At 49.1% G+C, this 72089-nt stretch overlaps 1 long non-coding RNA gene across 1 annotated transcript; it reads right to left on the reverse strand.

Moving 5' to 3' along the window:
• Positions 1-31107: 31107 nt before the first annotated feature.
• LOC106004222 lies at positions 31108-53151 on the reverse strand. The gene is made up of 3 exons (XR_001177144.2): positions 53001-53151; positions 52844-52912; positions 31108-33877 (listed from the first exon to the last, which is right to left on the reverse strand). It is a non-coding gene; the product is annotated as an uncharacterized LOC106004222 (long non-coding RNA).
• Between the last annotated feature and the right edge of the window lie 18938 nt (positions 53152-72089).

A 72089-nucleotide genomic window follows, 5' to 3' on the forward strand; every position in this document is an offset into this window, starting at 1 on the left:
AAATCAATGAAGCCCAGCCCAGTGGCACACCCCCATGCACAGAGGGCACGGAACAGCATCAGTGGCTGTGAGGGGAGTAGCCCAGGCCCCAAGACACAGGACATGGGGGAGCCAACTTGAATAAACGGTAGCAGTTCATGTTCAAGTGTGGTTTGGCTGAGACAACAGCCCATTGCATTTCCATTACCAGCAGCATTTGCCTCTCCCCTATGTCCCAGTCCCCTGTCCCCAGCACAGACCACTCCAAAGCAAGGTGATTCACCCTCTGGACACAGCAAGCAGGAGTCCCTCATTCCCAGTCCTGCCGGCTGGCCTTCCCAGAGGCAAATGTGCTTTCTGCATGCTTGAGTCCAAAAGCATGAGAACAAGAGGAAATGTCCAGGCTGGCATACTTCAACAAAACAAAATAAATTCAGCTACAAGTAGTTACAAAACTGCTCTCGGGGGAGCGGTTCCCTGCCTCCAACATATTCCCATGAGACTCATGCTTTTAAAAGGAGATTTAAAATTCCCACCCTAGAGTAAATGTGCTTTCAATCACAGTGCAGCAAAACCCAGGGCCCCGCCATGAACGCCTAGCACAGTCCTTGCTCAGCACTGCCTTTAAACCCCGACAGATTTCCCCTGGGTTCAGTATTTGCATCGTGGACAACCTCGAGCCATTCGACACGAGTAATCCAATCAGAGTACGTGGCCACGAGCTCGCCCCACTCCCAGGAAGAGCTAAAAATGACCCTGCATAGGAACACAGGGCTTGGGACCTTCCATTCGCTTCCCATCACACGTGAAAGAGGGAGTGAGGAAGAAGACACGAGACCTCCCCGCAAACACCACCGCAGAGACTGCTGGTGGTCTGACTGAGCCATCTGCATAGCCTTTTCACCCAGAATAAAGATGATAATCCAGCCTTTTCTACAGCCAGGGATGGCCATGTAGGCTGTAGATAATGAAAGACCAGCAGAAGTGTCCTGTGTCCTGTGGCTGCATTTTTTTTTTTTTGGTCTCTTCTTTGTTCCCTCTTTTTTTTAGGGATGGGGTCTATGGCCCCATCCCTAAAGCCACTCCTCATAGCAAGGAGCTAAAATACAAGTCATCACCCAAGTCTCCTTAGATGGTTTCTAGAACAGCCCAGGTACCAATGAGCCCCTTCGTTGACCCTCTAGCTTCTGAGTGAACCCTCTGTGCGGGGCGCCGGGCTGGATCCTCTCAGGAAGGGGCTGTCCTCCCAGGAAGTGCTCCCGGTCTCACGGGGAAGAGGAGCCAGAGAACAGGCAGTGGGACTGAGGGGAAGAAAGCATGAAGAGGATGGAACGGGCTGCGCTGGGCTTGGTGGGGACTCAGCCCCGTGAGGGAGCGCGTCCATGGACAAGGACGCCCAACTATCCTACGGCTGTTAGACTCATTTTCATAGGAGGAGAGGGGAGCTGTGGGGAGGGAAGATGGCTCACAGGTCAAGGGAAAAATGTGCACACAATCAGAAAGGCAGAGGGGAAGTAGCCACCACTGTGCTTGGAGGAATGCTGAGGTCCCTGCCACCATCTGCTAGCTCACCTCCATTTTCATGGGCTCACGGCATCTCGGGCTCCCACGGCACCTCCATGTCCTAGGCCAGGTGTGGGTGCAGCTCTGTGGTGAAGGACCCTGGCTTCTCCTGTAGGTGAGGTGGGGACAGACCTAGGCCACTGTGTCGCCGTGGGGACCATTCTGTCCTCTCCCACTTTATACCACTTCTTTTCCTAAATGCCTGCCTTGCTCACTGCCAGAGAACCCAGGCCCAAAACTCCCTCAGAGAACAGCCCTCCCTAGACATCTTCCTAGCTCCCCTGTGTGGTCCCGACTGAGCACTTTCTTCTGATCCCCCCCAGTAACCCCCTCTGAGAAGCTCACTTCCCCGACTTCTCCCATCATGGGATAAGGGCTCTTCTTTCTAATCAATCCCCAATTCCATTGCTAACCATTCTGCTTCCCTTTCCAGGTCCTGACCCAAATATCGATGGCTGTGAAATTCAAAGAAAAACTATAGAAACAATCCTTGCAGATTCAAGGAGACATAAGAGACAGGACAAGAAAACGCAGTGACCGAGTCTGGACTGGATCGTGGTTGGAGGGTGGGGAATATTATAAAATCAGTATCGGGACGTTCATTGGTGAGACGTGAATATTGACTTCACATTAGATCATGGCGTTGGATGAGATCATTGTGTCCTGGTTATGTAAGAGAAAGTCCCTCCTAGGAGATATTTGCCGGAGCATTTCAGGGTGAAAAGCTGTGTTGTCTGCAATATAATCTCAAGCAGCTCCACAAAAGACATGAATAATACGTATTTGGAGAGAGAGAGAGAGAAAGCAAAACGTTCCCTTGTAAGCCTGTAGGAAATGTATACAGATGCTCCTTGTCCTGTCTCGCAACTCTTCCGAGGGACGAGGTTCTTTGAAAACACAAAGCAAAGGAAAGCATCGGAAAGATTGAAAAAGAAGAGAGTAAGAAGCCCAGAGACAGGCATGGAGATAGTATCGAAAGAAGAGTCTGAAATGCCAAAAAGGTCACACAGAAGGAAGACGCCCCCAAGGCCGGGGACAGAGCCGCAGGGTTTCCCAGCCACGGACCCCAGCCTCCCCGCACCCTTAGAGCCCCTCCCGGACTTCGCTCGCCCTGCTATTTATAGAGCGACTGCTTTCCTACAGAAAGCCCTGAAATAGAAATGTTAGAAGAGCAGCTGGTGCCTCCCGGGAACCTAATAAAACGTCTGTTTCCAAACAGTCCTGCTTCTGTCGTAAATATCCTGTAGCACGTGCCCCTCCGGTCTGTATTAGCAGGCACATTTGCATGAAAACGGGACTCCGTTTATGAAGAATTTATCTCTCCCTGCTGTTTACCAACCACCTGGGGCCGCCTGGGACAAGGCCCGCGCATGGGAGTCACGCCAGCCTTAAGGCCCAAGGCAAGGGATGCTCGGCCAGCCCGGGGACGAGTCTGAGAAGGCCCCGTGTTCTAGGGCCTCGGCCAGTGCACTCAGCAGCCGGCCCGCTCACGTTTGCACACGTGTGCATTCACTGGCCACAACGCTGGGTGGGATCTGGGGGCGATAGCCCCCACGGCCTGGCAGACAGATGCCTCAGATAACCTGGAGGATCCGCTTGCCCCCAAGACCTCTGGGTCCCTTTGGCTTTCCGGTTCATTGTTGGATGATGTCTTCAGTCGCTCGGGCTGCCATAGCTGAATCCACAGACTGTGTGGAACCAACAGTGGACACTTATCCCTCACAGCTCTGGAGGCTGGAAGCCCGAGGTCAAGCGGCTGGCCCTTAGGTTCCTGGTGAGATCCCGCCTCCTGGCTTGTAGACGGCCACCTTCTCCTTGTGACCTCACGCAGGGACCGTGGGCGGGGGCGTGACAGTGGGGCTCTCTGGTGTCTCTTCTTGCAGGGACACTAATCCTATAGGACCAGGTCCCCACCCTTAGGACCCCATTCACCTTAATTACCTCCATAAAGGCCTGATCTCCAAATACAGTCACAATGAGGGTTGGGATTTCGATGCACGAATTTGGGGTGGCGGGGGGACACAGTTCAGCCACCATAGATGATAGGACTGTCACTGAGGCCCCCAAGCCCTTCTCTGGGCAAGAACCAAGGCTGCCCCCTCCTTTCGGCTGCCTTTGGTCCCTGACTACAGTCTCCGGTCTCTGCCAGCTGCCAGCCTGTGCCAGTCATATGCCAATAGCCATTCTTGGCCCAGAGCCCGCCTCACGCTGCGGGGATGGAGGGCCAGACCAGGGGCAGGTAGTGGAAAGGCCCAAGGCGCCAGGAGCAGGAAGCAGGCTGGGACACGGATGGCCAGTCAGGCCAGGACCTGCTCTGGAAGCCCCAGCCTGGTTCCAACCAGCCTCAACCCAGGGCCAGCCTCTCCCTGGAGGTGACCATGAGAGAGGCACCGAGTGACCCCTGCGTTGGGCACTTAGGCGCGCGGAAGGGCTGGCCCAGAGCAGAACTCACGTGTGAATGCCATTCAGCTTTTTTGTTCATTGTTGCCTGCTGAACAATCGGGAATGTTTTACTTGGAACTGGCGTGCGATCCCATCATGCCGCACTTCCTTTGTACTGAACAAGTGTTATTTAATGGGGCAGTTTTGATTGTTTTGGAGATAGGCGCATATTTGGAAAGAGGAGGGGTTTGTGCGCGTTGATTACATTGGCCTGCTTCCTCTATTTTTTCTGGGAAATCCTTCTTCCCGTGTGTATAGATGGTAAGTCTCACAGAACCACACGACACAACACGTGAGACCCTGGCCCGGGGCAGCTTCCCGGCGTCCTGGCCCGGCCTGCCCCTCGGGGTCCCGGGGGGCTGCAAAGCAGGGGTGGGAGCCGAGTCGGTGGCGCCCCGTAAAGTCACACGCAGGTGAAGCCAACCGCGGGGGCTGGCCAGGGTGCACGTCCGTCTCCGGGTCCAGGAAGGCCGGGACCAAGCTGGCCTGGGTCAGCACAAGCATCTGGGGCCCCTTCCCTTCCCCGTCTCTCCTTAAGCTGCCCCCGCCCTCCACCAGGAGGCCTTTCCTCTCTCACGGAGTGTCCGCTTCAGTGGAAGAATGGCCATTGTTCCTTCTCAGGGAAGAGGCCTCCTTCCCCATCCTTTCTCACATCCTGTTCCTGGTTTCTAAGTCCCACGGCGGAGCCGCCTAGGCTCTCGGCCTACCTGAGAGCCTGCCTGCCCTCAGATTGGCCTCCCCTGCCCACCCCTGCGCCCTTCCTCTCCCCGAGCCAGCTGGCCCTGGCCTCGCTCCTCTCCCCCCTTCAGAGCCCCCAGACTCCCTCTGTGGGGAAGCTCTGCGCCTAGGCCCTCCCTCTGACTTACCTGGACGGCTCTGCCTCCCCGTCTCCCCCTTCCTGCTTTGTCCCCTGTGGGATGTACTGGCCCAGGGCTTGTATGAAAAGACACGGAACCAACTCCCTCACAAGTGTCCTTGGCTCTCCTTGGTGGCAGCACCTGGGACGCAGACCACAAAAGCTCATTGACTCACCAGGGGCCGAGGGGACTGTCTCCTGAAGGAGACCTGGGCAATGTCCTGTCTCCCAGACTCACGTGGTCGCCTGCTTGCTCCCCAGCCCCCCTTCCCGAGGAGCCATTTCTTCGGGCTGATTAACCCAAGGGACCCAAGGGACAGCAGGCCTCGTCCTGCCTGCCCCCGGGTCCTGTGGCCCTGGAAAGTGGTATCTGGCGTGGGAGCTGGGATCTAGAACATTGTTCAGACCTTCGCAGCTCCATGTTATGTTCATATTCTAGAAGCTCAGCTTCTAGAATCCTCAAAAAGTCCAACAGGATCATGTCCACACAGGAATGTGTGTAAACGCAGGAGTAGAACCCAAGAACCTAGAACTAAAAACAGCAACTCGGGAGATGCCCCGTGAGAACACAGCCCTGGTTCCGTGACCCCCTGTGCTTGTCCGGTGTCTCCTGCCTGGAGGCCACACCAGGAGTGAGGTCAGGAGGAAGGTCCTTGAACACGGCTTCTTGCACAGCACCCTCTCTGTCCTCTGCCCGTCTCATCCTCATCCTCCGCGTGGAAACAGCAGAGAACGATGTGTTGCCCAGCTTTTGGAATTTCATCTTCCTGGGGTTATGAAATGTCCCCGTAAACCCACACTCCATGCAACACAAAGGAAAATCCATGTGTTTCCATACCTGGGTACAAAGTGGACCAGCTGGAGGAAAGGGGCGCTCCCCTGCTCAGGGTCTCCAGGGACCCCCACTGCCACCTTGCTCTCTGGGCCTGGCCTGTTTGGACTCAGCCCTGAGTTGTACTGTCTTCTCATGGGCTCTGCTCTATCTGCTCTCCTGGGGAGGTGGGGGAGGTCCTGCTCCTAACAGCCAAGGCTCTTTCTCGCTCAGCCTTCATCCCTGTTGCCACCTCGGCTGCAGTGAGCACTTCCCCCGGCTCCTACCATCCATCCTGGGGCTCACCCGTGGCCAGTCTGAGCCAGCTTCTCAAAGGGCAGCCAGCACAGGCCAGACCTCCCACAGCCTCCTCCTGTCCTGGGCCTTGAAAAACAGTCCCCACCGGCTGCACAGTTAAGCAGCTCCTGGGGGATCCTGTCGTCATGGGAATCCCGCCACAGTCTGCGGCCTTGTTAGGGGAAACCACCTCCCCAGGACACAAGAGCGGGCAAGCCAGGGAAAAACACGGCCTTCTCTCCCACTCAAGTATCTCCGGTCACCTTGCTCCCCCTGCCTGTCCCTCCCAACAGATCCATGGCAGAGAGATCTGTCTCTCTCCCTCCCTCTCTCTCTCTCTCTCTCTCTCACCTCCATGCAATGGCACCTCTCTGGAGAAAACACTTCCCAGTACAACAGAGCATACCAGGAGTGCACACTGCTTCAGGGCAAGGGGCCAAATTTCATGGTTTTGTTTTCTCCTCATGTTCAATCTTGTTGGACATGTGGGTCGTTCCCAGGTTAGGGCTGGTATACTTAGGCTGCCATGAGCATTCGTGGGCTTGTACACTGGTGCAGGTATGACCTCCAAGCCTGGGGTTTTCCTTGTGGAAACGTTTCAGATTGCAGATTGGATTTGTCTCGTCGACTAGTTTAGACTTAACTTAGTTAACTTCACTTAGTCTTAGCCTTGTTAAGATTCATATTTTCTCTAGTGTCCATTTTGATAAATTGTGTTTTTTAGGAATTTACCCATTTGTCTAAATTTTCAAAAGTACTGGCATTTTAAGGAAGGCGGGCTCTATTGCGATGTCTCCTTATCACACCTGACAATGATTACCTTTTCCTTTTTTTCCCCTCTTGTCTGACCTTGCTAGGGTTTATTTTTTTAATCAGTGTTCTTATTCTTTCCAAATAATCTGGCCTTTGATTTTGTTGATATTTTCTATTTGTCTTCTGCTTCATTAAATTCTTCATTTACCTGGTTTTTTTTTTTTTTTCTTCTTCTTTTTCCTTCCCTGGGTTCAGCTACTGGACTATAAGCTCCTTGAAGACAAATGGTATGTGTTGCTTTTTATATTTAGCTGTTATCTACAGCCTAGCATAGTATCTGGCACATAGAAAATGCATAAGAAATGTTTAGGGATATGAGAAAAGGAAAGGAAAAAGAGAAGAGGGAAAAGAGGCAATTGAAAAGATAACAGGATGGGAATATAAGTTGCCCACATATCCATATATCTGGGGGATTCGTTCTAAGATCCCTTCACCTATCTGCAAGTCTGTGTCCGGAAGATCTTCATGGAGCACTACTGCACTCGTACCATGAATCAGGCCCCATGAGAGACACCAGAGAGGCGAACATAAATAAGAACTTGTTCCTGCCCTTTAAAAGTTCAAAAAAAAAAAAAAAATCTGGTCAGTAAGCAAGTGGGCCAAATCGGGCCAGCGCCTGTTTTGTAAATAAAGTTTTGTTGGAACACAGCCATGCCATTCACCTGTGGCTACCGAGTGGAGTAGCCGTGACGAAGCCATATGGCCTTCAAAACGGGGACCGTTTGGTCCTCTGCAAACATACCTGTGGGCCTGCCCAAGATAACAGTCCCAGGCCCCATGACCCATGTGTGCATGCCCAGCAAATGGGCTCTCGAGGCCCAGGAGCTCTCTAGAATCGGGCTCACTGGTGGGCACCAGTCATTCCTCATCACCTAGTAAGTGTGCACCTCTCCTTCCAAGCAAATGCAGCGCAATCCCCAGCAGGTATGAATGACCTCTGCATAAACTCGGCAGCTCCTCCCGCGTCAGCACCTAACCCATGGTGCCCTGATGGCCTGTGCCCTTAGCTGAGCAAATTCTGAGACCCAGAAGGAAAGACTGAGGTTCCTGCAGAAAAGAGAGGCTGGCCGAGTCGTGTCCCACCACACTGCCAACTTCAGGCTCCACAGCCTTATCTTAAATCAGAAATTCCAGCAGAAGAAAACATCACCCTTCAGCCGGGATTGTGTTAACAGTAGTCTCAGAACCAGCGCTCAAGACAATCTCAAAGACGTTCTGTTCTCCTGCTCTGGGCACTTAGTGACCATCCAGGAACAAAGGCCAGGGAGCCCCAAGGACTCGCCCAGCACTAGAGACACACTGGGGCCTTTCCAAAGCTGCACCGGGAAGCCAGCCTCCTTCCTACCGAGTGTCGGTTCCAACCGCCTGGGCTGGCTTGTCTTGCCAGCAACCCTCCAGCTTGCTTTTCTCTGAAAGGGAGATGGTGTCTCTTTATGGAAGAACTCCATGACGTACTCATCCTCTAAGGAAACAAAGTGTTAACAGACTATGTAGGGTTGTAAACGAGTAAAAATTCGATCTGTTTTAACCAGCTACACGAAGAACGTTTGTCCTGGCCCTTGCTCTAGGAAGGTAAGGTTTTGCTCTCCATTGGCTCTTACACAGAGCTAGCTGGTTTTCATGGGTTTTTTCCCCCTTTAAGTGTGTGGGCATGCATACGCTTAACTTTTTTAAAAAATGGTGGTTTAAAAAAAAAAAATAGGGCACCCGGGTGACTCAGTCGGTGAAGCGTCTGCCTTTGCCTGAGATCATTATCTCAGGGTCCTTGGATCGAGTCCCACATTGGCCTCCCTGGTCAGCCGGGAGTCTGCTTCTCCCTCTGCCCCCTGCCCCGGCTTGTGATCTCTCTCTCTCCATCTCTCAAGTAAATAAATAAATCTTTAAAACACAAAACAAGTTGATCAGTAAGTCAAAATGTCAGAACCGTCTGGTGAGCGTGGGTCCCAACAGGAAAGCCGGAATCAGCCTTTGAGTTTAGAGTCAGAGAAGGAAACAGAATCTCCATTCAACCCCAAGAGCGGTGGTAGCTCTCTGACATCCAAGCCCAGACAAAGCCAAACGTCATTTTCCTTATCTTAATTTATTGATTTCTGCTGGCTGTCGGAAGCGTGCAGGGGAGGAAGGGTGGTGGGTTCGCCACTAATGCCTCCCATTGTTCTCACAGTGAGCACCAGGGGGGTCAGCCGGCGGTGGGAACCGCAGGGGGACCACGGTGTGCCTAAAAGTGGTGGTGGGCATGCAGGCAAGCCGTGGTACTCAGAGCAAACACACGTGCTCGCATGTCTTCCCCTGCAGCATTTTTTAAAGTAGCCTGTTCATTTACTTAGAAGAGATCTCATGCCAAAAAAAAAAAAAAAAGACATCATCTCATTCCCAACCTGTCCAGTCATCTTGAATCACCAGCCCAGAAACAAAACTGTTGCCGGGGCTGCACCCCAAAAAATCACCATCCCCAGAGCGTTTGTTAAAAAGTCTGTGATCACAGAAATATATGTCACCGGAGCCCAACGGAACACCTCTCCCCAGATGTGGCTCCCTCCTAGATGTCAGGGAGGCCCCAGGCAGGCAGCAGCACAGGTAGAGGAGACACCCCAAGGTCAAGGTCAGTCTACAGCCCCGAGAGAGATAAAGGGCCTCTGGAGATGCAGTAAGCTGCGTCTTGAGAGTTCTATGTTCCATTCTGCTCCTTCAAGAGAGATTTTGGGTTTCACTGTGAATACTCATTACAAAACTGAAACTGAAGTCACAGAACAATGAGAAATCACCAGCCCAGGGCACAAAGTCGGAGTTGTGTGTGATGACTGCAAGTCTCAAGTCATTTTTCTGAGCCCGTGAAGTGACCTCCCACGGTGGCCTTCCCAAGCTGCTGCTCTTTTCCTCACCATGCCAGCCCCCCCACCTCCCACAGCCTAGAGCCTATAGGCTCCCCTCTAGGTTGTCTCTCTGCTGAGATCTCCCTGTTCAGCTCCCTGCCAGCCCCGGGCCAGGAGCAGTGCGGACTCGGGCCTCCTCCCCGGGGAGCCTCCTTCACCACTGGACCCCGTCTCCAGCCAGGCCTTGAGGACGCCCCAACCTGCCCAGACCGCCTTCTCTGTAGTTCTCCAGCACAGGGTTTGCCGCCATCAGAAGAGATATCGTGGTGTCCCCATTGCTCTGTGACCGCCCCTTCTCTCACACCTTCATGGTGTCATAACCCCTCCTGGACATTTCTTTCCTCCTAATCTCCCCACTGCGCCCTTCCTCAAAGCCCAGGTTTGCAGGTCTGCCTCCCTCCTGTCACCCTCCGGGACCAGAGAAGAGTGACCTCTCTTCTTCCTAAAAAATTCCTGCACACTTCCCATCTATACTGCCTCTCATCTGGCACCGCTCCTGTGGGACGCTATTATACCGTTAGGACATGGCTGTTCCCGTACTTCCCAGAACCCACAAGGCTCCCATCATCTCGCTTTCAAAATCAGTGAAAGTTTCCCTTTCCTCAAAATGCCACCTCTCAGATGACCATCACAGTGGACATAAGCCATTTCTGCAGACCGCCATGAGCCGTGGCCACTCTCCCAGACCCCCTGCTTTCCGGCAGCGGGGCCTTCCCCATCCCAAATCCAAATCCAAGTTCGCGCTCTTCCGGCTCTCAGGTGGGCTTTGTGCTGATTCTCCGGGCTGTTTTAAGAACTCGATCGCTCAGAATTCCGAAGGACAACAGCCTTCCCGCATGGAGAGCTGAGCTCTGCGGAGCACGGACTTATGCCAGAATGTGGGGGTGGGGGAGCGGACGGTTTGGGGAGGTGCTGAAGGAGAATTAGCCACGTACCCACCCGATTGGGAGTTACGGATTGACAGGAGGCAGGAAGGAAGGCATCCACAGGAACACAGCTTAGACACTTGTGGCGGCGGGCCCCGTGAAGCTTCTCCGGGTCCCCCCTCCACACTCATGCATGCCAGCAGCACGAGGCATGGAAAATGCCAGAAACCCCAGATGGGATTGGAAGGAACAAGAGAGTTAATATCTCCAGATACTTTGTACCATATTACATAGTAATATTACCATATTGCTATTTTTCTCACATGGGGCTGCATCTCGCTGACTAAGGAATAAGCTCCCTGGGGCAAGATGGGGGCACTTGTGGGCCTAGACCTCACAGCCCTGTCCCGTGTGTGCAAAGCCTACATACACACACAGACACACACACACACACAGAGACACACACACACACACGTTGGCTCCTAGAAGGGCCCCTGGAGTCCGCTGGCTCATTCCTTGGTGCGGAGGTGTCTAGGAGGGGCTGCCATGATTCAGAGGAGTTTGGGGAACGAGCAGCTACGTGGAGCCGGAGGGTCAGGGTGGCTTCGTAGAAGAGAGGGGGATGTGGTGTTGCTTGTTCTCCACCTTCCTGTGCCCAAGGGAGCAGGGGAGAGGAGTCCTGACAGGAGTAGCCAAGGCCTCGCATCGAGAGCCCCACCCCACCCCAGCGCAGGGCCCGGCTCAGCCTCACTCCTTGGTAAAAATGACGTGTGCTCTGGCCCTCTGAGTTCCCCACCTGCAGGGCCTGCCTGGCTTGGCTGTCCGGTCCACAAAAGGTTACCTCACCTCTGAGCCTGCTTCCTCAGCCACCACACAGGAGAGTACTGCGGCCTCCCTCCCACAGCAGTCGGGAGGGTCAGATGAAGGGTGGGCTCCCTTTCCGGCTCTCTTTGAGAGCGTCTGTGGAAGACGAAAGCCTAGGAGACCCATGGGAACTAGCCTCTAACAGCCCTGCTCCTGGGGAGCTGCCCGGGGCCCCCTACAGACCCTCAGGGCCTCAGGAAGTGGTTCCTCTCCAGGGCCTGCCGCCCACACCCACCCGGTCTGTGGCACATCCATCCACCCGGTTTGACCCAGCCGCTCTGCCCTGTGTTCTTAGGATGGCGCCGCCACCCCTGGGCCCACCCTGGCCCCTCCACAGCCTCCTGTGCAGACACATATAAGGGCCCAGATGCCAACCTAGAGCTGTCCCAGCTCACATCCATGGCGCGGAAGCCCACAGAGCGGGAGGAGGAACCCAGGCCCACATCAGCCTGCTCACCCCATATGTCTCTGTCTGACCGAGGTCTGCCGTCGGGGCTCCATCCCAGGCTGGAGCTGCCGGAGTCACCTGTCCTCCCGGTGAAGAGGCTTACAACGGCCGGCTCTGGGACTGCCGGCCACCCGGCTGCCCCGCTCCTACGTGGGGTGACCTTCATATCATTGGGACACGAGTCTCTGCGAGGATGACATACACTCTGTTTGGCTTCTCTGGATGCCCAACCATCGGGTATCAGGTTTGGTTAGATTTATTCTCTCAGGAAGGTCTACACAGCATACCCAAAGCCAGTCATCACTGGGATGGAGAGTCAGCTTGGGGAGGACTGGCCTGGCTCGTTGGCTTAGCTGGGGATTTTCCTTCCGTGTCTGGCCAACCAAGTGACTCCAGTGTTCCCTGCAGCTTCCTCGTGGAGTCAGGTCCCCAAGCCCTGGGGAATGTGGGCTCTGCTCTTTGACTGCCATAAAGCCAGTGTATTTATAGAAAGAGCCCCGCTTCAGTCTCACATGGGCTGGGCTCACATGGACCGTGGGCCATTCCTACCAACAGTAAACAAGGGCCAAATTCCCCCAAACAGACTCTGGGGCCTTCCTACGAGCACTTTAGCCCTTCCAAGATTACTAACAGCTGGCTACCATTCCAACAAATCAGAAAGGAATACGATGGGAAAGAAAAGAAGAGTGGTAGGATTGCAATTGATGGTTTAGGTGTCTAAATCTTTCCAGAAGTCAGTATGTAGTGGAGGGAAGGGATTCCATCTTCCTCATTGTCGTATCCTCAACACCTTAGCACAGCCTGGGGAAGAGCCAGCCCCACCCCCAACCAAGTCTTCAGGGGCCTACTAGCCTGTATGACAGCTCTGCAGAACCATACCCTTATGCAAAGAAAAAGGTGCCCCTTTTCAGGTGAAGGCAGCCCCATGGCACATCCAGCAGGAAATCACAATCAGGATTTCAGTACCCATTCACATTCCACCTTCCCACAGGTCACACCCTGGGCCAAGCCCAGAACCTTTGTGCAGTGCACTAACTGCACATCTGTACATGGCATCCCTGAACATAGAGAGTGCTCAGAATATGTAAGTAAGTTGAATCCATGCAGTAGGGAGACATACTATGGTTTTCCAAACCATTTGGTTTATAAATGCCAAGTAAGCACCTTGTTTCTATATCGGTTTTCATTGACTGGACTTTATACAGTAAATCAAGCCTTTTGGAAACCCCAACCCCAGACCAAATACCAGACCACTGTCATTTATCTTCACCTGCTCTGGAGACATACACAGAACCCTAAGGGAAGGAACCTACTCCGTATCCTAGAGACCCTGAGATTCCTAGACTCCTGCCTGGCTTTTGCCAGAAGCTCCTATAACAGTCCTACTCCCAGCACAGCTGTGGCAAGGGAGAGCGGACATGCTGCCTCAGGGGAGTTCTGAGGGGAGCTCTCCAGCTGCCCCTGCCCCCTCCCCAGCCTCACCCATGCCTCCCAGGGCTCCCACCTGGAAGAGCCACCAAGCCAGTCCATGGGCAGAGCTCCATTCACCTGCGTTCTCACTCACAGGGGGCTCCACAGAGCCTCGGTAATGTCACTATTCACTTTTCATTTTAGTTCATCATCACTCTCTACAAGGTGAGGAAGTACTTGAGTGTGTGCTGGCCAAGACGGCTGTCACCAGTGCATCTCAGGGCTGATCTGCCCACTGGTCACTCCTTCTGGCCGCCCCAGGTGGGTAGTCCCGCGGGGGATGACTGTCCCATGGCCACAGGTGATCCCTGACTATGTGGCCTCAGGGGGCAGGGGGTACTTCTCTCCTCTGGAGCCACCAGAACACAGGGACCACTGCAGACCCAACCGCATTCCTTCAGGGCTCACCGGGCTCCGTGCAGAAGAAAACATTTCCCACACATGTGTACCACATGCCCAGGACATGTGGGGCGCTGTTCCCGGGCATTTGGCATTCAGCAATGAGCCACCAGCACCCAGTATCTGCCTTGCAGAGCTTGCTTTCCCAATCCCCCTGCTCTTGTCCAGCCACTAGTCCCCAGAGCGTGCCAAATCAGTGGGCTCTCTCCTGATTCTCCACGCACCTTCTGCCTGGCACTCACTATCCAGAACACACAGAGGTTGAGTCCAGCCTAGAAGGTGATGACCCCCCACAAGAAATCACTCCCAGTGCATGACACTAACCATCCCCCCATGTAGTTTTTCTTCTCTTAGCTTCCACCATGTCTCATTCCTCTTGATGTTCTCTCTCTCTCTCTCTCTCTCTTTTTTTTTTTTCCTGTCCTATTTCCTCCTTTTCTTTCTCCTGTCCTCTTGTCTCTCCTGCTCACTGTTAGGGCCCCTGGGCACATGGTAAAGAAGCTGTTGACCTTGGCAAAACACCTCCATGTCTGAGTCAATTTCCAAGGGCAGGCGAGTTTGAGGGATGCCCTTCCTCTGCAGCCAGGTGCCCGGGGAAGGCTCTGTTGGCCGTGGGCATATCCCATGGTTCCAAAGAAAAGGGGCTGAGGGTGTGGCCCCACTTGCCTGGTGGACCCACCCAATGAGAAGGGATGCCCATGTACTAGCACCTTCCACCATGCTTTCTCCAAAGCAGCCCAGAGGCTGTGATGATCTATGGTTGTCCCCCTAGGTGCACTCCACCTCTCTCCCCACTGCTGGCAACTCGGGACCCAGGAGGATTCAGCACCCCCAGAGGATGCACCTCCTAGATCCTGTGGATGAAGAATGAAAATGTCAGCCTCTGGATCCAAAGCCAATGGAATGTCAACATGGACACCAGAACATTAGCCTCTAGGGGAAGCCATTCTAAGCCATTTCCGAAAATATACGGCTGACCACACGAGACTATTCTACACTCAATATACAGTCATGTAAGTTGAGTTACAGTCTTAGAAACAGAAATCTGTTTTGGGGCAAGAGCAAATGAAAGGTTGACGGTTTGCAAGGAGTCTACACAAAGGAACCCCAGAGGGGAAGAGTGAGCCAGGGCATGTCCCACATACCCAGTGAGCAGAGGCCAGCTCTCACACGCTGGGATGAGCCAGGCCCACACAGCCCATCCACGGATTCGCAAACATCTCTCAAAGCTGCCCCAGGGGTTGGGATCATTAAAAAAAGCCAAGAGCATTCGTGTCTATTTTCACTTTTTTCAAGTCAACAAATTAATTATTTCACACTTCCCTCTTTGAGACAAATCCATTAAGAGATGGATGAGTCTGCTTTTGCCCCAACCCCTCACTCCCAGTGCCCTCTGCTGACTCAACCATGTGCCCTCTTTAATTGCTTTAGTTCCCTGTCATCTATTGTTTATTTTATACCCACATTGGAGCATCGCTGGTAGACAAGAAGCATAAGAAACTGATGATGAGTTACATGGAGCATATTAGCAGGAAGCACAAAATGGTAATAATTTTGCAAATTTAGCTCTGGATTATTTTCCACATCCAGATTTCCAGTACTTCAAAAATACAAGTTTAAAAGAAAAAATACACATTTATATACATAATTATATCCAATTTGGTGGGTTTTGTTCTCAGAGAGGGAGGAGGAAGACCAGAGGGGAAGAGAGAAAGAGAGAGAATCCCAAGCAGAGTCCACGCCCAACACGGAACCTGATGTGGGACTTGACTCCCCAACCCTGAGACCATGACCTGAGCTGAAACCAAGAATCAGATGCCCAACCAGCTGAGTCCCCCAGGTCTCCCTGATTTTTTATTGGTGAGCAAAAAAAAATTTGTATTTCAGAGTAGCTTAAATCCCATGTCTCATCTTCTCCTTTAGAATTAAAATGTCAAAAATTATAAATATAGTCCAGTTTCAGTACAAAATTAAGCATTCACATCAAGAAAATAAAATAGTTTTTGCCTATTTTTTGTTATAATGTTGTAAAATAATCATATATCATGTGTGTGTGTATAGAGAGGAACTAAAATAAAATCATAAGATGGTTTTTTCTATTCACTGTGATTCACATCTTTTCTCAAATAATTCACCTCAATCTAAGGGCTGTGTGTCACTAAGCAAACAAAGGACACATATCGTGAGTATCATTTTAAAGATTACATAAAAATAAACTTTCAATTAAAAACTAAGAATACACTAATCTATAAAAGATGTTTTACTCCAAATCACTTATCAAATACCCCTCAAAAAGGAAAAACATGTTAACTCATAGGAAGTTTTAAGAGATTGTCTATGGGTCAAAATATGGGTGAAAACTCTCGTCGGGATATGTTAGGTCCAATTTTAATTTTCAAGTTTCTTTCCTGAGCAGTTCTATTTGTAAGAACTGATACTGCTTGACTTTTATTAGAGGTTTTCCAAAGAAGTGACTACTCTTCTTAAAGGAGAAAGAGTCAGTCTGTCTTCCAATTACTCTCTATGCAACCATTTGACCCTTTAATACATCTAAGTTACATTTGGGGACTTTGGGTTAATTTTCCCATATTTTGAAACATGTTTGCTATTTCATGGATACTCGTGAATTCTTCTGAACAAGAAGGGTACAGTGACCTGGATCAGCGGGACGATGCAATAGTGAGATAGATCATCACAACTGCATCATTCTTAGCCTTCCTGTCCAGGGGGGCAAAAGTATGGCATCATCTTCAAGAGCGTATAAGGAATGCTGGAGATGCCATCTTTGTAGCTCGCATTGAACACTGTTGAAAATTCATAATTTTTTGCTTTCTGTCGATAATGGCAAAGAGAAAAAAAAGAAAGCTGTTCACAATTCTTAGATGAATCAGAAGATGAAGGCAGAGGGGTGCCTGGGTGGCTCAGTGGGTTAAAGCCTCTGTCTTCAGCTCAGGTTATGATCCCAGGGTCCTGGGATCAAGCCCCACATCAGGCTCTCTGCTCAGCAGGGAGCCTGCTTCCTCCTCTCTCTCTCTCTCTCTCTCTCTCTGCCTGCCTCTCTGCCTGCCTGTGACCTCTGACTGTCAAATAAATAAATAAAATCTTTAATAAAAAAAAAAAGAAGAAGAAGAAGATGATGAAGGCAGAGACAGGAGAACCTGAGATTCTTAATGACAATGATGAAATTGATCATGTCAGTGAAATCTCAGGCCATAAGTATTCAGAGAGCAATATGTTCAACAAATGTTTTCCAACTCAAACTCTGATGGGTGGATGATATATTGCCAAGGACCAAAAGAACGTTGGTGTTCTCGTTCTGCCAGTCATTCCACTGGGAAGAGTTCATCCTGCAATATTTTATCCCAAGATCTTGGACCATTTTGTTTGCTCACAAGGTGTTTGGCAGTGTTCTTTCATCTTCTATGATGTCTATGCCCTGGGAATGTCCTTGAGGGGATAAATGTTGGAAGCAGGTGTACAAACAGAGGTGGCTAAAAGGAAATATAGAAACTTGTTGGATTGATCATCTTAAATTGAAAACAATTCTTTGCGATTTTGAAGCAAAGAAAATGGCCATCTTCTCATCATGATTATGTGCCATCAAAGGCTTCAGATTTTTTTTCTCATATTTTGAAAATGAAATTGCAAGAAGGAGAAGCAGAAGCAATGATGAGCTAGAACCTGTTAGAGATGCGTGTGGAGCCTGAGTCAGTACTTACAAGACAGATGGTTCCAGAGTCCTGCATGACAGCCAATGGGCAGTTGGTTGCATTCGAAGGGTGTTCCTCCCTTCCAGTGTTTATGTATTCAAAATCAGGAAAATGGGGGGGGATTGGATATTTTATGGTCAATTCTTGTGTCTGAATTTTTAGCAGGGTCATTATTTATTCTCCCTTCACTCTTGTACCGTATGATTTCACTCATGTGGAATTTAGAAACAAAACAGAGGATCACAGGAGAAAGGAAAAATAAAATACGGCAAAATCAGAGAGGGATACAAGGTTGTTGGAGGGGAGAATGGTGGGGGGATGGGGTAACTGGGGGATGGGCATGAAGGAGGGCTCAGGAAGTCATGAGCACTGGGTGTTACATGCAACTGATGAATCGCTAAACTCTACCTCTGAAACTAATAATACGCTATATGAATTTAAATTTAATAATGAACTAAAAGAAAAAAAAGGAAATAAAACAGAACAGTTGCCCCTGAGCTGCCCAACGCCAACACCACCACTCATCCCTTGACTTACCCCCAACTCCTCAAGGATCCTTTTGCCATTACCCCCTTTCTCCCTTGATCCCACATCTTCTCCCCGCCCAGCAACTGACCCATTCCCATCCTTCCTTTCAGAGAGAGACTTCTCCAAAGAGTTGTGCAGACTTGCCGCCACTGCCTCCTCGCACCGCCATGGTCTCTTTCAACTGCTCCAGCCAAGGTCTTGCCTCCAGCTCCTTCCTGAAATAGGTCACCAAAGACCGACGTGAAGCCCATGGTGAGGCTCCCTCCGCTCTAGAAACCCTTTCTTAGGTGACTTCTACAATCCCTCCCATGTCTAGCATTTCCCCTACCCCACTCCCTGTGGTTTTTCAGACCCCTCTGTCTCTGCCAGACCTCTAAATAGTCTTGGAACACTTCGAAGTTCTGACATCAACTCTTCTCTCTTCCATCTGTACGGCCTCATCTAATCTCAAGACTTTAAACATCACCTACATGCTGATGACTTTCAAATTTTATCCCTGTGCTCGTTTCTCCCTAAAGCCCTAGACTAGTGCGGCCCGGCAGCCTAGCTCAGCATCTGCATTTAGGCATCTCAAACTCTGCATGACCAGGGTGTTGGGTCTCAGTCCCAGCTCAGCTCCCCAAGTCCCCCAACCCTCCCCCCGTCTCAATAAATCATACCAGTGGTGTAAGTCACACACCTAAGAATCCCCATTCAGTCCTCTTTCTCTTCATTGGACTTAGGGCCCACCTTAATCCAAGATGATCTCATCTCTGGGGTACATGGATGCTCAGTCAGTTAAGCATCCAACTCTTGGTTTTGGCTCAGGCCATGATCTCAGGGTCATGGGATCAAGCCCCGCAGCAGATTCCATGGTCAGCAGGGAGTCTGCTGGAGATTCTCTTTCTCCCTCTCCTTCTGCTCCTCCCCCTTGTACGCGCTCTCAATCTCTCTCTCTCTCTCAATAAATAAATCTTAAAAAGAAAAAGGAGAGAGAGAGAGACCCTTTCTGACCATTCTAACTAAAGGAACCAACACTCCCTCCCTAGCCATCAGATCATTACCCCACTCTATCTTCCTTATAGCACTTACCAGTACAGACATACCTCATTTTATTGCACTCTGCTTTATTGTGCTTTGCAGATATTGCTTTGTTTTATTATTAACTGAAGGTCTGTGGCAACCCTGCGTCAAACAAGTCCATTGGCACCATTTGTTTCCAATAGTGTTTTCTCACCGAGTCTCTGTGTCACATTTTGGCAATTCTAGCAAGATCTCAAATTTTTTCGTTATTGTTAGGTTTGTTAGAGTGATCTGTGATCTGTGATTACAATTTACTGAAAGCACAAATGATGGTGAGCATTTTTTAGCAATAAACTATTTTTTAATTAAGGTATGTACTTTTTTAGACATAATGCTATTGCACACTTAATAGACTACAGTAGGGTATAAACATAACTTTTATATGTACTGGGAAACTAAAAATTTCATATGATTCTCTTTAATGTGATATTCATTTTAGGGCAGAGCTCTGGACCCAAAGGTTTGCCTGTCTGTGATATCACTTTCGATGAACTTAGCATCTTACATTTTACATCTTAGCAACTTACACTCATGTGTAGTAAGTTCCTTGAGCCCAGAGTCTCTGCCTTGTTGGCAGAGAGCAGTGCTCAGCACATAGTAAGTGCTTGTGTTAGAAATCCCATATTCCCAGTTTAGGGGCACCTGGGTGCCCCAGTATGTGGAGCATCTGCCTTTGCCTCAGGTCATGATCCCCGGGTCCTGGGATCGAGCCCCGTCTTGGGCTCCCAGCTCCACGGGAAACCTGCTTCTCCCTCTCCCACTCCCTCTGCTTGAGTCCCCTCTCTCTCGCTGCTTCTCTCTCTCTCTCTCTGTCAATTAAATAAATAAATAAAATCTTAATAAAAGAAAAGAAATCATGGATTGGCTCAGTGCCCATGGCATCAGGATTGCAAAATCCATCCCCACAGGGAGTTACCTATCTATAATACAGAAGCTGGAAAGCTAAAAAATCACATTCCCCAGACTCCTCTGGAACTAAAGTCCCAGTTGTAATTTAAATTCCTCAAGTAACAGGAAGTCACACAAGACTTGCATTTGAAACTGGGTTCTGTGGGGGAGAGAAGTGCGGCGTAAGGCATCCAGTTTGGAGGCACAGATGAGAGTGACGGATAGGGCAGCTTTGGAGCTGAGCGGCCAGCTGCCTGGCAATGGCAAGAGCAGCATCCCTTAGTGACTCATCCCTGAAAGCTTGGCCTAGAACCTCCCTCCCAACCATTCCACTAGCCTTCAAATGGCTCGCAAAGAATCTCTTTGTGCTTAAGGTAATGAGCGTGGCTTCCGTGCTCTGCGGCTGAACACAGATCAAAGTGTTGCTTGATAAAAGATTTGCTCACTTACTCTGACATGGCATCTGGAGCACCCCAGATATGGGTTTGCAGGCTGGGGGCTTCCAACCTAGAAGTGACCTTACAGTGATTGCCTCTGCATGGTCGTTACTGGCTGCGCTGGGCTCCTGGGGCCGCTGTAACAGATCAGCACATGCCACACACGTGATAGTGAATAACCGTTAAAGCTACTTTCTCACTGTTCTGGAGTCCCAAAGTCCAAAAGCAGTACGCTGGGCCAAAGTCAAGGTGTAAGCAGGATCACGCCCCCGCGGGAGGCTCTAGGGGAGAATCTGGCCCGGGCCTCTTCCAATTTCTGGTGGCTGCCAGCCATTGGTTTAAAGCTACGTCACTCCAATTGTTGCCTCTGATTTCCCATTTCGTGCGCGCGCGCGCGCGTGTGTGTGTGTGTGTGTGTGTGAAATTCCCCCCTTTATTTCTTTTATAAGGACACCAGCAATGGCATTTAGGGATCACCTAGATAATCTGGAATCCCTCCATCTAAAGATCCTTAACCTAGTCCTATCTGCAGAGTACTTTTTTTCAAGATAAGGTAACATTTACAGGTTCCAGGATTCGGGCCTGATAACGTTAGGGCCATTATTCAGCCTGCTAGACTGGCCGCGGTAAGAACCTTCCCAGTTACTCTACGGCAGCTCCACCACACACTCATACACGCCTCACCTCCATTTCTCCTTCCCATCCAGGGCCTACCTAACGGTGACGAGCAGGGAAGGCAGAAAGGAGCTAAGATACCCTGGCTGCCAGACACTCCCAGCCAAGGGAACAAGGAGGTGGGTGAGCCAAGCTCCAACCAGGTGGTCTACACTCAGCTGAAAGCAGAAAATGCAACACCAAATTGCGGGAGCTTCAGCCAAACGTATTCAGCTGTATCTGATGGGCCAGGAGGGAGATGAGTGCTTGGCATGTCCACCCCGGCAGACAGGTGTACTGGGCCTGATGAACTCTTGGAAAAGGGCCACTTCCCGGCTGAGTGCTGGTTTTCCAATGCCAGCCTCACCCACCTTTAAGGAGGTCAAAAAGAGACACGAGACCAGGGGAGTACAAACAGATGGCTGCTGGGACCCAATGGGCTCTTTGACAAAGATCAGGAGAAGTGAAGAGTTGAAGCAATTATCTGCATAAATTAAGCAAGAATAAAACGAGGTGATGGGCTTTGGGAACCTTTCCAGCCAAGGCCAGCTATCTACACGATTCAACCCACTAGACAATTATCCGAACCTCCCTTGTGAAGGCAACGACAGATGGAGGCTACGGTGGCTCTGAAGGCCCATGATTATCTCACCAATCTTAGCAGCTTTGTGACACGACACCAAGCCACTAAACTGGATAGAAATAAAAGTATCAAAGTAGCGACTGCATATAATCAAGCAGCGTTCAAGTGAACAAAATAAAGTGGGTTCGACCTTTTGAACTGATGAATAAAATGCTGACATCGGCACCATGCTGTTTGGCAAACTGCACAATATTAATCCATTCATCTGATAACTAATAAGTACTTGAGCCATGTTAATCAGAAATGAATCTTACTCTTAAGGAACAAGTAAAAGAAATGGACTATATTCATAAATAACTCATCTAATCTGTTCAATAACCTGTGAATTAGTCAGTCTTGTTCCCATTTTTAAGGATGAGAAAAATCTGTGACTAAAGAAGTTGGTGACAGAGCCTGGATTTGAGCCATATCTCTCACTGTTGAAGTCTTTTTTTCACATTACTCCATGGTTTCTTGAAGGAGGGAGCATTGAACTGGTCCTCCAAAGCTATGTGGGGTCTGAACAAGTAGAGATAGAGGGAAGGTCGCTTAATGTAGTGGGGAAAGTGGATATAGGGATGTAGCCATGGTGTGTGTTTGATAAATGAAAAATCAGAAGGAAGAGGAAGTTTATGGTTAGAAATTATGAGCCCAATTTTTTTAAGATTTTATTTATTTTAGAGAGAGAGAGAAAAAGAGAGAGTGTGTGAGCAGGGGGAGCAGCAGAGGGAGAGAGAATCTCTAGCAGCCTCCACACAGTGTGCAGAGCCCAATGTAGGACTCAATCTCACAACCCTCACTCAGATCATGACCTGAGCCAAAAACAAGAGTCAGAGGCTCAACTGAGAGCCACCCAGAGGCCCCATATGAGCTTGATTTTAAAAATACTTTTGTGGAACCTCTAGGATATGCAGGTAGAAGACACTGACAGTCATTCAGAAATGCAAAACTGGAAGCCTGCAGAGAAGCTTGGGACAGATATTTAGATCTGAGCGACCTTGCACAAAAAAAGGTGTGCCATAACTTTACAAAGGCAAAGTCAATGATGAGAAGAGGAAAAAAGAAGAGAGCCAAGAGCCTCAGAAAGTTCTAGTTTTGGGGAAGAAGAAAAAGAATGAAATGTGAAATGGGAAGGAGTAGTCTGGGGAGCCCAGAAAGTCAAGCATCCCAGAACCAAAAGGAGGAGAGAATTTAAGAGAAAGAGGTGGAAACCATGACAAATTCTGCAAAAAGATCAAGGAGAATTTGGACCAAGAAAAGGTCACTAGGTGGGCAGCTGGGATGTTTTGGTGACCTTTAAATAAGAATGTATGTTTCAGAAACAGCAAGAATAGATTACTCTTTTTAAAACTCTGACACTAAAAAGGAGGAGAGGGAAATAGTAGGAGCAAGAGAGGGAAAACCTTTATAGAAAAAAGTTATATGCTGGACTGCATAATTTAAAACTTTATAAATTTCCTCTTTCATCTCTTTTTTCCAACCATCCTCCACTATTCTCCACTGATTTGTAAACTTAATTTGGCCAAGTGAACCAATCAAGATGGGAACACTAAGTTAAGTAGACTTGTCAACATAGTTCTGGGAAAAAAAAAAAAAGAACTGAGACACTGTTCTAGCAAAAACTGTCGTCAAAAATAGCACCGCATGGTCTGGTGATTGACTAGAACTGCAGGGTTTAGGTTTAGGTTCAGCGTGGCTTTATTTTTTGTGTATAGGGGATAGTTGCACATGTTTAGAGGGGGAAGGCCCAGCATGAAGGGAGAGACTGAAGATGCTTTATGATTCTAGATAAATATGGAGAGAAAGAAGACCAAGTTGCACAAGTAAGGGCTGGCTTTCGAAAGAAGAAGGGACATTTTATCCCCCTGAAATTTGAAGAAAAAAAAAATATATATATATAAAGAAAAAAAATCTGACATTGAGGGGAAATTGGAGGAGGACCATGGGAGACTAGGTAATCCACACCAATCTTGCCAGTGAGGACAAACATACAGGTTACAGAAAATATAAAAATCATCTGTCTGGAGGCATCAGATAGTTTACAAAAGAGTGAAAAATTAGCAAGCTGGGAACTGTAGAACATGGAGCCCCAGAAGGTAAACCCAGAGCCTGAAGCTGCTCTTTCTCTGGACTGTTAGCCAACTCCAGACCAGGCAGCAAAGAGACTAAGAGGCTGAGTGGCAGGTGTGGCATCATCAAATGGCTAACAAATCAGGAACTGGAGTCCAGAACTTGCCGACTTAGATGTCGCACGAAAATCCTTATCTTTGGGATGGGACGCTGAAGGATTGTACAATAGGAGAAAATATTAACCAGAAAAATCCAGGCCTCTGTAGACAGTGTAGCTCACCTTCGAGTCATTTTCAATTCTTGAAATTGGATTAAATTAATTCCAAGGTCCTAGTGCTCCCAGACTCCCAAAAAAGTAAAGTAAATCCTCCTTAGAGGACGATATCATCCTAAATCTCAAGTTATTTCCACAATTAGCTTTGCAAATGCATCTGCTATAAAAAGCAAAAAATAACTACTTAAGAAGAAAAGATAACAAGACTAAAACCCAGCAGAACAATGGACAACAGAAACAAGCTCTCAAAGGGTTCCCAGATATTGTTATTATTAGACACCAACTTTAAAAATAAGTGTGTTTATTATGTTCAAGGAGATAAAAGACAAAATTGAAAATTTCAGAAAAATTATAAACCAGGAAAAAGAAATTAGCAGAAACTCTAGAACTAAAAAATATAATATTCAATTTAAGAAGTCACAGATAGCACACAAGAGAAAGCTGAAGTGAACTGCATGTTAGGGCAGAAGAATATATGCAAAATGAAGCATAGAGGATTAAATGAGGAAAAGGCAAGAGAGAGGGTACGAGAGAAATAATACAAGGAAGAAACTAACTGGAATCCTAAAAAAGAGGACAGAGAATAGGAAAAAAGCAATGTTTGAAGAGGTAATGACTGAGATTTTCCCAAAACTAATTAAATACATAAAGCTACAGATTTAAGAAGCCCTTAGAAAACTCAACCATGAGAAATATAAAGAAATCCATGCCTACATGAATCAAAATAAAACTGCTAGAAACTAAAGCAAAGAGAAACATATTACAAGCAGCCAGAGAGAATAAGAAACAGATTATTGTCAAAGGAACCACAACGAGACTTACAGCAGACTTCTCAATGGAAACAATGAAAACAGGAAGATAACAGAATAGTTTTAACAGGCTAAAAGTAAATAACTGCCAACCTAGAACTTTATGCCCAACAAAAGTATCCAAGAGGACCCACTAAAGATAGTTAGAAACCAAAAGTAAGACTATTTGTCACCCACACTAAAGGAAATATTAAAGACAATTCTTTAGGTCCCAGGAAAATAGTCCCAGGTGGAAAGCCAGACATGTGAGAAGTAAATAAATGCATAGAAAATAGCAAGTATATAGGTAAATATAAATGGATAGTGGTTGTATAAAATAATTTTAAAATTGTGAGATTTAAAATATGTGTCACTTAAAATTCATGGCAACAATAATACAGGGGCACCTGGGTGGCTTGTCAGCTAAGCAGCTTTGATAATCTTTATTTCAGCTCAAGTCATAATCTCAGAGTCCTGAGATCAGACCCCATGTAGGGGTCCCTACTCAGTAAGGAGTTTGCTTCAAGATTCTCCCTCTCCCTCTGCCCCTCCCCCTCCACTCTCTCTCTCTCTCTCTCTCTCTCAAATAAATAAATCTTTTTTAAAAACCAATAACATAAAATAATTTGGGAGGGACCAATGGAGTTAGAGTGTTCTAGAACCCATGACATGTCTGAGAAGAATATAAAACCACCAATTAATATTAAACCTTAATAACACAAGAGTTTATGCTATAATCCTGAGGACAGTCTCTAAAAGAATAGTACAAGAATACACAATGTCCAAAGTAATAGAGGAAGAAAATGTAATATTAAAAAATAATCAATCCTAAAGAAGCAATAAAATGAAAGATAAAGATAGAATATAGGTGGAACAGATAGAAAGCACTTAATAGTATGGTAGATTTAAATCCAAATATATCAGAAATTACATTAAATTTAATGTAAATTAAATTGCATTAGTAAATATAAATAGAGTAAAGGCATCAATTAAAAGACAAAAATTGTCAGACTAGATTAATTTTTTTAAGTTGTATAATATTTACAAGAGAAGATTATAACACTTAAGGATACAGAATGGATAAGAGTAAAGCGATGGAATAATATATCCAATGTAAACATTAATCCAAAGAAAATAAGAGTACCTATATTATTTATTAGACAAAATAGAATTTAAAGTGAAGTGTATTACTAGAGATAAAGAAGACATCTTAGTGATAAAAGGTTCAATTCTCCAGGAAGTTAGAGCATTCAAAAATAACATATACCTAATACCTCAAAATACATAAAGCAAAAGCCAACAAATATACATACAGACAGATCCACAATAATAATGGGAGAATTTAACACATCTCTCTGAATATCTAACAGAACAAATAGACAGTAAGTCAGTAGGAATATAGAAGATTCAAACAGCACAATCAGAAACTATAACCTAATGGACACAAATGGAATATTAAGCTCACAACTACTAACAGTATACCTTCTTTTCAAGAACACAAGTTTCAAAAGTCAGCTGTATGGTGATCCATAAAGCAAGTCTTGACAAACATCAAATAACTGAAATTGTACAGAATATACTCTCTAACTACATTATGATTAAGCTTGAAATTATTAATAGAAACATGATTAGAAAACTCTCGTGTATTTGAAAATTCAGGAATATTTTTAAATTCCCATGTGTAATTGAAGGAAATTTAAACCTATTTTCATTGAATGGTAATGAAAATACTGAATTTTGAAACTCGTAGGATAAAATTCAAGCTATGTTTAGATGATTGTAATTTTACTTGGGGGTGCCACAGTGGTGCAATCCATTAATCATCCGACTCCTGATTTCAGGTCAGGTCATGATCAAGCCCTGAGTCAGATTCTGTGCTGATAGTGGAATCTGCTTAAGATTCTCTCTCTCCCTCTCCCTCAGCCTCTCCCCCAACTCATTAAAAAATAAATAAATATATACATCATTTTACTTGCATATATTAGGCTATAAGAAAAGTTTAAAATCAATGAACTAAGACACCATCTCAAGAAATTAGAAAATTGAACCCAAAGGGGGAAAAAAAAGAAAAGAAAGATAAATGTAGAATTTTATAAACTAGAAAACAAACATACAATAGGATATATCAGCAAAACCAAAAGGTGGATTCTTTGGAAAGAGTAATAAAATCAATTTTTAAAAACCCATAAACTTCAGCAAGACTGCAGAAGGGGAAAAAGAAAGAAAAGATAAACATAATCGCTGTCAGGCATGATACAGAGACATCACAACAGAGCCCACCATCACTGAAAATCGTAAGAAGATATTATAAACAATGTTGTGCTATTACATTTGAAAATTTAGATAAATATTAGTTCCTAAAAAACACAATTTATCAAAATGGACACACAAAAAATATGAATCTTAGCTAGCCAAATAACTCTTCAACAAATTAAATCCATAATTTAAAAACCCTTTCCACAGGGAAAACCCCAGGCTTGGAGGTAATGGTCTCAGAAAAGCATACAGTGTACAAGCACAAGAATGCTTATCACAACCATGTATGTACGAGCCCTAAACCGCAAACAACCCAAATGGCCATCAAGAGTAGAATAAGAAGACAAAATTGTGTCACATTCATAAAAGGTCACACTATCCAGTGATGAAAATGTATAGACTCCATCTGTATACCACGGGGTGAATTTCACAGGTATGTGGCGTGAAAGAAGCCATGCATGAAAGAATACATACTACAGGGTTATGTCTGCATGAAGCTGTAAAAACAGGCAAAACTAGCATTTAACACGTATTTTGCTGGCAAAACTATACAGAAAATCCAGGACTTTTTACCACGGATGTCAGGATAGTGGTTCCCTGTGGTGAGGAGGGAGAGAAGGGAAGGAATGGAGAGAGCTTCTAGAAGGCAGCACGGTCCTATCTGCGGACCTGGAAGTGACACCGGTGCAGACTTAGTGATAAGTCACTGGGCTCTAGAGCTTTGCTGTGAACGCTTTTCTGTAGGTACGTTTTATTTTACAGTTGAAGAAGTGAAAAAAGATAGAAAGGAGGAAGGGGAGACGAGGAAGGAGGAAAGCAAGAAGAATATGGTGGTCCTGGGGTCTGTTCCAGATAAGAGAGTGCAATGTCTTTAGCAATCCCCTTGCCGAACGCACTCCACTGAGCACGGACAGGAAACTCAGGTGCCCAGAAGAAGCTGGCAGGCCTGTCATGAACGACGTAGATCGGGGAGGCAGAGACGAGGAGAAGTCCATTGATCACTGACATCTAAGACGCAGTCTCTGTGTCCAGGAAGACACTCTGTCCTGTTGGAGAGATGGTGGCCACGTGGAGAGTGTGCGCCACCTGTCAGAGGGCAGCTGCCACTCACTCCAGAGAGCGAAGATACGTGACAGACCCTCCCCCAACCTTTCGAGTTGAGCTAAAAATCTGGATTTCCCTTGATCTCCTGTTTCTTAAATGTCGTTAACTAAACCAAATTCTATTAAAGCTCACCCATTTTACGTTTCAGATGCAGCCTAGGGGTGTTGAGACCCCCGGGTGAACCCAGCATGGAACCAGTTCAACCAGAGTCTGGCTTTCTCCAGCAACTCCCAGGTGCCACCAGTGAGCAGCCCCCTACTCTGAGATCCAGAGAGCCGGAAGGTTCTCTGGGACCGTGGGCCAAGGCAAAGCCCAGAGACGGGAAGCCCCCCAGAGAGGAAAGCCGAGTTAGGAGAAGTGAGGAAGTCAGGAAGAGTTTCTGGACTCAAGAGCTTCAAAAACAAATCTTTCCCTTTTCTCTTTCTACTTTAGCTGTTCTCAGCTTCCTGCTTTTTTTTTTTTTTTTTTTTTTTCTTTTTCTTTTTAAATTCTAACAGTTCTACAGACAACCGGGAGTGTGAAGGCAATGAAGCAAGGGCGAGTCTTCACGGAGCTGCTCTGCTTATTAAAGGCTCTGCTTCCAGCCCATCAGTCTGAAAGGCAGTCACGCACACACCTTCCAAACCATGCCGTCATGGATTCACGCCGCAAGCCAAGGCCACAGGCACTGGGCCCCGGGCTGCATCTGCCTTGGCCCCTCACGGCCCCCTTCCAGGAAGTGCTGGAACAGCGGAAGCAGCGAGCCGCACGCCTAAGAAGTGGTCAGCAGTTGGGAACAGCTGGAGGGAGGAGGGCCAGTGAGCAAATATCAGAATTTGGGAAATAAAGCTTTGGCTGAACAAAGTTCACAGTTGTTTTCCAAGAAAGCAGAGCCTGGTTGAGCCACCCCAGAGAACAGGGCAAGGAGCAATAAATACACTGAACGTTGGCTCTTAGCCTCCCCAAGCCTGGGACGCTTGGCCACCGACGGCGACCAGGGCTAGCGTGCTTCCCCTCGGGGCAGAGGGCAGGCGGCAGCTCGGGGTAAAAGGGGAAAGATGGATAGGCGGTCCAAGCAAGCCCAGACTGCAGACATGCGGGGCGAGAGGAAAGCGAAAACAACAAAAAGCCTTTTTATCCTTGCCATGTCCTGTGCAAATTGAAATTAACCTCCCAGGAACTGTGGCACCTTGAATCTTTGGGGTCCTTGCCTCCGGCAGGTACCTACCTTCTCAGGTAGCAAGCTCTCCATTCCTAGCAGAGCTGGAGCAGAAGCTTGGCTATTCTCTCTCCAGAGAGAGGAGCAGAGGCAGGTCTAGATAATTTCTGATTCTCAGAACCGTAAATTAGCAGAACTGGATAATCCTGACAAATGATAGCCTTTCTGAGGACACACGTGTCCCTCTTTAGAAGGCACTAAGACACATCAGACTGTCCACGAATAGGTATGATTATCTGCAAATTAGCTGACTGACATTCTCAGGTATGAAGCAGCACTTATTTTAAGAAATGGAGTTAATTTAGATAATAGTTTTTGAAAAGCAATGAGTTAAAAAAACAAGGGGAAATAAGACAGCTTTTTTTTCCAACTCATACATTTTCAAATTGTTTCTGCTAGACCATCTATGAAGAAAGGTTCTTTGTGAATGAATTAAATGTTCTTGGGAGTCATTATTACTTTCAGCTCAATAGGAGTATTACTATTTGTCTAATAGCCTATTAATTCCTATGCTTTACATGTTTGTACGCCTACAACACCCAGCCTCGCAGCTGGCGACGTCACAGGCGCTCAACAGATGTTTGTTGAATGAATCATTTGCAACGACAAAGCACGTGAACTGCCCACTTCTGCAGGTCGGCGACAGTCACAGCATTTTGAACCCTTACCGCGTGCTAGTCACTAGGCCAGATAAAGGAATACACATCGTAACGGTCCCTAAGATGTGGTCGCTGTGATTGTTCCCATTTCAGAGATGACTCAGCGGAGGCTGATGAGTCGGGGAGCTTGAGGATTCGAGGGCAGGCCTGTCCCCAGCCTGAGCCACAGCTCCCGGCCATCGTACCGAATGGGATCTGGATCCTCAGCTCTACGCATGCATTTTTCAGCAGAGCGCATGGTGGGTTCCGCGGATGGAAACTGCCGGGCCACCCAGCCCCGGCGTCCGTGGTCCGCAGCCCTGAGAGGGCCAGCTCCCCCTCGGTGCCTATACAACCTGCCTCCCCAGCTGCTGCGGCTCTGGCCACGCAGCCTCCCCTCCCCCACCCCGGCCCTTTGTTCTTCCCACAGCTGCTCAGTAAATTCCTTGATTTGAAATTATGATCACAGGTTGGAGTGCTACTTAAAATAATTTTGCCAAATGTTCCATCTCTCTGCGTTGATGAACATAATGGATGAAAATTTAAAGAGAAAAAAATTTATGAATTCACTTTGTTGAAGACAAAAAAAAAAAAAATCACAGGCTGCCTCCACAGCCTGCCTTTGGACACCTGAAGGATTCTCTCCCATGCCTGGACCTTTGCAAGCTCTCGCCTGGTGGGGAGAGCCGGCTGCTGTCAGGTCTGTGGCCCGCCACAGATGGAGGGGGCAAAGGTCAGGGTGGGTGTTGGGTTTGTTTAAGCACGAGCCGAGGAGGACTGGAGGGAGCCCCTCGGTGTCCGATTTCCAATTTCCTGTGCGAGTCACTGATGGGCACCCCTCCTCTGCCCCACACAGCAGAACAAAGACCAGCCCGAAGACACGCAAACACCCTGGACAGGCCAGGTCCTCCCGCTCTAAGCTAGATTGGTCTCTGAAGCTCTGAGAGACACAGGGCCCAGAGGCAGATCCCCTGCGTGAGGCACCAAGATCCCACAAGGCCGAGTGCTTGGGCTCCCTGCTTCCCCTCCTCGGTGGGGTGCTGGCCCTGGCTGCCCGGGCTGCCCCATTGCTCAGGGGAGCCCTCCAGGTGCCCGCAGCTCAAGGAAACCCGGAAGGCCAGAGACAGGCCATGATGAATCCCGTCAAGGGACCTTGCATGGCTCCGGATTCTACCACCCCAGGTGGACTCCAGCTTAAGACGTTTCCCTCATTTCCTGGGCCTTCCTGGGTCTTGAAGAAGTAGGTGGGAAGGAATGAGCACATCCAGAGCACAGACAGGACAGGGAGAGTCTCAGATTTTCTGGAGACAAACAGCGCTCGCAACAAGGAGGCTCTTCCGCCATCAAGGCAGCGTGGCCAGGCCTGTCTCTGAGCGAGGATTCCAGAAAACCAATAAAGGTGGTGTTCCTCCAGGACCGCCTCCAAAGCAACCTGCTCCCTGAAAACTCGCTCCGCCGCTCCGTACGAGTCTGGCCAGACACGGAAACAGCCCCTGCTCCCTGAGAGTCTGTGCATTAGGCACTGGGACCTTCAAGAACCATAAGGTGATGCCTTCGGTTATGCTGAATCACGATAAGCCGGGTTCGTGAGCATACGGGGAGCTCCATGGGTTCCCCCTGAAAGGATTGCACATAGTGCCGAGCCCTGCAAAAGGACGGTCACTTCTGCAGGGGCCTTCTCGGCCTTCGAGGCAGGAAGGACATGGGGGTGGCAGATCCGGGCCAGTTCCCAGAGCTGGTGCTTCCCAGCCGGATGAGACTAGGGAGTGTCCTGCCCCTTGTTGAGCTTCAGCTCCTTAATCTGTTCAAAAAGCAGGACTCCGAGTGCCTCCCCAGGCAGCCACTGGGAACCAGGACTGTTCAGAGCACCAGGAACAGCGGAACGGCAGGGCCAAAGGCACACCCACCTCCAGGTCAGGGCGGAGGGGGAGGGAGTCCTGACATACAGGAAGGCCCTCTAACTCCGGGCGCTACGGTCTCCCCTCCACCCCGCTCACGCAGTCCTCACCATGCGGGACACAGAAGGAGTGGCCCCCCGAAAGAAAGTGGGTTTGATCACTGATACAGTTTAGAATACTGGTGCGTGGCAATTAGAAATTTAAGAAGTGAACTCTCTAGAGACAAGGCACTCCTCGTGGCCACTCCCAAGGCTGATCTTCCCCATACCCTCATCTCCTGGGTGAACCCCCTTTTGCTCCTGATGTTATCACAGAAGGTGATCTGCACCCTTGCTCATGTCTCTACAAGGGGAGCAGTCAGGAGAGAGGCTTGTGAGAACTCAAAAAAAGGGTGTCGTCCTTCTCCCTAGAAGTTACACTTGGGCCCTTTGGGTAAGCAAAGAAATAACGTTGTCTCCAGAGACCATGTGTGAGTGGGGCCCTGGGTGCCTCCTTGTTCTGCTCGGGTATTTTTTCCTTGTTTGCAGTGCTGACCACATGAAGGAGAGGAAGCCTTCATCCCTGACCCCTCCCAGGATCCAAGTCCCTAACCCCCCATGAGGTAGGACACTCTTTCACTCAAGTCCTTCAAGGGCCGCTCCACCCACTCCTACGGCAACGAGCAGGAGAGGCACAGAGGATGAAATCCCATTTTGTGCCTCGGACAGGTGACTTCCTAGAGAAACTTCTGCAAAGCAAAAAGAGAAATTTTTTTCCTACACAGTCAGAATGGCTTAAGTCATACATAATCCCAGCAGCTTGTATCTGCAGTAGATGTTCCACATCTCCTTACTGAATCCTTGTAATCACTTCTTATTCCCATTTTACAGATAAGGAAATTGAGGCCAAAGAAGTACAGGGTTTGCCCAGGTGGCACAGGGAGTGAGAGCACCAAGACATTAACCTGCGAAGGTCAGCCTTTATTTGGTCACACATCTCCAGGGGTTCAGCAGGGCCAAGCGCTACCCTGTTTATAATGCCTTTCAGCTGAGGATGTCAAAAACCCCTCATCAAGAGAGAATGACCCCACTCTTGAAAACCTGGAAACCTAGCCTTCTAAAGCAAATGAATTTCCAAACCTGGGGTTAATGATAAAGCTGGAAGAATGCAAAGTCTCACCGTTTCCACTCCTCTTTAATCAACATGTGACTTGGATTTTCTAGAACTAGATCCTTAGTGGTAACTTATTAAAGGGTAAATCAAAGTTTGCTTTAAGAGAAAAGTAAATACACCCAACTTTCCATACGATGCTGGACCCTAGGTCCACTTCCTGCTTCTGCTGTTGACTCAGGCTGTAATCACAGATAAGTAGCTGCATACTCAGGGCCCAGAGCAGGAATCCCGGCATCCGCGTGCCCCCCACGGGACTGGGGTCTGGAAACGCTGTCTCCAGCAGGGTGTGCGGGCTTCGGCGAGGAAACCCGGACAAGAGGTGAAGACTCAGGCTGCACGGCTCCACGGCTCCTTGTCCTTGCGTCTCTTGTGGCAAGGAAAGGGGTCGCTGATTTGTCCCATTGCCAATAAACCCTGCTGCCCTTTGGCTCTGAACGCACCGTGATTATTGGGAGGGAGGTGGGAAGGGCTGCACTTTTGGACCCAGGGGGCAGGGAGGATAGGAACAAAGTTGACAAGAGTAAACTTTAATCACACAGGGAACATTTTCAAGGAACAAATAAAAATAGCCAGAAGTGGGTCAGCACGGCCACTGAGGTTAGTGGCCGGAAATTGGGGCAGCGTCCCGGGTAGAGGAATAAAAGTTTATTTTGTGAATACAAACTCATACTCTGTTTCCGATCTGATTGCCTGTTTTCCCCTTTTGGCTTCTCCTCTCCGTCTTTTGGACACACGAAAAGCGCACACACGTGCACAGAGCGAAAGGGAACCGTGTGGTGTCGAGTCCTGCTCCGTCTTCTCGATCCCAAACTCCCTCCTTTCTCCTGAGGCTGGAGTAGAACAGTACTTTCAGAGTTCCCACTGGAGTGGCAGGCGGGACGGAGATGGAGTACACACTTCCCCGGTCTTCAAGGTTTCTGTGATGTCGGCGCATGTGGGTTAAAGGGGAAAAGGTAACAAAGCAGAAGAGACATCCTGAGTGCTGGTCCTGTTCCTGAGCAGGCCCACCCCAGCCAGCGTCCTCCTTGTCACGGCCCCCCACGTGCCACACGCACAGGAGGCATGCCTGCATGCCCTTAGACACACACAGATGATACACGTGCACACGCACAGGCACACGCATGCCCGGTGCTCATGCACACACAGTCCAAACACAGACGTACAAGGTACTCATGCACACACACCATAGATATGCATAACACAGAAAGTGGCTCTTGTCCCCTCAGTAACCTTCACCTTCGGGCAGTGATTAGCTCCCGCACTTGGCAGGATCACATTTCCTTGTGGCCTCAGTGGCATGGCTGGGCCAGACTTACTGGGCTTACCCAAAAGAGAAAGGGCAGTAAAGTCTGACAAGCAAACATCCTGGGCAGATCATCAGGGCCAAGACAAGGGAATCAGGAGGGTGGGTTCGTTTGGTGGGACTCAGCAGGTGACACTGGTCATTTACTGGAACACTAAAACATACACATCTTCCTCACGTTATTTTCTTTGAATTCACTGAAAAATAAAAGGAACTTGTGGGCTGGGCCAAATAGCATAGATAACACGTGTGTGTGTGTGTGTGTGTGTGTGTGTACGCAAATGTACATAGGCACATGCATACATATAGACATGCATACACACTTAAGGCATGTAACAAAGAATACAGCCATAAGGATTCTAGAAGGAACTTGGGTGTGGACGTAGCTTCCACCCATTTGCTCTCTGTCTCCCCTGGACGGAGAGCAGGCATAGCAACACGTCGAGCCCACCAGGCTGTCCCCGCACCGAATCTTCTCCAGGGCAGCCAGGAGGACTCCTTTCTGCAGTTCAGTCCGCAGAAGGTTTGCAAGGCCTAGGACAGCCCGCGCATCTCGCCGGTGGAACTCTCTGCGCTGTGGTCAGTTAGCTGTGTACCGGAATGGCATCTGTTTTCACGTTTCAGAGCACGACCATGTATACTGGGAGCTGTTGCCCAACTGAGCCTCCCAGCTGGCCGGGAGAGGGCTCGGTTTCCGGAAGGACGCGGCATTCACCTGGAGGTCCTCACCCAGGAGGCTGAGGACACGGAAAAGTTCCAGAGTGTTTTTCAAAAATCATCCGGTTTTTAAAGATCTGCTTGTTAGGAATCCAGCCTCAAAGGCAGATTAATCAAACACAGACTCACTGAAAAATGTGCAAGAACGGATGACTTTTTTTTTTAGCATGGGGTTTTCAGGGTGGGATTTTTGAGGAGTGGGAGGGAGGCTACGCAGGCAAGATAAACTCCTTCAGAGCATGGGCAAAATTCCCTTTTCAATTACCAGTTTTAAAAAAAAAATGACAAAGTCACACAAGAGAGGAAATGAAAAGGGAAATTTTTAGACTTCTCATCCGTCCAGAAAGCCCCGGGCCTGTTTCAGAAGCCGGTCAGGGCAACTGTCGGGCCTGCGGTCACCGCGCTGCAATCCCAGGAGGCCTTGCGTCACCAGCCATTATATCAATAAGGAAGTAGGATCACCTAACCACAAGCCAGCTTCTTTTCTAAGCCCACATGTTGCTCTAGAGGGTTTTTAAACAAGAGACTTTCCTGTTTTTGAAACCTGTGAATCCACAGGTCTTACAGGTTACTCAAATTACCTTATCACTTGTAGCAACCACTGGCATGAATTTCAAAACTGCTTACTCCAGCCCTCCCCTCCCCTCACTACAGACATCCATTTACTCACCGAATCCTTATTTACAGGATCGTGTTTCCAACTGCTGACACAGAAGAAAAACATACTAGTTATACATTAAGCTTTACGGTTAAGGTCTCTGTGCCAGGCCCTGTCCAAACCGTATTTATTCACCGGCCAGAAGGCAGGAGAACCACCCCGGAGAAAATCCAACAGACGGGGCTTTGCAGCCAGATCAGCGTTCCTTAATACGGCCATGCTATTTTTCATGCAAACACGGACAGGCGCGTGCAAATGTAGTGTACGAGATCATCACGACTCATGGGGAAGTAATTATATTTATCGTAGGATGTGCAGCAAGTCTTTTGGAAAATCTGTAACACAAGCAGAAGGCATCCCAAACCACCTAATGAGGTTCCTGGAAAATAAATGTAAAAAGGCGTGGGTAGAGGACTCCATGGGACCGTCCAATTTAAAACTCCATGGTGTGCAAGTCAGCCTTGTTTTTCTCTTGAGAAAAAAAAAAAAAAGGTTCAGATTAAAGAGTGCAGAAGAGAACCGATGAGCTAAAGCCACAAACAAACCTCTCTCTTTCCTGCTCCACATAGCAGCTCGAGAGAGATGTGCCAAAGCCAAAAACTGCATTTGATAGCCATCTCCTGGTTTAACTCCGACCCTGGCCAGGGGCCACTTGGCGTTGCTCAAGGAATGTCTGCAGAATTCGTCCTGAGATCCCTTGCTAGAAGCGTCCACCCTCCCTGGGTAGACCTGAAGTTAGCAGATGGTGGTACAGGTTCTGTTTTCAGGAATGGCCCAGTCCGAGCTAGCATGAACGACTGGTGAACTTTACCCTACAGCCAGTGACCTCTAAGCTGACTCACAGAATCCACATGGCAATTGTGAATCTAGCAGACACTTATCTAACCTCACACTTCTCAGTCTTTGGGGGTTGGAATCAACACTTAGCTCATCAAAAAAACATGCATCTCCCCAAAAAGAACCTGCCCTCTGTTTGTGCACACTGGTTTGGTGTTTATCTTATTTTGTTTTTCTGCATTCCAATCCATCTGCTGGCACTGAAATGTTGAGATAGTCACTAGAAGGCCGTGACGCTGTGATTTTTACGCTTGAGGGAAGGTTCTTGCAAAATATGAAAGATTCTCTCTTATGACATGGTAAGTGTGAATGGGGTGACACCCAAAATTGTCAGAAGTAACTCTCTCAAAGAAGGTGACTGGCCTGTGGCATAGCACAGTGCACTCTTGGGGGTGGGGGGAATACAATACAATACAAGAATTCCAAAGAATTCAGACTTCCCGCACAGGCTGGATAGATATTTTTCATTTTAATACTCTCTGGCAAATAATCTACTGTGTTTGTATGGAAAGAATCCTATTCTTCAAAAATGTTTAAAAATGAAAATAATGTTTCCTTTCCTCCTTTGGAAGGGTCATTACTACAAAACGAATAATTTTTTTTAGAGGCGGGGAGAAGCAGAGGCAGAGGGAGAGGGAGAGAGAGAATCTTAACCAGGTTCCATGCCCAGAGTGGAGCCCGACACAGAGCTTGATCTCACGACCCCGAGATCATGACCCGAGCCGAAACCAAGAGTCAGACACTTAACAGACTGAGCCCCCCCCAGATGCCCCCAAAACTAATACAAATTTTGAAGAGTTTTCTGATCCCTTTGGACTGTGGATATTTACAACACTTAGGACCAAGCCCTCTCGCCTGACATCGGCTGAGCCTGCTGGACAGTTGCCCAACCACCCTCTGGGGCTGGCTGTGCAGACCACAGCTCCATGCACCCTCTCCAGGGGAGAAGCATTGCCCAATGAAGCAACGTTGCCTCTCCCCTTTTGCACCATCGCTGACACCCCAGCCCCAGCCCCATGCTGCCAGGCCTGCTTACAGAACTGCATGTCCCCTGCGATCCTGTGCCTTCCAGCTCGATGCCAACAAGGGCAATAGGTAATAGGTACTTTTGACAAAGGACCGTGCAGCAAGCCTTCTCATCACTTACAGAAGTTCTCTCTTTGGGGCCATGACCAACCCCATCAACCCAGCCCAACAAAGAGCAGATATGAATGGGATAGATACGAGATGACACCTTGTATTTATGTCTATCAAAAGATCTTCCTCTTACCAAGTGCCCACTCGATTTCTTTATTTTTAAATAACAAAATATCCTGCAAGGAATTCCATCAGTGCTAGTCTGGGATAATCACAGAGTTTGCCTGGAAGAAGGATTTGGTTTTGGTTTTTATTAAAAATAAAAAAATATTTCAGGGTTTTTCTACTTATTCCTGCAAGTATTAGATACTGTCAGCAAGTCTTTAAAGCTTATTGGGGGGAAAAAAGAAGTTTTATCATGAAAGTTTTCAAACATATCCAAAGAGCATATAGTAGAATGAAGTTCCATATGCCCTTCTCCTCGATTAATAACAACCTAGATTGTTCCAAATTTGATCCACTTCTTCCTTTTTTTGTCTTTTGCCTTTTTCTCTTGCTGCACTCTCTCTTTTTTTTAAGATTTCATTTGTAAGTAAGTAATCTCTACACCCAATGTGGGGTTCAAACCTACAACCCCCAGATCAAGGGTCTCACGTCCACCTACTGAACCAGCCAGGTGCCCCGCTTCGCTGAACCATCGTAGAGAAAATCCCAGACGTTGTGTCATTTCTCCCCTTCATACGCTAGTATGCACCATTAAAATGCATGGACAATTCCTTATGTAACCCCAACCCATTAAAATCACATTTAAAAGCAGTACTAGAAGAAGTTAGCTTTACGGGGATCGCAAATAAACTTAAGTGTAAGCTTAAGCTAACACTTCCAGTGACCACAACACAGATGCAGAAAGTACTAAATCCCAAAGATACTCGAGCGGCACCAGGATGGTGTGTTCTGGAAGACCGAATGAGATCTCTCAGAAAGGGGCTCCAGTGACAACAAAGACAGGTGTTGATAAAGAGTCTGAATAATAAGAAAAAAAAAGAAAAGAAAAAAGGAGGCAATATTGCTAAATAAGTATACATGTATAATTTTATATATGCAGGTAATTAACTCAATAAATGTTATAACTAGATATCTGACAACTTCACTTGCATCATTAAAAGCGTATACATTCGGGGCGCCTGGGTGCCTCAGTCAGTTAAGCATCTGCCGTTGGCTCAGATCATGCTCCCAGGGTCCTGGGATGGAGCCTCAGGTTGGGCTACCTGCTCGGCGGGAAGCTGCTTCTCCATCTCCCTCTGCCTGCCTCTCTGACTGCTTGTGTTCTCTCTATTTCTCTGTCAAATAAATAAATAAGTTTTTTTTTTTAAAAGCATATCTGTTCAAGCTGACACAGACACACACAAGACTTTTGGAAGCTGCTCATTGGGAAATGGGGCATAGCCTCGTATTTGGAGTTGCAAATACAGGATCTGCAGCCCATTGCCTACCCTTCTTGTCAAGAGGATTTCTTGAGCGTCTTCTAAATTCCAAGCACTCTGCCAAGCCCTGAGTACATGTGCCCCTACTTTGGACACCAGCCCCCGGAGAGAAGACCTACTGCCCCCTCAGTTTTACAGGGGAAGATCTGAGGCTTCAGGAAAGTGAGTTTTTCTCCCGAAGAGATAAGGATGGAACACACGTCCCACTTATTCTGCTCTACACTGCTGACTCTGCAAGTTCACGTCTCTCTCCCTTCCCCTGGGAGTCCCTGCAGAACCACCCTGAAGCCGGTGGCAACATCAAGGTTCCTATGACACACTCAAATGAAGAAGAACCAGGAAGCAGGGAGGAGGGCTGAGTGCAGGCGTGATTCACAGCAGAGCTTGCCTTCCTTTTGTGATCACTGAATCGTTTCTGGCTTTAACAGTCTGGTGTTAAACAGTAGATGACACAACCCAGTGGTGTACATCCACGAAGACAAAACGGAGCCAAAACGTTTGCAGACGGGGTGGGCTGCCTGGGCCCCTGGCCTGACCTGAGCTTCCATGGTGCTCTCCTGACTCATGTCCCTTGATGCAACATCTTCCCATTCAGAGCTTTGAACCCCCTGGGTCAGTTCTTGTCTGTCACCTCTTCTGGTACGAACTTCGAGGTAAGATGAGGAAAAGAAAGGCCACCCAGGTCGCTGCTCAGGCCGGCAGTGGGGCACACGCAGGTGGGTGCGGGCCCTCAAAGCCAAAGACTCCGAGATCCTTGTGTAGCGTCACCGCGAGCTGTGGGGCGATCCCCGGCCACGCATTCCACCTTCCTCGCTGCAGTTTCCCCATCCTTAAAGGGCACTATTCGAGGACCAGGCCTGAAAGAGCCAAATCATATTACCCAGTTAGGGCGGAAAGCTCCCCAAGAGCGCTCTGGAGGCCGGGCCTGCAACCCGCACACACACTCGGTCTCGCTAAAAGCGCTCTGGTGCGCCCGCGCTCGCAGGCAGTAAAACCCGCCTGAGCTGAGCGGCCTGGCTGGAAACGAACTGCAAATTGATAAACGTTCAGTTGCTAATGCCGTGTTTATTGTTTTTTACTAGGATAAAAATTAACTGTGCGGCCTGGGCCAGAAAACAGCCTGAGCTCTCCCATCTGGGGAGCGGGACCGGGGTCCCTCCGGCCCGGGTGCACACAGGTTCCCGCCGATCCCGTCTGCACACAGGCCCAGGTCCGGACCGCACAGCCGGGTGGGGGGCGGGGGGGGGCTTCTGGGCAGCACAACCGGACCGGCCACCGCGCCGAAAGGGGGACTGTCCTGAGGGCGCTTCGGCAGCAGGCAGGGCCGCCCGTATCACGCCCGGGGTCCTGCACCTCCCAGGGAAGAGTTGCCACACCTGGGCCTGAAGGGCAGTGAACTAGGGCTGGAAGGGCGGCCACCGCCCGCGGTGGGCAGGACAGGGGGCGCGCGGGCTGGGGGCGGGGCTGGGCGCGCGCAGGGGCGGGGTGCAGGGCAGGAGCCAGAGCAGGCCCCGCGGACCGGCCAGGCCCCCTGACGGAGCAGCCCCAGCCCCAGCTGCGAGGCCGCACCGTCCCCCGGGGCCCTTCTCCTCGGGCTTCGAGCAGCTGGATCCGTTTACTGCAGCCGCAGCGCCTTGCACAAGCACCGGCTGAGTTATTGCTCTTGGAAATCCCCTCTGTTTCGGGGAATCAGGTAGCTTTCAAACTCCCAGTAATTAATGGTCCTTTTGGTCCAGAGAGAAGAGCAAAAAAAAAAATTTTAAAAAGCCAAAACAAAATAACAGACTGCAGGCTACAGGTTTCAAAACAGGCTGTTCGGTTTAGAGTAAATTAGAGGGAGTGGGTGGCTGAGGTCCCGAGTAATGTTATCCTGTGCCATGTGGTCTTCTTTGACGTCAGCAAGATGTTTCTCCCCGCTTTACCCTTCTCTCCCTCCTCTCTCCTTTCTTTGTCCGCGCCCTCCTCCCCTTCCTCTCGCCTTCCCTCTTCGTGTCAGGGAGACAGATGACACAGGGGCGCTCTGGAAAATTGCTCGTGCTTGTGCGAGATAGCTCACAGGCTCTGATAATTCCCACATTTTCAAAACACATGAAGGCTGTGGGGGAGGGGGCAATTCAGCCACCGTCTGCATGAGCAACCAAAAATACATGTGACTCAGTGAGGAAGAGAGGAAAAGCCTGCTGGAAAGCAAACAGCAACCACCGCTGGCTCCACATTCCACAGCCCTTCGTTGTGCCGGATTAGCGGTCCTGTCTGAGGGAGCATTCTTCCTGTGGTAAAGAACGCATTTTTGTCTCCAGCCTGAAATAGAAGCCCAGAGAGCATGCGTCCTGCTCCCCTGCTACTAGATGCGGGGAACCCGGCTGGGCTGCTGTGCACCTTCTCCTGGCTCCCCCCCAGATCTCTGCCACCCAGGCCGTTTTTCAGCCATTGTCTCATTAAAGACAGCCAACAGCTGCCCTTGGGTCAACACAGAACTATCTAGAACAAGGGCTCCGGGGCTAAGTAAGCATCTGTAGCCTGACCCTCCAATACCTTTGTTTCCTCTTTAAATGGCTTTTGTCCACCCCATTGTTTCAACAAAGGCGGCGTGGCCCGGCCACGGCAGGGCCCTGTGGGTGGCCACATAGTGAGAGCTGGGGGGAGTGGGGAGATCTCCCCAGGTCCTTTATTACCATCAGCCTCAGCAGGATGACTTGGTTTCCAGAATGACCCGACTCTGTCATTTTGCCCAGGCATCTCTTTGGAAGGAGAAATCTGTCCCAGACCTCACATGACAGAAAGTGGTTCCAAGTAGTGCAGGGTAGGGAGCAGGCCCTGGGGCACATGTGGGCCTGATTTTCTCTCTCGGGCACGTGGTGGTTCCTCCCTCCTCTGTTCTCTGATCTGGACAGCAAGGGCCTCAGAAGACCTTAGAACAGTTCACGTTTTCTAAACCAGGGCCTCTAAATGCTCCCTGCAGGCGTGAAGTTCCCATGAAAAACACACTGGGAATGAAAAATGCGCATACGAGAAAGCAAGTGAGATCACACGAATCTATTCAGTGATTAGACCGGATCCCCGAAAAAAGGCATGGCATTACTATAAGGGGGGGGCTCCTAAGCAGATAACAGCACTTTAGCAAGAGCCCAGGCTAGACCTTTAGCATGAGTGCTGGAAGGACAGAGGAATTAGCAAGCCAACCAATAGGAGGAATTAACCTGTTTAGAACAAAGAGAAAAGGAGCCCGAACCTTCTGGGAGGGGAGAAGGATGGGGTTAGAACTGTTTGGTTTGAGGAAGAACAGACCAATGCAGCGTAAACACAAGGCCGGAGTCTGACGTGATGATGAGTGAAATCAGCAACGTGAGGGGACATATGTTACACGCACTCCGTGTGTCAGACCCCGCCCGTCTCCTACAGAACACACTCCTGTTTAGTTCTCGTGGTGCCCTCGGGGGTGGGGGGGCGGTGTGCTCTTTGGGGCAACAAGAAAGAGAATCCTGGACCTGGAGAACTTTGGACACCTTGAAGCAGTTGTATCCAACCAAGAGCCAGATACAAGGCCGGCCCAGCCTTGCCTCCACTGGTCACGGCAGAGAGGGGACACTGGCTGTCCTTCAGACGTAGCGGCACAGACCCCAAGGGAAGAATGAGGGCTCGTCTGTGGGCAGCCAAAGCTGGCCTACCTGCCTCTGCTCTACGGCTCCTTCCTCCCCTCAGAACCACCGGACACATCAAGGAAGCCCTGTGAGCCTCACATGTGCTCCTTCTGGAAACACTGCTGGCCCTAGCCTCGCCGAGGAACCTCTGGGCTCTCGGGGAAGCACAGTCCAACCTCCTGGGACATTCAGGGACTCAGGTTGGTGACAGGGACACGAAGGGGCCTTTCCTTGGTGGGCCTCTGAGGGAGGAGCAGGGAGCATAGGCTTCACCCAGCCGAAGCGTTTGTGTCTGGAAGCTCCGGTTTGTTAAGCGTAAGCTTGCTCTCCTGTTGAAGTCGCCGCAAAGATCTTTCTTTCCTCCTCACACCGCCTCTCCAGGAAATACCCCTCACTCATTTCTGGCCACTTCAGCAGAATTCTCTCTCCTTCCTGGTCTGCACATCGCTCTACTGAATTCCTCTCCCTTCTTTCAAACATATAGCCCTGATGTCACAGATGTCCCTTTAATGACACATCCTGTGAGGGCATAATGGCAAATCCTATGCCTCACTTAAAACATTGCCCTGAGACGCCTGGGTGGCTTAGTAGGTTAAAGCCTCTGCCTTTGGCTCAGGTCATGGTCCCAGGATCCTGGGATCGAGCCCCACGTCAGGCTCTCTGCTCAGCAGGGAGCCTGCTTCCTCCTCTCTCTCTGCCTGCCTCTCTGCCTACTTGTGATCTCTATCTGTCAAATAAATAAATAAAATCTTAAAAAAAAAAAAAATTGCCCTGAGAGCGGTGGGTGGGAGCCACTGGGAGGGCACTTGGAGGAGAAGCTCCTGCTTCTACAGTCTGTTTCGTTCCTTTTTTATTTTTTTAAGATTTTATTTATTTATTTGTCAGAGAAGAGAGCAAAAGCACGGGGAGCAGTAGGCAGAGAAGCAGAGGCAGAAGCAGGCTCCCCCCTGAGCAGGGAGCCCAATGTAGGACTCAGTCCCGGGGCCCTGGGATCATGACCTGAGCCAAAGGCAGCCACCTAACCGAGTGAGCCATCCGGGCACTCCCTGAACAGTCTGTTTCCTTCTGGTCACCAGGACAGAGTGGAATGGCTCCTATCTGGACTTCCTTCCCGCCCCTCAGGCCCCCTTGACCTCCCTCCCCCGCCCCCATGCCCACGCCTCCCAGCAGTCTGGACTCCGGTCACCCACCCATTGACATTCCCCCGAGCATGTGGATTCTCAGCAGGTTCCAGAACACTGCTCTGCCGCTCAGCAGGTGTGTCCACCTGAACCAAAGGACAGAACACGAAGCCCCTGCCAGGTGGTGAAGCAAGGGCTTTGTGAAGCTGTTTGGCCAAAGACACCCAGACCAGTTGGTGCTCGTGTGATAGGGCAAAGATGAAGTAGAAGACCCGGTGTCCTCCTGATGTAGCAAGCCGCCAGCCTCCACCGAACACCTGCCCAGTTGGGACCTCTGGTGTCCCAAAAGGTGGCACGTGTGGTGGCCAATGCCTGCTGTCCACAGCACGTCATGCCTGGTTTGCAACCTGGCCAGCTGGACCCCCGAGCCTTGGGCTCCTCCTCTGTAAAATGGAGACACCACCACTTCCAGGAGGGGAGACACAAGGCATAGAAGACCCTTCCATATTGTAGATCCTTCCCAGTTGAGTTCCTAACACCCTACAGTGGTTGGCAGCCGCAGTTTTCCCGGTGGCTTGATGCTAAAGACCATAACAGCTACACATGACAGGACAGGATTTATGAGCCTTGTGTGTTAAATATATTATCTCGACTCCCATCACAAGCCCAGAAAGGTGGGTGTTATCCCCTCATTTTACAAGGAAGGAGTCTGGGACTCAGAGCAGTTCAGTAACTCACCCAAAGTAACACAGCCGGTTAGTGGCCAAGAGATGGCAGCCGTCAACACAGTGCCTCCTCAGTGCCTGCTGCCTGACGCACACTTGCTTCCTTCGGTGCAAGCGGAGCTCAGCTCTCATTCCCCGACAACACAGCGGATGGTAAGTGACTGTGCAGGGGCTACCGCTACGTGTGCGTGTGTACTTGTGTGCACACACACCTACCTTCAGCCAAGGGTGGCACTTTTAGCTGACATGCTAAAAACCTGTCGTGTCATTTTGCCCAGGCATCTCTTTGGAAGGAGAAATCTGTCCCAGACCTCACATGACGGAAAGTGATTCCAAGTAGTGCAGGGTAGCAGGCCCTGGGGTACATATGGGCCTGATTTTCATTCTCGGGCACGTGGTGGTTCCTCCCGCCTCTGTTCTCTGATCTGGACAGCAAGGGCCTCAGAAGACCTTAGAACAAAGGTTCAGAGCCCACCTACGGAAAATTCATCCCTGATTCGGCAGGACAGACCTTCAGCCTGAACACACCGCGAAAGTAAACAATGGCCATTCAAAAGGGCCAGGACACAAATGGGAAGTTCCTGCTCAGTGACGGAGCTTAATAAGCCCAACAGCCAAACCCAAACCCATCTGAAAGCCTCGGTAGACACTCAGGTGATGATGACTGTATCTTAAGTACCTGAGGAAGAGAGGGCAAGAGATAAAACCATCTTCTGTCTGAGCAGAGGTTCATCCCTGTCCCTCATCTGAGAGCAGTGCCAACAGTCCCAAAAGTGTGACCTGAACAGAGAGAGACCACCCCCGTGGACCCATGGGTGTCCACATGTAAACACAGTGGAAGGGTGCCCATGTGGATAAGCAGGTCTTAAACACATCTGCTCCGAAGGTGCTCTTGGTCTCTCCAGACCCCTCCAGACCCTCTGTGGCGATGGGGATTCCTTTTGAACTTTCCCTTCTTAGCAAAGCTACTCTTGTTAAGAAGCCAATACCCCAGGGCCACCTGGGTGGCTCAGTGGGTTAAAGCCTCTGCCTTCGGCTCAGGTCATAATCCCAGGGTCCTGGGATCGAGCCCCACGTCAGGCTCTCTGCTCAGCAGCCTGCTTCCTCCCTCCCTCTCTGCCTGCCTCTCTGCCTACTTGTGATCTCTGTCCGTCAAATAAATAAATAAAATCGTTAAGAAAAAAAAAAAGAAGCCAATATCCTAAAAACCAAGGTGACCTTGGATGTCCTTCTCCGCTGGGGCGGACCAAACTTTCCTTGCTGAATCAGACCCCATAATGTATCACCTATGAGTCACACACCAGCAGATGAGCCACTATTAGGAAGAGAGATAATGGGGTGATATTTATCAGCAGCTGTATCTTAGCAGATGACAGGCATTGCCTAATCACTGATCATACTCATATACATTACCTTCCAGATCACTGCGTGGTAGTTCCTGGGATGGTTTCTAACTGTCAATATTTACCGAACCAGGCACTTAACAACACAGACCAAGCAGGCTAGATGTCTCCAAGGATGAGTCATGCCAAATGAAGCCTTTTATCTAAGGGTCACTGCTCAGTCCTCATTGGCCGAAGCACATGGACAGTCATCAGGTTATTGAAAAAGCAAATGCATGGTTGCAGGCTCTGCTCGGTTCTCTGGAGGAACCAGCATTTATGAAATCAAAGGCTGGGAGGAGAGGGCATGGCTTTGAAAGCATATAGAGCTCCCTTTTTTTTATCGGCTGGGTAGTAAATAGAGGTCTGGGGCTGAGGGAAGTGACCAAGAAATAGCCCCAAGAACCCAAGTCAGTTTCCACCTCCAAAGGGCCCATAATAACCTCCCTGAAGTCACATTGTGGCCTTGACCGGAGAAGGCACAGTGTCGCACCAAACACACCAAGAGGGGGGCACCTGCTAGACTTAGAGCCAGGCCAACCACTCACTGGCTTGGTCCTTTGAGTAAGCAAAGCAGACCCAGTCCAAGGTAGTAACTCTTGGTTCCATTCAAGCATTGGAAGATGATCTCTGGGGCTTTTGAAAGCTTATGCGTTCGGGAGTCACTGATTTCCAATGCAGCGAGCCTCCAGAGATGGGCACACCTCAGGTCTTACGAGGAGGGAAGAGGGAAGGCACGAGGGGCCAACCAAGGAAGGCAGTGCAAGAGGAAGTGGGGCAGGGAGTGGCCCCACACATGGCGGCTTTGCAACACTCTTGCTGGGCTAGCCCTCAGACCATCCCTAGAACACATTCACTTTTCTGTATGGAGAAAAGGTAGGAAGCTTGTTTTAACATCAGCGTTACATGAAAATGTGCCATTATCAGTATGAGTGACCGTGATGTGCAAATTTCAGTCCCTAGCACACACACAGAAGCGGATTGCAACCACTGGCAGTGATCTATTTACCGAAGTCCTTTGGGGACCCAGTAATAGGCAACACGGGACCCGTTGGCCAATGCAAGCTCCTGGAATCCCAGTTCCCCTTAAAATCAATGAGCTAAGTGAGGATTGCAAAAGGACCCCACCAGGGCACAGGATTATTATTGAGTTGTATGGTGGAAAATATCTTTGACTGCAAATTGGTAGGTACCATGGAAATACAAAAAATATCAAGACTTGCGTACTGTGCAAGTCTTCAAAGAGACCTGGCTTCTTTATTAAGGAGACCTGCAGCCCCGCAGATCTGAAGGCCCAGAGGTGTTCCCAGATATCCCAAGATTACTCCACGATGAAATGACCTCGTGATCCTGCAAAGAGATCACAGCCCACGGCCACCAGCCGGGGCCATAATTCAAAGGACAATCTCCCAGTAACAGCAGTATGGAAACACAACATGCATCACCTTTAGTCACAAAGGGCAACAAGGAATATAAGTCATGGTCTACAAAGAGAGTTCACTGTGGCCCTGCCCAGCTAGCCAGCCCCATAAAGCCAGCGCTACTAGGTAAGACCCTGCTGGACATGCCACCTGCTGGACAGTCATGTGTGTCCCCAGATGCTGTGAACCGTCTTCCTTAGCACATGCATGGCTGCTCGGGCCACGGGTCTGTTCTGTCAGGCCACGGGTCTGTTCTGGCCACGTGCACACACACGTGTGCTAAATAAGAACTTGCGGGGGAGGAGGGGCAGCCAAAAAATAAAAAATGAAAATAAAAAACGGTGTTTCTGACTCTATAGGAAAGGGTTCTCATTCCTTTCCAGAGCTTCCATCGGGCGGCATCTCATGGGGAGCCCTCTGTTTCATTTCCTCCTGCTTCCCTCTGTTGGGGGTTGGTGGTGGGCAGAGGTACGGAAAGGCTGAAGAGAGAGGAGTTTGGGGGAGAGAATGGGAAGAGAGATGGTCCCCTCACTGGGCCTCTTTCTCATGCTTCTTGACTTTGTCTCTGGACCTCCTACAGCACCTTGCACTTGGTTGGTTATGTGCTCCACAAACCTGTTGAAAAGCCATGTTAGTCCACTAGGGCCGTCCCATAACAAAGCACCACAGACTTGGGGGGTAGGGAGCGGCGTTCAGCAACAGGAATGCATTTCCCCCAGCTCTAGAGGCCAGAAGTCCAAGATCAAGGTATCCACAGAGTTGGCTCCTTCTTGAGTGAAGGATCTGTCCCGGGCCTCTCTCCTTGGCTTGTTGATGGCGGCCTTCTGCCTGTGACTTCACAACATCTGTCCCTCATATATGCCTGTGTCTGAAACTCCTCCCGTCATAAGGATTGGTGCAGAGCCTCATTTTAACTTAAAATGACCTCATGTTAACTTAATGAACCTCCTCAAAGACGCCCATCCCCAAACACAGCCACATTCTGAGGTCCTGGGGGTTAGGACTTCAACAACATGAACTTCAGCACAGAACTTCCACCCTAACAAAGGCGAAGCAGAAAGAGAAGGGAGCGGACATGTGCGGAGCCCCACTGCGAGCTTGGCCCTGTGCCACGCAGTAGAGATGAAAGATAAGGCCAAGACCGGCCTCATCGGGACAGAATGACTGGACCACGGCCCCAGTGAACATGCGAGTGGCCGGGTCGGTGAGGAAAGGATCCAGGGGGCAGACAGCAAAGCCACAGAGCCCCGGGCCAGCAGCCCACCCCCACCTCCCTCTCCAGTGGGGTCTCAGAAATAATGAGGGGAGTAACATGGCCACGGGCTCCCCCCTCCACCCTCACTCCCCGCCCAGAGCAGCCGGCACAACCTTGTCCCGTTGGCAGAAAGAGAGCAGAGCCATCACGCCAAAAGGCTCAGCGCTCCCAGATGAAAACCAGACTTTCCCTTCACGCTCACCCTGCCGCGCCCTGGGAGACCTGGAGAGACACCCCCGCTGGGGGTCACAGCCGCCCGAGGCCACAAACCAGATGGAAAGACCCCACGAGCAACTTCAAAGGTCCGCCGTGCCAGGAGGACTGCCTGGCCCTGGCCGCAGCCAGCTGCCATGCGGTGGCAGGATGGTGCCCTGGCCCTGGGATACTGTCACGCCCATGAAAGGAGAGTGAGAGTCCCCACATCCTCAACTCCAACTCCTGAAGACACTCTGGGCCCGAAACTGCGACCAGAAGCACGGAAGTCAGATTAGAGGAACAGAAAGGCGAGATGCCCGTGAGCTTTACGACCAGTGATCCTTCCACTTACTACAGATACTGGGCCCACGTCACTCAACTATTCTCGTCTGTGCTGGGAGCGTTTACTTAATCTGCCTTCAAAGAGATTTCCAAACGGGTATTTGTGTGACGGAACAGGGGTCAGAGCCCCTTTCACATCAGTGGGAGCCAGCAGGGGGCAGGCCAGCTGCCGGTCATCTGAGCTCCCGGGCTGGGCACAAACTTTGAACCGGTTCCTGTCGGGTGTCACTTTCAGACTCCCCGTGACCCTGGTCATCGGTCAGTTCCTGAATCGCAACAACACGCCACACCAGTGTGCTCACCAGCAGCCCTCCCTTGCCTGGATGATTCCCTTTCATTGTCTTCCAGCACATTCTCCCTCCAGCCCAAACAGAATCGCGTCAGAACGGCCTATCCTTGAATCTTTCCTTTATTACCAAATGCGTGGCTCAAAAGCATCAAGTTGGTATTTCCTCTGCCCCAGTAGGGATTTTTATGGGGTTTTTATTTGGTTTCATTTTTGCCGTGTTTCTGAGAATGGCTCCTTTGTTCTGCCCTCACTCGTTGTTCAGATCCTCCAAGGCGATCTCCTCAGAAAGTCAGTGAGGCTGCCCCGGACAGGTTCTGCCCCCCACCCCCGCCAGAAAAACAGAGCAAAAAAAAACCCCATCTTTTATGGATCTTTAAGCAACACAACAGTGGACTCTGAAGACAGACAAGGCACCTCCCCTGGGCCGTGGCCCTCACTGGGAGGGAGAAGCGGAGGGAGGCAGCGAGGCTCTGAGTCCACGGCGGGGGCCTCGGAAAGAGCCTTCAGCACGGGGCAGTAGCGGGCCCATCATTTGTCTGCCAGAACAGGAGCCCCTTGTGGAAGACACTCCCTCCACCGCACTCATCATAGGGTCATCTGCTCAGTCATCTTCTCCGAGATCCTGACCCAGCCACGGTGATTGAGCCAGTGACGGTCACCTGACTCCGATGAAGGCCATCGCGGCCTCTCTCTGGGACTTTGGAACTCTCAGTTCCCTCTCTGGTGGTGACACGGTGAGGTATGACAAGCAGATCTGCCATCGCGCACATTCCCCACCGTCAGGAGAAAGCTTATCAAAGAGATTAAAATCAATATTTGCTGGAAGATGATGTGAGAGAAAAGAGAGAGTGCTGGGCAGGGTCAGGTCCCAGCTGCAGGTGTCCTCAGGGCCCTTCCCCCACCTTCTCCAGTCTGTCACACGGAGCTCCTTTTTAGAAGCCCCAGCGGGTTGGAATCGTGCTTCTCTTGCGTGTGACTAATAATAGAGTCGTCATTAAATACCCCGGCGACTGGATGCTGGCCATCCCTCCTGAGTGAGATCAGCTGACCTCTGCTCCAGCCGTGGAAATAGGAGGGGATGGGGGAGAGGGAGGTGGACCGAACTGACCTGGAAAGAGAGACTGTCCTCCAAGGTGACTCAGGGCACTGGAATATGGAACCCCTACGGTGGTTGTGAGAGAATTTTTAAGTCTTTACCAAGCCAGTGCTTTTACGATTATGGACTCTCAGGCAGAGGCAATTATCTGGGTAATTGAAGTGTTTCTTAGAACAGGTTTCGGGTGAGAGCAGTGAGGGCTGTTTAGGCAGCACCCTAATGACATGTCCTTGGAAAGCTCAGAGCCAAAAGCCAATCACTACTCTTCTCGTGGGAAGGCCGCAGTTGCACACCCGGCCCTCTCCCACCTACGGCTGGCTACATGGACACGTGGACTCCAGGAGAGCCCGAAGCTCCAGGCAGTCTACGGCCTCCTCCATCAGTCTAACATCTTCCGGGACTGAACCCCCCAGAACCCAGCTGCTCCCCCAAACACAGCTCCCACATATGAGGAAGCCCCCGATGTGGGCCAAGACCCAGGAGATGGCCCTTTGCTGGTCTCCTTCGGCTGAAACCCCAGGAAGGCCTCGAGTCAGAAGGGCTTACCCAGCTGGGAGGGAGGCCACAGAAGCCAGCTTAATCCTTTTACTCATCCCAAAGGGTCAAGGGAGGGCCAGCACCCACCAGGGGCAGAGCCTCCGTTTTGACTTCAATTTCAAAGAATCCAGCTAAAGCCACACAGGGCCCCCTGGCACCTCCCTAAGAAACAGATCCAATCCTGAGTCAGAGAGGAAGCTGACACTCATTGCATCAGCCCTCCACTTCCTCCTGCCCACGGCGGCTCGGCCAAGGCCAGTAGCCACTTCCAAGGGACAGCTTCACGACTGCCACTCGGAAAAGTTGATGCCCCAAAGAAGAGCCAGCAGGCGCGTATTCACGGGGCCTGAGCCGCCGAGACTGACTTCACTGTGCCGCCCCCAACACCCCCTGTATTTTTCAAAGTAAATCTTCTCATCTTGTGACCGCCCCATCCTGTCCTGCGCTGTCCTGGGCTGTGCTATTTTTCACTTCCCTGTTCGGAACACGGCCGCATTGTCCAAATGCCATGAATCATCACCACCAAGCAATGCCCCTTCAGCGAGGCAGGAAGCCACTGAGCACCAGACCGAGAAGAACGGCTCCGCCGCGGCCCTCTCCCGCCCCAGCCGGTCATCCTGGCTCGAGGCCACAGCGGAGGTTGCCGGGCAGAGCTGCCACTCCAGACGCGGGACTTCACTGTCAGCCCTGCCGGCCGCCCTCAGCTCCCCAACCCATGCTTGCACGAGGTCACAGGCAGTGAGCATTAGGCATTTCTGAGCTTTCCAGCAGATTTCTGGGTGGCATTAGCTACAGTGAAGCTGATGTCTTCTGATCCTGGGAGAAGAGAAATGGGAAGACACATTTGGGGCCTGGGGAGATGCTATCAGTGCCTACAGAACGGAACAAAGCCTCCAGCGGGGACACGGGGAGCCGGCTCTCTGCCTGTGCGTAGCCTCACAATTATGGCCCAGATGTCCTCCCTGTCATCTAAGCCGTTCATGACCGGAACCCTGTGACCTCCTAGATGCTGTTCAACAGGTGCCCAAAGTAGTTGCAAGTGAGCCTAGGAGGAAATAAATCAGTGAAATATGATGGTCCTCCAGGAGGATCCAACTCTTCCATCCTGGGCCCCTGGCTCCCCTGAATGATATATGTCTCCCCTTCTGCCAGCCTTAGGTTCTCAAGTAGTAATGAGAGCCTGATAGGAAGTCATCATTTCTCCCCTGCTCAATCACAGACAGTACCACTCAGAAGTAAAATGATGTAGGAAATGCAAATCAACACCACAATATTAGGTCACTTTTAACCAATCAGGTTGACCCAAACTCCAAAGATCAATGACAACAGCCAGGGTTTGCCAGAGAGTGGAACTGGGCGCTCTCCTCTACTCTCGGTAGACGTAAAATGTCACCGTGCATTTTCTGGAGGCAAGGTGACCCTGTGATTGCAATTATTAATGAGTAAACTTTGAGTCCTCGGTCCTCAGCCAAAGGAGCAGCGAAATGCTCAAAATATAAGTACAAGGTAGTCCCTACCATGTGGTAAATAAATAGACACACACGCACACACACACACATTGGAACAACCTAAATGTGGTTGAGCAGGTGAATTATAGTACGTTGGACAAAATACTGTGCAGCCATTGAAAGTCATGCTGTAAATCTATATCCAAAGCCACAGAACAGTATTAGCATGAGGCACTTTGATAAATGAAATGTAGGAGACAAAACATAGATAGCCCATTTAGGTAACCACGTGCCGATGGCATGTGTGCCAGCAAGAGACATCTGGAAGGTTTCTCCAGTCGTTAGCAGTGCTTACCTCCGCAGAGCTGGATTTCAGGGTAATTTTTACCTTCTTCCTCGTATCTTCTATACTTCTTCAAAGTAGCTACAAGAAATGTGACATATTCTTATGATCAATGAAAATATAAATATTTATTTTCATTTGAAAACCAAAAGCAACACAATTGCAAAACCTGGTTTCCTGGCAGGCCATCTCTGCCCAAGAGAAGTTGCGGAATTCGTTCTGGTAGAAGGCGTTATTGTGCGGCGCAATTGGATGGCTACGTTGGTCAAGCAGCCGACTCTCGAGTGGCTCAGGTCATGATCTCAGAATTGTGAGACTGAGCCCTGTGTGGGACTCTGCACTCAGCACGGAGTCTGCTTGAGATCCTCTCTCTCCGTCTCCCTTTACCCCTCCCCCACTCATACATGGGCGCTCTCTCTCTCTCTCTCTCTTTCTCTCTCAAATAGAGAAAGATAACCTTCAGAAGGTGCTATTTGGACCATTCTACCGGGAGGGCTTGAGTTCTACATTGTTTCTCCTAATTTCTGATGGCTTAAACTGGTTGCATCCATGCTCCTTTAACCAGCCTGTGTGGTAATCCCATTTATCAGGATGGCTGACCAGGATTGGGAGGAGGTTAGCACATGTGAAGGTTTTTCTCCCACAGGTGCCAAATATCCAGAGTGGTCATCAAATCCCAGATTTCACTGCATGTAATTAAGCAAATTAACTAACATAGACCTGTTTGGGTGGCCAAGCAGATTTCAGATATTTTGAATATACATGAATCACAACACCCTAACTATTCAGCTCCAGAAATAAATTCTAGGCCCTTGAAGGGCACAGAAACCTAAAGCCAGAAAGATCTTTAAGTAGAACATCTATTCTAGAAACAACCTAAGTGTCTATTGATGGATAAAGGGATAAAGAAGATGGGGGGGGGGATAGATAGATAGATAGATAGATAGATAGATAGCCAGCCACACAGTGAAATATTACTCAGCCATAAAAAATAAAATCTCATCACTTGTGATAGCATGGATGAACCATTACATTTGGTGAAATAAGTCAGACGCAGAAAGACACACACTGTATGATATCGCTTGGATGTCAAGTCTCAAAAGTAAAACAAGGCAACAAAACAAAACCAAACAAAAATCATAAATAGCCAGAGCTGTGATTGCCAGAGGAGAGGGTGGCATAGATGAAGGAAGTCAAGAGGGACAAACTTCCGGTTATAAAATAGGTGAGTCATGGGGGCGCAACGATTAGATTAGTGACTCTAGTCAGTAACATTTCAGAGCACAGCTGCAAGTTGCCGAGAGAGTAAGTCCTAAAAATTAACTTTGGGCGGGGACAGATGTTAACTAGACTTATGGTGGTGATTGTTTTACAATATATACAGATATCAATTCATTATGTTGTGTGCCTGAAACCAATGCAATGTTATATGTCAATTATATGTCAATACAAAAAAATTTTTTTCAGTATCCATTCCGGACCTCTCATTTGACACATGATGGAACCCAGGCACAGAGAAAGTGAAATGACTTCCCCAAGGTCCCATAGCTTAAGGGCGACAGAGCCCAGAAGAGGACTTGTGTCCCCTGATATGCAATTTGAGGTTCTTTTTGTTTGATCACAACTGAGACCAGCACAGAGCGGGGGAGGTGAGTACTGGTGTAGAAGTTATCCCACACACCATCAGGAACTTCTCCTGTGAGGGGTTCAGCATGTACTACCATGACCCCAGGCTCTGTAGAAGGGTCTAGTTAGAGTTACATGTAGGCATTCTTAACCAGGAGGTCATATATTTTTCTATAGGGGGTGTATATAAAATGTTCATCACATTTTCAAAGGGTTCCTATCACACAACAAAAATAAGAACCAACGAACTAGAGTACAAGCTGGCAAAATTTCGGTAAGGAAATACTATAGAAAGAAAATATTTTGGCTTCACAGCCATACAGTCTCTGTCCCAATTATTCAACTCCCTTATACAGCTCTCTTGTCCCCCATACTGTGAAAGCAGTTGGAGAGAGTAGAAAAAAAAATGGTCATGGCTGTGTTTCAATAAAACTTTATTCACAAAAACAGGCTGTGGGCCATATTTGACCCAGGCAGTAGTCTGCCAACCTGAAACTAGAGAATCGGATCAACTCCCTTCCCCTTACCTCAGGTTTTGCTTCTGGCATACAGTCACTTGCCACACTCCCCCTTTTATCAGTTGAGCTGAGAGACCGCCATATTCCTGTGGATCCAGCTCTAAGCCAGGGACCACCAAGCAAGTGGGGAAACACATGAAGGGAATTTGTTTCACTTTTTCATTAAACAACAAGTTCTTTGAATTCTTAATTGGAAACTTTCACACATGAATTGAGGTTGCTGCATCTCATTTCCTGCAGTCCTGCTCACCATCTATTTTGAGCAAAATAATTGTCAAACGTGGAGGGTGACCTTTGACCTCTGGTGGCTGCCTGCAAGACACTTAACTGGCTCATTTGCATATAGGGTTTTAGAAAACATGCTGGCACAGTCTTCTCTTTTTACCTAAAAGTCTGATTCCTTGATTAACTAGGGACAAAACCAAGATCCCAAGACAGAACATGGCCAGGAAGGATTGAAGATTTATTTTTCCCCCTTCCGTTGTTGGCAAAGAAACTCTTCAGTTCAAATCGAGAAGCAGTTGAGGGAGATACCAAGTCAGGCCCTGTGAGGGAAGGGGTGGCCACTGCCCAGAGCACGGGATCCCAATCCAGGACATTTGTCCTCTGCTCTTGTACAAAAGATGGGATTGATATACAGCAGCAGCAAGGAATCTTTCTTTCCTCCGTTGGATCTCCACACAGGACTCATCACTCCCCTGCCCAACAGACCTTCACCCATTCTGAGAAGGCAGTAAAGAGATGACAGAGCCGTCCTCTAAGGGCGAGTCTGCCCCTGTCCTGATTGGGACAGGGAGGGAGGGACAGAATTGGAGCTGAGAAAAGATGGCAGAACAGCCTCCAGAAAAGATGCCCGGCCCCCTTTCTGGCCTAGCCCTTTCCCAATTCTGGTAGCAAAAGGACTGAGTCAGTTAGTCCTAAAAAAGAGAAGCAGGTGTTTTTCCATTTGTATGACATTAGTCGTAAATGTGGTATGCCCCTATAACCAGAAATACCCTCTGCGGACTCTTGCTCAGAGGTGGGTCTTCTGGGTTACAGACTCCTTCTCACGCATCAGTGTTAGGACACACGTGAACACACCTCTCCAAGGAACCCAAGAGATGACAAACTCTCCTTCCAAAAGGAGAACAAAGGCAGTGAAGGGTCTGGTGATCAGCCAAGGAGGAGCCAATGTGATCCCGGGCTCAGGCTCCCACCTGGACGACCCGGTCTCCCACCACGCTTCCATCAAGCTGGCTCCTCCCGAGAACCTGGTTTCACAACTTCTCAAGCAGCTTCCAGAAGATTCGGAAGTGCCCATTTTCTTCCTTTTTCTCTTTATATCCGGACATGTTTCTCAGCCTTCCCATGGAAAATCCCTGAGCTGGCCACTTCCTGTTTTTGTTTTGTTTTCCTCCTTCGCTGGTGCACCCTTTAACCTTCTGTCCTCTGTCAGGATCTGATCTTCAGCTCAAAGTGGGAAACTCATTCCTGGCGCCAAACAATTCACTCGGCACCCAAATGGGAAAAGGCAGATTTCTACCTCAGCCCTACTCACTCCCTGTGTGAGTTTAAACAAACTCTCTCTCTCAAGGGTCTTCTGAGTTGCTTCCTCACCCAAAACAGAGTTGCTGACAAGACTGAGAGATTTGTTTTTAGAGATGTTCGTCCAATAGGAACACAAAAGTTAGCAACAATTGTTTTTGAGTTCTGATCTGCTTTCGTTTGGAGCTAAGGAGTGTCCATTTGCTTTGCTAACTGGACTGGCTAGGAGTGTGCCCTGGTCATGGGCTGCTCTTTCCAGGGCTTTGTCCCCTTTCTCTGGGCCCAGCATTCCCGGCATATTTGGAGAGAGTAGGAGCTGGCCCGAGGCCACTTTTCTAAGTATCTTCTCAGCTCTGCAGTCCTGTTTCCAACACAGTGTCTTTGCTTTGTTTATTCTCTACTTCCCACTCCTGGGCAAGAACCAGATGCAGGCCAGGCGCAGGTCAAGCAGGCCTCCCCAAACACTGGTCACAGACACTGTGCCACCAAGATCACGCCGGCTGGAAACTCCGGGCCCCCACCATCTCCAGAGGGGGAACTTGTGACACGGCCAGACAAAGGAGGTGTTAACTATGCGCTGGTCTCATGGGGAATTTCCCCCAAACACATCTGGCACATACAAGTAAAAAGGAAGAGAGATACCAAACAATAAACCGCCATTGCCTCTGAGAATTTACTATGTGGAACAGGTGTCCCCTGCCACTTAATGAAAGCGGCTGGGTTGAGCTCACTAGCTCTCTGGGTGACCCTTGCTAGTACACGGAACCTCTCTGGGCCCCTGCTCTGCTCTCTCAGCAGACAAGTGGGTGGGAGCAAGGCACTCGCCCGTTGGAAAGAGCATGGCAACCAAGGGTGAAATCCGTGGGCACCTGGCTCACGCACTCTCTGTCAAGCCCAGCGAGCTCTCCCTTAAATCTTACCTCCAGGAAAGGTCAACCAAATTCATATCACAGGAAAATCTGAAGTTTACTCTAGTCTCTAAATTGTTTTCAATTTCCCATGGGGGGGAAGAGATTGATTCATTTTGTTAATAAGCAAAGGTCTTATTTTTCCACCTTCAGTCATATAAATGTCAAAGAAACAGGGGAAAAAAAAGGCTTCAAGTTCAATCAAAGAACAGTTCCAGCATTTCAAAAAAGTCAAGTGGAGATAAAACAGATGATCCTCCAGGAAACAACCACAAAAGTGGCCTTAACTCCAAAACCATAATTCTCCAATTTATCTAATGTTTAACCCTCTCAAACAAAGACCTTGTGGAAATGTAAAACAAAAGGGAAAAAAAAGTTAAAAGCATAGACTGTGCGGTTAACAGCCCGGATGAGTCCTAGTTTCCTGTACCCTGAGATCAGTCCAACTAGTGGACTCTGGAACCCTTGGACAGATGATGAAGGATACACGTAAGTCAAGCTATAACATAAGATTCAGACTTCTGATGGCTAATTCATATTCATATCAGCCAAGGGTCACAGCTCCTAAATGTCTATCAGGGCAGGAATGGAGAAACTAGCTGTTGCACATCCACACAATGGAATATTATTCAGCCATAAAAAAAGGAGGAAAATTCTGACCCAGCCTACAACATGGATGAACCTTGAGGACATGACTTGAAGGGAAATAAGTCCGTCTCGGGACAAATGCTATATGAGTCCACTCCTACAAGGTCCCTAGAGTAATCAAATTTACAGAGACAGAAAGTGGGATGGTGGAGGGACGCCTGGATGACCTAGTCAGTTAAGCATACAACTCTTGGTTTCAGCTTAGGTCACGATCTTGGGGTTGTGATATGGAGCCTCATGTCAGGCTCCACATTCGGGGGAAATCTGCTTGAGATTCTCTCCCTTTCCCATTCTCTTCCCCTCTCCCCCTCTTCCCCTTTCATGCGTGTGTGCGCTCTCTCTCTAAATCAAATAAATCTTTAGAAAGAGAGAGAGAAAGAAAGAAGAAGGAAGAAAAAAGTAAAGAAGGGAGGGAGGGCGAGTTGGCGTTTGCCAGGGGCTAGGACAGAAGTGGAAGAATGGGGACTTACTATTTAATGGGGACAGAGTTTTAGTTGGGGATGATGAAAAGTTCTGGATTGGGAATGTGAGGTACTGAAAGCCGCTGAGCTCTACGCTTAGAAATGGTTAGGACGGTCAGTATCATGTGTATTTTGCCACTATTCAATTTTCTTTAATTAAAACTTTAAGAAATTCAGAGTTCTAAATAAAGAGTATCGAGTGACTAAATCTGCCCCCTCCTTACACTATACATGCCAGCTCTTCTCCTCGAAACCCACTGCTTGTGCCTTTAATTTAGAGCCCACACAGACCCATGAATCCACACACCCAAGTTTCTACCTCAGAACTTCCACATCCGTGGGGCAAAGAAAAGGCAGTTCTTTGCCCCATTTGACTAATGGAAAATCCAAGGGTCACGGGGGTTAAGTAGCTTGCTCAAGGTTACCAGTTCACAGGGTCGGCCCCAGTTAAAAGTTCCTGGTGGAGCTGTCTCCAGATTTATAACCCCCCAAAGTATTGAATAAACACAGGACAAAACCAACATTGGTCTGGAGAGACAGGAGCGTGCCAGGACCAATTTCCAAAATGAGTTCTAAACCAGTGCCATGTGGACAAAAACATTCCAGAACGACCTCACATTCATCTGTGGAAAGTGTGTTCCCAGAGCCCCTCCTGTGGCTGGACTCTGTTAGCCTCAGTGTCCTGAGTCCCAGTACCCCCACCCCAGAGCACGGGGCAGTGGATGGAAAGTGCATGGACGGGGACATGGTGGGTGTGCCTGGAGAACAGGGGGCAGTTCCAGGCCCCCTAGAGAGGTGGCCCGTCCAGGGAGGCCTTGGCAGTTGGACAGTTGGGGGGCTACATGTGCGAAGGCCCAAGATACACAGAACCTGGTCTTTTCAGAGACCCATCCCTTTGCTTGCCCGTGTTCCCCATTTTCCCTCAACCCCAGATTACCCCCATTTTCCTATAAGCGTATTGTTCCATCTCCCCTCTTTCAAGACCTGCAGTAAACCCCATGTCTGTCTCAGCTACCTCCCAGGAGTAGTTGCTAGGGTTGCTGTAACAAAGAACCACAGACTGGACCACATGGACCACAGAAATTTATTGCCACAGTTCTAGAGGCCAGAAGGCCAAGATCAAGGTGTCAGCAGGGCAGGTTCCTTCTAAGGACTGGGAGGGAGAAGCTGTTCTAAGACTCTCTTCTTGGCTTGTCAATGGCCATCACCTCACTGTGTCTCTTCACATCATCTTCTCTCTGTAGGTGTCTGTCTCTGTGTCCAAACCATCTTCTTATAAGAACACCAGTCATATTGGATTAGCACCTGTCCTAATGACCTCATCACCAAAGACCTTATTTCCAAATAAGGTCACATCCATGGGTACTGGGGTATAAGACTTCAACATCTTTGAGGGGGACACAATTCGACCCACCACACTCCCCATTTCTCTGTTTTCCTCAGAAGAGTCATCTAGAGACAGGGGACCAATCCTGGGGCCAAATGCTCTTACTCTGTCACCTGAAATGTCATTTCTTCCTGATGACCGTCAGACTTGTACCTCTGGCCTCGACATCATTCCAGAGCCAAGACTCATAGGTGCCCCATTCCTTACTTCAGTAAACAATCCTCCTATTCAGAGGGAAGCACCCCAGTCATCCTTGACTCTCCTCTTGCCCCCTCACTCCTGACATCAGCAAGGATGGCGTTATTGTCAGCATCTGTTGCAAACCTCGTGGCCACCTCCGCATCACCACCTCGCCCCTGGAGCGGTGAAGGAACCTCCTAATGGCTCTACCGCATTCGTGTACTCGTTCCCCTGGGGTCACGTGAATGGCTTCTGTGATGTGAGCAAGAGGGTGACCATTGCAGCCAGTTCTCCAGCAGGCCGCCTCCCTTCAGAACTTGGCCCTGCGTCAGCTTCCTCTGGACCTTCCACACAGGCCTGTGGGGACTCGGACCGGGTCCAGATCCAGTCTTACTTCCTCTCTCTGAGGGCCCCTTTAGAGCTCTGCCACCAGCCTGTCTCTGCAACACTGTGGCCCCTCCATAAGCCCCGGACCCAGGTGTGCCCTCGGTCAAGCTTAACGCCTTTCAAGGATACCAGCCCACCGCGTCGTTCTCCCAGACATTGGCCCTCTTCTCTCAGCCTCATCCCCCGCCTCCCTCACCAGCAACTCCCTCTCCATTAGCCATCCCAGTCGGCCTCTCTCCCTCCTCCGTCCCCTCTTGTCCCTCCCACTGCTCCTGCCCTCTCTTCAAGACTCAGCCTGGTCCAGCTAACTGGCCTGTTGACTGGCCTAATTACTCAAGTGGGTATCTTAATCCATGAGGGCTGACGTAGGCTCGGCGGCTTACAAACAACAGACTGCTCACAGTTCTGGAGGCGGGAAGTCCACCATCAAGGTGCCAGCATGGTCAGGTTCGGGTGAGAAACTTCTTCTGGGTTGCAGACGGCCAACCGCTCGCTATGTGCTTGCATGGTGGAAGGGCTCGGGAGCTCTGTGGGGTCTCTCTTTTTTTTTTTTTTTTTTTAGAGAGAGAGATCACAAGTAGGTAGAGAGGCAGGCAGAGAGAGAGAGAAGAGGAAGCAGACTCCCTGCTGAGCAGAGAGCCTGATGCGGGTCTTGATCCCAAGACCCTGAGATCATGACCTGAGCCGAAGGCAGCGGCTTAACCCACTGAGCCACCCAGGTGCCCTCTGTGGGGTCTCTTACAAGAACACTAATCCCACTTGTGAGGGCTCCACCCTCGTGACCTAAGCATCTCCCAAAGGCCCCACCTCCCAATGACATCACACTGGGCATTAGGATTTCAACTTTCAAATTTGGGGGGACACAATCAGCCTATAGCAGGGGGCGTTGGGATGGGGGACACAGTATAGTGTTATGGTGATGTTGCCAGGATCTCTGGTCACATTTGAATTTCAGCTCTATCATTTATTGAAAGTGGGACCCTGGGAAGGGTCCCTTTTAACCAATCTGGGCTTCAGTTTCCCCTGATCTAAAATGGAGCTAATCACAGGTACATAAGAAAATGTTCCACATTGGGACGTGTGGGTGGCTCAGTCAGTTAAGCGTCTGCCTTTGGCTCAGGTCATGATCCCAAGGTCCTGGGATCGAGTCCCACATCAGGTTCCTTGCTCAGTGGGGAGCCTGGTTCTCCCTGTGCCTACTGCTCTCCCTGCTTGTGCTCTCTCTCCCTCAGTCTCTGACAAATAAATAAATCAACAAAATGTTTTAAAAAGAAAATGCTCAGCATCACTCATCATCAGGGAAACGCAAATCAAAACCACCATGAGGTATTTCCTTGCACATGTCAGGATGACTATCATAAAAAATTTTAAATTAAAAAAAGACAAGTCTTAGCGAGGATGTAGAGTAAAGGGAACCCTTCCACACGCTTGGTAGGAATGTTGAATGGCGCAGCCTCTGTGGAAAACAGTGTGGAGGCACCTCAGAAAATTAAAAATAGAGGGCGCCTGGGTGGCTCAGTGGGTTAAGCTGCTGCCTTCGGCTCAGGTCATGATCTCAGGGTCCTGGGATCGAGTCCCGCATCGGGCTCTCTGCTCAGCAAGGAGTCTGCTTCCTCCTCTCTCTCTCTCTGCCTGCCTTTCTGCCTACTTGTGATCTCTCTCTATCAAATAAATAAATAAAATCTTAAAAAAAAAAAAGAAAATTAAAAATAGAACTACTCTATGATACAGCAATTCCATTTCTGGGTATACATACAAAAATTTAAATCAAGATCATTTTTTAAAGATTTATTTATTTATTTGAGAGGTGGAGGGGAGAGGAAGTGGGGAGATGGGCCGAGGGAGAGAAGCTCTAGCAGACTCCCCACGGAGCACAGAGCCCAACACAGAGCTCGATCTCACAACCCTGAGATCATGACCTGAACCAAAACCAAGAGCCGGGCACTGAACCAACTGAACCACCCAGGTGCCCAGAAGTCAAGGTCCTGATGTGACACTGACACTCCTATGTTCATTGCAGCATTATTCACAATAGCCCAGATAGGCAAACAACCAAAATGTGCAACAGATGAATGAATAAAGTGTGGTGTATCAAGACAGTGCAATGCTATTCATTCAGCCTTAAAAAAAAGATGGAAACCTTACAGTATGAGGCAACATGAACAATTAATAAATCGTCTTCAGTGACATTGAAGAACTAATATCCGTTGCCAAAACGGTTCCTGCTACCCAGTTGAGCAGCAATGCATGTGTTGGTCCCCACATAACACGGACAATGGTGCAAGCCCAGGGAGGCATTTTTCCTCTTCAGAGCTGAAAGCCAAAATAATCGACAAGCCCGGGCGAGGGGGAACATATTTCATTCCCTTCCAGAAAACTTGGAGACAAGGAGCCTGCAGGTGCGGGAGGAAGCCTGCAGAGACCATCAGAAGCACAGAAGCCCGCATCCGCCGCAGTCTGTCCCCGCCCTCCATTCCGTGAAGGATTTACTGTAAATCACCGGATCCTCAGACACTGTTTTCTCAATTCTCAAGGGCAAGTAATCACACAAGCTGGTCCAAACCTTCAAGGGCAGCTTCTCAGACTTGCCAACCAATCCACAAGTTCCATTTAGAATGGTCCCCGGAGGCCCTCAAAGTCAAGCCCAGTGGCTTCCGGGGAGAACTGAACTGTGTGCAGGCACCCCATCAGTCCCACACCCCACAGCTCTAGGCCACCAAGCACTTGTCCCCATGTCACAGGTCATCAGAGTGGGTCAGGCAGAGAAGATGCCTGAGGACCGGCAAGCCTCATGCCAGTCAGTCATGAATGGAATGTGTTTTTGCCACACACACACACACACACACACACACACGTGCCCATGCCCATAAACATGCATGTCTACGCATATGCACATTTGCACAAGTGCATATGCCCCTTTCTACCTGCATGTTCTACTCATGCTCCTCTCAGAATCGGATAGAAGGTGAACCCTCGTGATAGGGACGAGGAGTCCAAGGCCCAGAGAAGCTCGGAGCTGGCCGGGAGCCCGCAGCAGTGAGAGCGAGCTCGCTGGGCCCTGGAGCCTCTCCCTCTGCCCGTGTGCACTGCACCTTTGGAACCGCTCCTTCTCCTTTTGTGCCAACACACGCTCTTCCCTCCCTGTGCAACTCTGAGCTTTCTCCCGCCAGCGCGCCCCTTTGCAACCAGCTCTCCAAGCTCCTGTCCCGCTGCTCCTGAGGACACCGACCTCACAGCAGTCCGTGAAGGAAGCAGCATCGCCTGCAGGCAGGACGCCACCTCGGACCCCTTTGCACTGGGTCTCCTGGAATGCTGCTTCTTGGGCCGGCCTCTGCTTCTCCTGCAGAAGGAAAAACCCTCAGCAAGCAGAGCTGTCCTCGACCTTTTCAATCAGGTCCCCCTGCTTCTAAAGGGTATATTATAAAAAGCCTGTGCCCATGCAGGTCTCTCATAGAACAGGGGGGCTAGAGGGCTCCCAGGGCACCTGGGCAGGCTCCGGCATGTGCCCCAACAAATGCCCCTGCCCCTGGCAGCGCCGTCCTGGAGGAAGTCAATTTCTCTCCTTGGGAAGCCACCAGAACAGCTGACAGCCATCCAAAAGAGAGCTCCCGGGGGAAGTCCTTCTTGGAGGGGAGTCCTCTGTTGGTAGCCAGGTGCCCACCCAGGACACCTGAAACAGACTCTTTTTCAATGTGCTTTTTCAATGGAAGCACAGTCAGAATGTGTTTCTTAAAGAAGTAAGAGAGGGAGGCTTGTGAGAGCCAATGAGATCCATAGTAGGTCTGTAAGCCTCCCTCTGAGCGTGAGGAAAAATGCATCCTGTAACTTATCTTACAGACACCATCAGACAAGGACGTGTGTGTTTGCGTGTGTGTCTGGATCCTGTGGGGGGGTATGTGTTGGGAATCCTGTGTGCGTGTATTTATGTGACCATGGACGTGTGCAAATGTTCACACACGGTCACATACATAAACACGCAGAATTTTAACAAACACACAACACGCAAGCACATATAATCCCCAAACCAAAGAGGACCTGTCTTTGTAAATAAAGTTTTATTGGAACATAGCCACACCTGTTCGTTACAGTTTACATATTTTCTTTGACCACTTTGGAATCATCACTTGCAGAGCTGAGCAGCTGCAATAGAGACATCTGGCCCACAAAACTGAAAATATTTACCATCTAGTCCTTGACTGAAGGTCGGCCAACCCCTAGGTTAAACGATGATCCTCTCTATGCAGCTATTAAAATGATTATGCAAATCTGTAATTGTGGCTATAGAAAGTTGTCATGATGTATTAAGTAAGAAAACTGGCTGGAAAATGTTGACTTAATCTCATTCGCATGAAAGGAAAATATATTCAACTAAGTGTGCATATTTGTATAGAAAAATACTTCCATTTTTTCTAGAAAGCTGTGGAAGGAGAGAGATCAGAGGTAATTTCTTAATTTCCTCTTCTTTTTATGTCTGATTTTTTTGGAAATAATGAGTACGCTCCACCTTTTCATTTAAAAAATAGTAGCAACGGCCTAACGCCGCTCACATTCCCCGCCTCCTACCCCCGTAGGTGACAAGGAGGGTCAGGGCTCGAGATGCCCAGACTGGGGGAGACAGCTTAGCTTCTACGAGAGGGGGAGCCAGCAAAGGGCCTGAAGAGACAGCCCCCAGGGGACGACAGGGGACAGCAGCTGCTCCCACTCGGCTGAGGTCCAGACCGTGAGGGTGAGACCCACCGCCAAGCACCACCTCCACAGCCCCCAGCCTGGCAGAAAATGAGTCCAGAGAAGTTCCCTTTCCTGAGCCAGGCCCCGGCCTCCACACGCAGGACACCACACGAGTTGGCCTGGCACTGAGAACCAGGTCTCTCGGAGACAGAAGCATGGCGCCCAAACGTGAATGGCTTATTTTTAGAAAAGTCCACTCCTGGGTCCTGGCCCCACTCCAGGGTGAGAGATGGCATTCTCTCTGACTCGACTCCCCAAGCTGACCCCGTTTCAGAGGGTCTAGGTGGACTGCTGTAGCCGACAGAAGCCAAGGACAGCCCCGTCCTTCAGGAAGAGCAGCTGTACAGCAGTTCCAGATCCTTCCGGGCCTGCATGTGGGCTGCTTCTGGAGAGAGCACGGCCATCCCCTTAACAGTCCATGCTTCAGAACAAAATACAAAGCCTTCTGCACCACATCTCCCCGATCCCCATTTTCCCAGCAAGTACATAAGTGACAGCGGACCCCCTTGTGGTTTCTCAGCCCAGTGAGAGTCCTTGGATCCATCAGATTGCAAGTCCAAGGAAAACGGAGCGCTGCCTCCTCCTCCCTCCTCCCGCACAGGCCAAGGTCCCATCCTGCAGCCCTGGTTCTCCACTGGCATTTCTCCGTCTCTTCAATCAGGCCCCACACTATGTCCGGCGGACAAGAGAAATGAAGGAAAGAAAAGCTTTCTTCCAAGAAAGCCACTAGAACTCGTGTTCCGCTGTAATTCACTTTGTAGGTCTGACAGGAAGAAGTTCTGTCAATGTCAAGGAGAACAGTGCCACACACAGACACATCTTGCTGGAGAGGATCACAGAGCTGGTGGGTTTGGAGCGGGTGGCTCGGACAGTGAGAGGGGGGAAGATATTTTCCCTCCCGAGGCCAGTGTTGCCAACATTCCAGAAGTAGCGAGACACAGCTGTCCCTCCCCAGTTGTCCCTGGGTGACTGGAGCTGCAGATGACGGTCGTCTCAAACCAAGTACCCAAGTCTTCGGAAAGAAGAGGCTTCTGTTCCTCTGAGCTGGCACCTGGGCTTTGCACTTGCTGCTGCCTCCTCCCTCCTGAGCAACACGGGCAGCCCTGACCCCACTGAACATGTCGAGGCTTCTCTGGGTGAGGCCAGGAGCTTGTGTTGCCCCTCATTGTGTTGGCAGGAGTCAGGCATCAGCCTTTATTCACGCCCTGTGAAGTTGTAGCCTTTAAGGTTAGGCTTGTCCACACCTATAATTCTCCCCCAGAGCAATATGTCACGAGGAAAGAACCCTCCAGCAGGCACTGGTTCTGAGTCACAGCTTCCCAATGTCCCCCAGCCCACCCCAAAGGGGCCACCATTACCAGTCACGTGTGCACCTCGGGCTGCTCTGGAACATGGAAAAGGTGGCCAGGGCCGACCTGTGCTCATAAGGTCAAGGGACTTCTCAGAATGAATAAAAATGGTAGAACCCTCTAGATCTGGCCCTTGGTCTTCTCTCTTGGCCTTTGTTCCTTATGTAAGGGTCAGACCTTCCAGCCCTGCCATCTGTGTTTCCGACCGCCAGTTCTACTATTTGAATCAGCAGGATTTTCCATCCCCTTGGCATGGCAAAGTGTTTTTTTCATGCTCTTCATCTGGGCCCGTGGGGCCATCTCAATGCAAGGGAAGTGGCCCCACTATGGAGTCCAGGTCTCTCCAGGGCCTCTCCTGGGCTGTTCAAATGGCCCAAGACAACCCTTCAAGGACTTCCCTTCTCTGAGACTCAATTTCCTCATTTATCCAGTGGAAGAGTTGGAGTCAATATTTGATATATTTCCTTCCAGCTCTAACATACCCAAAGTCTGTGATTATCTGGGTTTTCACATTTCTGGACAAGACCTTGATCCCATTCAGCTTTTCTGTGTGGCCATCAAGCTTTAGCCCTCAGAACCAACCCTAACCCTCTAAGCGGTCTTCCATTCTCAACCATCATTCTCGCTTGGACCTCACCATACCTCAACAATGTGGACTGTACTATGAACCATCCCTTGGAGATGAGAAACTGCCAAAGGCCACAGGGCTAACAGGTGACAGAGCTGGACCTGGTCTTCTGCCTCCAAGTCCAGGGCTCCATCTAGCAGGTCAACATCTCCCCAGCACCGGCCAAGGGTGGAGCCTCAACCTGGTGCAGTCTAGGGGCATTCCAGTGGATCTGCTGGGTTGGAGAATGCGAGTGAGAGAAGCAGGAATGCTTGTTTCTTCCCCCATTAGGACTAACAGAGGGTCAGCCAGATTTCAGTGATAACAACCATCTGACAACCCCAAACGAAGCTCAGCTCTCTTTGCTCTTTTCCTCCTTCTTAGTCACAGGGATCTGATAAATGGAGGGCCCTGTTCTGAGGATCATTATGGACTGTCCATGAGGGTCAGATATGTCGCTCAAAATTCACAAAGGAGCCCAAGAACCTCACATGGTCCCAAACATACCAAAAACAAGTGAAGACATTATAATGGTGTAAACCATGGTTTGGGTTTAAATTGGGGCACTCTGCTAGCCCTTCAGTCTCTTGACATAGTGGGCCAGAATCAGGGAAAAGTGAAAATTCTCTCCATGGTCCCCATAAGCCTGGTGTCTTCTGAAAGTGATGGAAGGTGTGCACATGGAAGAGGGAGGGAGGTATCTGGGTCTCATCAGAGTTAGAAATTGCCCAGAGAATCAGCATGTGTCATTCCCCCCTCCCTCCACGGGTCCCTCAGTCTCTGCAGCAGCTCAAAGCCACAAAGACACAGCCTTCTCAAAACATTTACATTTCTGCCAGGCAAAGATTCATGTGACTTCAAATCCCAAAGTACGCAGATTTTCACAGGAAGACTAAAAGAGGATCCTGACCATGTTGTGACAAAGTAACAAGTCTGGCCAAATATCACTGAAAAAATTAACGATTCCTTGCTTTACCTGCATGGGTTTTCTTTCTGGAATCCTACATGTATCAGTTTCCTAACCTCACTGACAACATCTGATTGAGGCATCATGAAGAAGACATAGAGGCAATGCCGACCTTAGTCCCCTGTTTCTGCATAGAGTGCAGAAGGAGGTCAACAAGAACACACATACAAGACTTGACGATGGGACCAAATGAGTGTTGACTCACTGATCTCTGAAGATACTGAGGAAGATGTTGCCCACTGAGCTCTGCTTCAGAAACATTCCCTCGGGGCTCCTGGTTGGTTGGGCACCCAACTCTTGATTTCGGCTCAGGTCAGGCTCTCAGGGTCATGAGATCGAGCCCCGTGTAAGGCTCCACAATCAGCATGAAGCCTGGTTAAGATTCTCTCCCTCTGCCTTCTCCCCACCCCCAACTCTCATTCTCTCTCTCTTGTTTTAGAGATAAAATAAAGCTTAAATAAATCTTTTTTTAAAATTCTCTCACAGTCTAGTACCAAAAACACACAGCCCAGCCCACTACCCTGCCCCCACTAGGATTACATACTCTGTCCTTCATGTGACAAAGGAGCAGTCCTCAGTGTTTCTCCCCATTAAATACTTTGGCCAGAAGCCCAGATTCATGAAAAGCATACTTCTTTATTCACAATTCTATCCATTTTGTTAAATTTTAAAGTCAGAACAAAACATTTATGTTCAATATATGTGTATGCATTAATAAATACAATACTTTTGTACTGCTGGTCCTGGTGTTAAAAAATTATTAGAATATTCTTTTTAAGAATGAAATCTTGCCATTCGCAATGATGTGGATGGAACTAGAGGGTATTATGTTAAGGGAAATACGTCACAGAAAGGCAAATACCGTATGGTTTCATTCCTATGTGGAATTAAAGAAACAAAACAGAGGATAATAGAGAAAGGGAAGGAAAAATAAAATAAGATGAAAATCAAGAGGGAGGCAAACCATAAGAGATGCTGAATGCAGGGCGCCTGGGTGGCTCAGTGGGCTAAAGCCTCTGCCTTCGGCTCAGGTCATGATCCCAGGGTCCTAGGATCGAGCCCTGCGTCGGGCTCTCTGCTTAGCAGGGAGCCTGCTTCCTCCTCTCTCTCTGCCTGCCTCTCTGCCTACTTGTGCTGTCTGTCAAATAAATAAAAAAATCTTAAAAAAAAGAGATGCTGAATGCTAGGAAACAAACCAATGGTTGCTGGGAGGGGGGATGGGGATAACTGGGTGATGGGCATTAAGGAGAGCACTTGATGGAATGGGCACTGGGTGTTATATGCAACTGATGAATCACTAAATTCTGCCCCTGAAACTAGTAATAAAATAAAATAAACTCTAAAATTTTTTTAAAGAATATTCTTTTTAACCAGAGGGAAGATCTGAGACATTCTATTTTGATTATTGTCCAACACACATCCTAACGATGATGACCCACAGTAAAATGGGTCTCATCTGACCTATGGGGGAGGGATGCAGAAAGGTGGCAGGAAGTGGGGGAGAGACTTGGAGCAGGATGGAGGCATTGAGATGATTGGAACCATCAAACCACGTGGAAACACAGACCCCACCACCCTACAGCTAGAGTCAATATTCAGTGAAGTTTTCAGGTGATAACATGTAAACTCGGGGTTGTTTAACCCTGAATTAGAGTGTGCTGCCAGTATTTCTCAAGACCTACCATCAATGGGCATCCCACCTGCTACTGTGAACTATGAATATCTGAGTGTTCCCTGTGAGGAGGGGTGGCATATTTCTAAAACAGACATAAGAGGGTCTAAGACACAGGCCCAAGCTACAGTCCTAGCCCACTAATGGAGCTATTGCCCAGAAATTTGGAGATTTCCCACAGGGGCACTTTGTTGAGAATCCTCAATGACGGAATAAAAAATAAATACTTATTCTCTAACAGTGGCTTTGATTTGTAGAGGCAACCAAAGAAAGACAGTAGAGGACTCAGGTTAAGAACAGGGTTCTTTCTGAAAAGTGTTTGCCTTTCGGGCAAAAAAGTTGTCCCAGTGGACAAGTCTAGTCTGCGGAAGGTAATATCACCTCCTCTCGTGTGCCACTGGTGAAAATCAGTCCGCGGTCCCACGTGCTGGAGGGACTAGCACTGGCCATGTACCACAGAAGAAGAGAGAGAAGAGATTTTTCACAAGCACAGCCAAAGGATCTGACCACTCCTGACCTGGCCAGGACCCTTCTTCCAAACGCAACCTGCAGGCAGGGGAAGTGGGGATACTTCTAGAGCTGTGTTCACGTGGACAAGTGATTGGATCAGTGAAAAAACAAGCCGGTCTGCAGCACTCCAGGGGTTTCCAATATGCACACTTGGATTTACATATCTGTCTGAACACCAAACCCCATATTGTCTTGGTCCCCTTTGTTGAGTCTGCCCAGAAATCTACTCAAGATCCTCTGTAGGGGTCCTGGACCACAGCTCCACCCCCAGGCAGTCCTACGGTCCAACCTTGCTGATTGCTGTCATGCAAGCTGCTTTTCTTCCAGATGTGCACAACCTACACTGAGCTTCTGTGGTCCAAATCATGCAAAGAACCAGGTGGTTACTTTCCATTGTATCTCATGAGCTCAGCTGGTGTTAACCAGAACTACCTGACTTTTCCCTGTATGTGTACTTTCAGTTCTGGTTTTGGTGCCAACCTGTTATGACTTTTATAGTTCATGCTTCACTTTGCCCCTCATCAATGTGCCCCCCTATATGATGCATACAAAACATCTCCAAGTATGTACCTAAGAAAGTGTCACACAGGGGGACTCCGGGGGCTGGAAACGGGTGGCTGTGGGGCTCTCTGGGAGAGAGACTTGTGAACCTTTTTAGTGTTGAACCACATGAGCCAATACCTAATCAAAAGTACTTTTGCACAGAGAACTTTTAGGGCAGTGAAAGTACTCCGTGTGATATTATTATGATGGATACGTGTCATTACATTTGTCCAAACCTATGGAATATATAACACAAAGAGGGAATTGTGATGTGAACTATGACCTTAGGGAAATTATGGTGTGTCCACGTAGGTTCACCTGTTGTAACAAATGCATCCCTCTGGTGGGAAGTTTGTTGACTTTGGAGGAGGCTACACATGTGGGGGACAGGAGTATACATGGATTCTCTGTACCTTCTTCACAATTTTGCTCTGAACCTTAAACTGCTTTAAAAAACTAAATCTCTTTTTAAAAGCCAGTAAAAAAAAAAAAATACTCTGAAGCAATAAATAATGAAAAGAACGGACAGGGTGTTCCTGTTGGTGGGAAAGAGAGTGAGGGAAGAGGAGACATCTGCCGTCGGAAGTGGGATCCCAGGGAAAGAGAGAGAGGCTAAAAGAATATTTTTAGGAACACTTGTGGTATGATATGAATGTAATCACCTCCCTCCAATGTCCACCAAGAAACATTCAGTAAAAGTCTACAGAACCCATCAAAACCTTTGGAGTCAATGACATGGGGAAACTGGAACCCTCGTCACTTTTGGTGGGAATGTAAAATGCTGATATAGCTGTTATGGAAAACAGTGAGACAATTCTTCAAAAAATTTAACATAGAATTACCATATGATCCAGTAATTCCCCTGTTACATACCCAAAAGAATTGGAAGCAGAGTCTAAAGGAGACATTTATATACCCACGTTCATAGCGCTTTATTTTTAACAGCAAAAATGTGGAAGTAACTCAAGTACCCACCGATGGAGGAATGGATGAACAAAAGACGGTACATCCATGCAATGGAATGAATGTTATTCAGACTTAAAAAGCAAGGGCATTCTGACACATGCTTCAACATGGCTGAACCTTGAGGACACTCTGCTAAGTGAAATGATCTGGTCACAACAAAACAAATACTGTATGATCCACTTACATGAGGGGCCTGGCATAGTCAAATCCATAGAGACAGAAAGTAGGTTGATGGTTGCCAGGGGCTGGAGTGGGGGTTGGGGGAGAATGGGGAGTC

This window comes from Mustela putorius, unplaced genomic scaffold (genome assembly GCF_011764305.1).
Source record: "Mustela putorius furo isolate JIRA1106 unplaced genomic scaffold, ASM1176430v1.1 tig00001075_pilon_pilon_pilon, whole genome shotgun sequence".
Classification (NCBI taxonomy): Eukaryota; Metazoa; Chordata; class Mammalia; order Carnivora; family Mustelidae; genus Mustela; species Mustela putorius.